The following is a 72089-nucleotide window of genomic DNA, read 5'->3' on the forward strand; positions in this document are numbered from 1 at the left end:
GATAACCAGCTCCTGGTTCATTGTGTGTGGGGGGATGTAGGTTTGAATTGCCACTTAGTCCTTATACTACACCGTGTCAAAAATAAATGGACATTGATACTATTGTGAGTAAGGTCTTCAAGAAAACCTTGCATACTCAAACTGTTGGAATCCTTATTTCTCACATAGGACATATGAAGCAGAGGAAGTTTAATATTTAGGGTTTTTTCACAACGAGATTTCAAGCAATTCAGAAGAAATCCATTCAAATCGCAGATTTGGAAAATGTGTCTGATATTGTCAAGTGGCAAACATGTGAGTTACAGTCATGAACTATAAAGTGGAGGCCAGGAGGATTTTTAAATCATTGAAGTAGTCTACTGGGAATGCTTTGGTGGTGCATTTGCTTGTTGGTGATATAGCTTCATAAAAGCTTCACTAAAAAATACCATAACGTTTGACAGAAAAGACCAGTTGTGTAGTAAGTGAAATTAGTGAGTCTCAGTTTAGATTCTTACGGCTCCAATATGATGGCCGGCGGAATGCCCACGCCAGGCTGGCGGGGGCCACCGCCAGCCTGGCAGGGGCAATCCGCCCGCCATCATCTTTCGTTTTCCCCCCGCCATATTAGTATGGCAGGGGGGTCCGCCGCTTTTCGGCCCCGGTCGCCTTGCGGCCGGGGCGGAAAAGGAATAATATGGTGGCTGTGTCTTTCAGACACCGCCAGTAATATTGTCATGGGCATTTTTCAATGCCTTTCCTTGGCGGCAATGCCGCCACGGAATGGCAGGCGAACTTCACTCTGGGGGCCCCGTGCGGGCCCCCAGAGTGAAGGTGAGTAGGGGGGCGAGCACGGGGGGTACCTGTGGTACCCCCCTTCATTTGCATTCACAAAGTGGCAGGCACCGCACGGTGCCTGCTGCTTTCTAAATGCAAATGATGTAAAGCATTTTTAGCATTGTGGCGGGCACCGCCCGCCACAATGCTAAAAGTACAGGATCCTAATACCACTCCCAGGACCCCTGCCCTTATGGTGGGCGGTCCCAATCCCCGTCAGGATGGCGGGCGGGCAAAGTCCACCCGCCATCCTAATGACCCCCTAAGTTACACTTCTTTCCAAAAAACCCTATCAAAACCTCAAAATGTTATGTTTTAGCACCTAGGCCCCACTAAAAGCCCTGTAAATGTAATGTTCCATCTTGGGAAAATACCATGTGACTGAACTATAAGAGCAGATCTGATCCACATAGCACAGATGAACAAGTGACTGAACTTTGGTAATGTTCCTTCTGGTGGATACTCTAGCTAACTGCAGATTCATACTCTAGCTAACTGCAGGTTCCTCACCTTAAGATATTCCCATGTGCTAAGCTTGATTCAGTTTTGTAAGTGATATTGTGTACTTCCACCCTTGACACTATGGGCCTGGTTCACAAAGGTAAACTTACACTTTTGGGTAAATTTACAATAGTTTGCTATTTACAAAGGGATTTATGAGTAGTATCATTATGAGTGCAGAGTCTTCGAGCATAAAAAGACTTATCTTTTAATGTGCATAGAATCCGCACTTGCAAAAACGCCACTTGTAAATTCCTTTGTGAATAGGAAACAATGGTAAACATACACAAAAGTGCAAGTTTACCTTTGTAAATCGGGCCCCATCTCTTCCTGATAGTCATCTATAAATTAGTGCCACCCCTCTGTGCGAACATTAGTATCATGTTTTTTCCTTTTTTGCTTCTTCAGATGCAGAGTGTGAATAATCACTAGTAACAGTGTGTTCAGTAGGTGTGCACAAAATTCACATAATTACTGTTACCGTATTTATGCAAAATTCCCCCAAATTATGTGAAATTACATGTAATTAATGAAATACATCTCTAGGTCTCTCTCACAAAATGTCCTAAAGAAGGGGAGGTAGTTAGGGTCAAAGTCAGGGTCAAGCTCGTTGTTCCCTTGCACCAAGAACTGCCAAGCCTTTTGACCCTAACTATCTCCCCATCTTTAGTAAATCCTCCCCACCTACCGCTACAAGACAGAATCGATGCTGGTCACGTTACAATCCCGACCATGGACTTATTGTAACTCTGGAGTCTGGCAAGCAGGCCGCTGCCAGACAGAATCCACGCAGGTTGCGCACATACCCGACCCCGGGCATATTATACCTCGAGACCTTGGTATGCAGCCCGTACTCGGATCCAGTCCTTGGATTCTTTATCACTGCCACCCCCTTCATAGTTCTAACCGTCACTCCGTTTTACCCAGATTAATAAGTTCTTTACCAAATCCCTCCTGTTGCCAGGAATCCATGACGCCAGAATCACTCAGTCGTTAAGAAGCCCTTGAGCCCCTCCGTAACCGTGTGGCAATTTAGGCGTTGGCGCCCCGCAAGCCGCGGCGCTCTGACCCTTACACTCCCCTTCAGGTATGTTATCCCCACCTTGGTTATCATGAAGGACATGTTTGTCCCCCACTTCCACTGTGCCTTAACCATACTCGTTCTTTACAGGGATACAAGGAGCCTTGCACACCACCCGGACAACTACTCTTGGTTGTCGTTCCCTTCCTGACCCTTGCAATTGGAAGGTGAGATCAGCCTCACTTACCAAAACTTACACTAGCCAACCCACCCTTGCTATTCTACCAACCACAGTCATCTGACATAATCACCCTGCACTGGCTCTAGGACTCTGAATACTTATCACTCTCTTGTCACAGTGTACAACTGTGTGTGCTGGTTGAGTGACATAGTACACTATTCACACACAGATGGAAGTGCGTCACATTAAGCATGGTTCATTAGACAACAAATGCTTCTCTATGCAGGTTCGAACTCTAAAAATACTGTTTTTTTGTCTTTTGTTCCCCTCCTATTTCCCCGCAGGGTTATGGTTAACAATCAGGCAATGCTTTCTTAGTCCTGATGATGATCCTTTATTTTGTACAGGATCGAAACGCCGTCGACAGTTTATGTAGTTTCACACTAGTTTTCCATTGTGTTACCCAACTGTGTTTACTACATGTGGTCAGCTTGGTTAAACTCTAACTCATTACCAGCGCCCCTTTATTTTAGAATTGCCGGCCAATCACCCGTTTTTGTATTTTTCTTGGTTTGTCCTCCTTGTGTTATATGTACTGGATACAGGATTGTATCCCACTGTATAATTGTTCACCCTATTTTGTCAAATTATTAGCATTGATTAAATCATTGTCCGGCTGGACAAGTTTTCTTATAGCACACATTGTTGTCCATAATTCATTAATTGCCACGTTAGTATTTTGCTAAGTTAAGGACCTTTGTTGCCTGTTATAGCATTTACAATGCAGCGCACCATGGTGCAAGAATAGACAGATGCAAGACGCATCTGCTGCCGTAAGGGTGACGCATTTCTGGAGTTGCGTTGCAAGCACAATGCAGCTCCAGCAAGGCTCGGGGGGACCCTATGCCTAACATGCTGCGTCAATCCTTATGCCAGCTTCAAGAAGGCACAGGGTTTTGACGCAGCATGGCCATAAAAGTAACTGAGTGAACTCTTGTAGATTTCACTCAGCCACTTTTAGGAGGTGCTCCTGCACCGGACCCCCCCCCCTGCGCCGGAACGCCCACATGTGGTGCAGGGCTTCCAGATGCATCACGTTGTTTATACCCCGCATCATGGTGGTGGCTTTGCACCGCCGCTGGATTACAAAAGAGATGCGCAAATGTGGCGTATGGGGCTTGTAGATCTGCCCCATGTGTCTGTGATATATCCACACTGCTCCACCCCAATGTTACGTAACACATCACACAACTCTGATAATGAGCACTCAATATGGACGACATGTACCATAATGTAAAGTAGGAGAAAATGAAACTGGGGTTTGATGTTGTGTTAGACCCCCCGACTGTGCAGAAATGTCATTAAATTTTATTTATTTATTATTATTTATTTATTCCATTTGTATGGCGCAACAGCTACCCTGAGGGTTTCCCGGCGCCTTGGATCGGATCATAACCAGGGGGATTAAATTAAATTATGGATCTTAATTTTCGTTGAAAAGCCATGCCTTGATACCCTTCCGAAATGTTGCATAGTTGGATTCCAGTCGTAGTTTTAATGGAATAGAATTCCATAGAACTGGCGCCAAATATCCAAAGGAGCGTCCGCCCATTCGTGCTCGTTTAAATCTCGGAACAACACATTTCGCCAAATGTGCTGATCTAAGATTACAAGCTGGGATGTATTTTTGGACCAATTTACAAAGGTACGCTGGTGCTTCTCCGGGGGGAAACATCCTTTACAACGCAACTTTTACCACGCAGTGCCTTTACGACGCAACTTTTACAAAGCAAACCATTACAACGCATTGCGCTGGAGGGCGCTCAAGGATAGGGAATAGGTTTAATTTACTGTCCAACACCTTCCCTACTATCCACGGGGACTGGAGTTGGAATAGTAAATTAAACTATTCACTATCCAACGCCCCAAAGCACTATGCGTTGTAATGGTATGCGTTGTAAAAACCGCGTTGTAAAAGAATGCGATGTAAAAGCATGCGTTGTAATGTCATACATCCCTTCTCCAGTGTTTATCTTGGACATATAACATAACGCTTTAAACTTGGTTCTGTTGGCCATTTTGAGCCAATGTAAATTGCATAAATGTTCGGAGACATGCGACCTCCTTGGTAGATGTAAAAGCACCCTCGCTGCCGCATTTTGGACGACCTGTAGTCGTCGTATGATCACTTTATTGGTACCAAGGAGAAGAATGTTACCATAAACCAACCTTGAGCCAATCAAGACCTGCACTACAGTTCTTTGTGCCCCTTCAGGAAGTTGCCATGAAATTTCCCTTAGCCATTTTAGTATGGCGAAGCAGACTGACGCTGTTTTGGCTACGTGATCACGCATCGTCAGTTTGTCATCAATCAGTATTCCTAGATTTCTGGCTGAAGGAACTGCTATTGGTTGGGGGACCCATTTCTGTTGGCCAATGTGTTTGTCTCCGGAGCTCTTTTTGTTCTCCAAAGATTAGTAGTTCCATTTTGTCACCATTTAATTTTAATTTTTTGGAGTGCATCCACTGCGCTATGTTCTGTAGCCCAGAGCGTAGGGAGGAGATGTTATTGTTGTTAGTAGTTGATAGAGAGAACACCAATTGTGTATCGTCTGCATATGAAAAAATAGTAAGGCCAAATTTTTCTGCAGTACTCGCTAGAGGGGCGATGTAAAAATTAAATAATAGTGGGCTGAGAATTGACCCTTGTGGGACTCCATAAGGGGAGGTTAAAGTATTGCAGATGGTATTTTTGGAAAAGACCTGATAAGATTGATCTGTTAAAAAATTATTAAGCCAATCTAAAGCTGGTCCCAACCCTTATTCCCTCCAGGGTTTCAAGTGGCATTTTATGGCATATGGTGTCAAAGGCAGCACTCAAATCTAAAAGAATGAGTGCCACCGTGCCACCAATATCGAGCTTTTGACGGATTGTTTCCGTTACTCCTATTAGGGTGGATTCGGTTGAATGCCCGACTCTAAAACCCGACTGTGAGAAATGAAGAAGGTTGTTAGAGTTAACAAACTCTGCTAACTGTCTGTTAACATGTTTTTCTAAAATTTTAGAAAATATCGGGAGCAGCGAAACTGGTCTAAAATTAGAGAAAATCTCTGGGGCTTTATTTGCTTTTTTCAGTAGTGGTACTACCATAGCGTGCTTCCATTCGGTAGGTACTACAGCTTCTCTTAGTGATGCGTTCAACAGTGTTCTAATGACATTAAGTGTGTCAGGGTCAAGCTGTTTAAAAATTTCCACTGGCATGGGGTCTTTGGGGGATCCTGACTTAATGCTGTTAAGGGTTTCTAAAAATGAGTTCTGATCAAAAGGCTGCCAGACTGTCAGAGTTTTCCCAGGATTATCTGCCGGCTCGTCTAACTCACTGGGTCTCGGGTCTACTAATGGTGTTAAGTTAGGGGTATCTTCACCGCCAAGGGCTGAGTAGATAGTGGCTTCTTTCTCATTGAAATACTTCACAAGGCAGTTACATTGTGTTGAGGACAGTGTCGGGGAATCTGGGTGCATTGTAGCTCCCGCTAAGTCTTTTAATATTTTAAATAGTGTTCTGGAGTCGTTTTGTGACTCTAAGATGGTGTTTTTTATAAACTCTCCTTTAGTTATTTTGCATAGCAGATGGTAGGACTTCAGAGCTTGCTTGTAAGTTTTTTTCATGGCCGTTTCATAACTCTTCTTCCATTGTCTCTCCAGCTTTTTACATTTGCTCTTTTCTGTTTTTAGCTTTTCGAGAACCAGGGTACTGGAGGTCTGTAAGATTTCCGCTTTTTCTTCTTCAGAGGAATAACTATCTCACCCGCTTTGGTTAACCAGTTATGGATTTTATCCTGATCGCCAGTATTAAGATCATCTAAGTTAAAATTGGGTCTCGAGTTAGTTAGCTGGGCGTTCAGCTCCTCTATATTAAGATTTTTCCAATTCCTAAAGTAAGCGTTCTCAGGCTTATCTGAAACTGTGGTTTCGGGCAATCTGATTTCAAATTCAGTGAGATAATGGTCGGACCATAGTAAGGGGATTGCCGGCTCCCATATAAGATTATCGAAATTGGCAAAGATTGGGTCTAATTGGTGTGGGTGGGGCCGATATTACAAAGATGTACATTAAGGGACTCTAGATCAGCTAAGAGGTTGACCACCGTAGTGCATTTACGGTCATCGAAGTGCAAGTTAAAATCTCCTAAAATTGAGAAAATGGACGCTTCTAACAAAAAAGGGGTAATAAACTCAGGAAGAGCTGCTGCCCATTCTCCAGCGGCCCCAGGAGGGCGGTAGATGAGCATTCCGGTGAAAGTAATTTGTGGTGTGAGAGTAATTTTAAAGAGGCCTGCTTCGCAGTTAATCATCGTTAGATCTTCCCATTTGCAAGACATTTTATTATATTTATTATTATTTTTTATTATATTTTTATTGAAAATGATTCCAATACCTCCCCCGGTTTGGCTCATCCTATCTTTTCTGACAAGGGAGTAGTTAGGTGGTAAAGCTATAGCGATATCTGGGGCTGAACTGGCGTTAAGCCATGAATCAGTCAGAAACCTAGCGTCCGGCTGAAGATCCATTAGTAAGTTAAAAATATCCTCCTTATGTTTCGGCAGAGATCTACAGTTTGTGCTGATGAATGTAAACTGTCTAGGTACACCGCCATTAGATTTTGTATTATTTTCTTTATGTATCCAACCGTTCTCTCCGGTTATACCTCTTTTTGCATGGGAAAAAGCAAAGGCGCATTCATGGCATTGGGACTTGTGATCCTCAGGGTTCAGAGTATCGCAGTGTTGGCGACTCTTGGGTCTAAGATTATGCAAATCACTTTGAGAATAGGTTAACGATTTTATATTTTGGGCAGAGGGGGTGGCCCCTTGTCCCGGGCGGGCGCTGCCGGCAGCGGACGGGCGCAGACGGGCTTGCCTTTGGCGCGCCTTCGTCCGCTGAGCGTAGAACACATAGCCTGTTAATATGTAGATTAGAATAGTGTTCCTGCCCGCGGCCTCTACCCCGGAAGAATGTTGCTGCCCCGCCTTCACTCCCTCCACTCAAGCGGGAAAACCCGTGGTGGACCGGGGAGCCGGCGGGCAGGACTGCGGGTGACTTGAGGATCTAGGCTGTGCAGTAGGCACTTTTTTAAAACCCAAAATCGTTTTAAAATAGTGCATCTAAAAACATGTAACATTAAAATAAGGTAGAACAACCAATATGCAAAAATGCAAATAGCATAGTTTCACTCACACAGCTAGTGCTTGGCACCTGGTATATGAACAAGAACCATAAATGGTCTGTTATCTCTTTTATTACATATTCATGATTCCCACCTGCACTGTAATTTCAGTCTTTTCTACAACAGAACAGCAGGATGGCAGTGGATATGATTACTGCTTGTGGATGGATCAGGATGAATACAAAATGGCTGTCAATTACTTCCTGTGATGCATTTTCTGTCTCCCAATTCCTGTATAACAGTTCCTGCATGAATTTATGTGTTCCCGGTCATTTTCGAAGGTTACGGCTCAAAAACGTAATTTGCGGTTTTGAAGCATAATGCGCGTGCGCGGACCCGATGCTCCAGAACCGGAAACTACTTTTTCGGGCCTTAACCTCCGAAAATAAACTGGAACACATAATTTCATACAGTCAATGTTATACAGGAAGTGGGAGACAGGAAATACATCACAGGAAGTAGTTGGTAGCCATTTTGCCTTCATTCTGAGTCAGCCTCTATCACTTATCAGATCCTCAGACATCCTGCTGTTCTCATCACACTTATTTCCCCCAAAATGGCTGAGGAATATGATGAGAAAGCACCCTCTTTCACAGAAAGGGAATTAGACATCTTGGTAGAGAGGGTGCTGGACAAATTTCCTCAGCTATATGGGGACCCTGAGTACCAGCTAAGTACTGCAGCCCGAGCCAGGCTATGGGCCAACATCGGTGAGAGCTGCAGTGCAGTGGGAGTTTACACCAGGAGTGCTAGGGCATTACGCAAGTGCTGGGAGGACCTAAAACGTTGGTCCCGCCACACGGCTACGTAACTGGTGGGCCTGTCTTGCCAGCACCATGTGCATTGTCCTCGTCTCTCCCCACTGTACAAGAGGCACCGGCGAGCAGCTTGGCCAACCCTCCATGCTCAGCTGGAGGAGCATTAGCAGCAGAGACCTGGCAACTGCATCATATGCAATATGTGTCTGGGAGTATGGTCTGAGTGAAACAGTGCTGTACCGTTGTGTGTCTCATGCCTCCATTCACCAATTCCGTGTCCATGCAGCAGTCACCAAGATTACAGACACGCACTGTGGCATATGTTATGTTATGTTATGTTAATGGTTTGTTGAGCGCACAGCTGCCCCAGCTAAGGGGCGTCCCGGCGCTGACCGTATCATTGTACCGGAAAAGGAAACTGCAAGAGAGAAAAAACTAAGTCATAGGGAAAAGAAAGGTCTTAATGGCTTTCCAAAAAGGGAGAAGCTCATTGATGCTACGAATAGATACAGGCAAGGAGTTCCACCGTTTTGTTCCACCAACAGTCGGAAGGAACGACCTCCAACACGGCAGAGTCTGAACTTGGGTATGTTTACCAGATGTTGACCTAAGGAGCGCAAGTTACACTGAGGAGTGTACGGAGTTAAGAGTGGGCGGAGTAACTCAGGGCTGGTACCTTTCAAGATTTTAAACACTAAACAGAGTGTCTTGAACTGGATTCTAGCTTGAATCGGTAACCAGTGTAAGGCTCTGATAGTGGCTCTTGCAGAACATCTGCGAGGCAGTCCGACAAGAGCTCGGGCTGCCGAGTTCTGAATTCGCTGAAGACGCAGAATCTCAGCTTTATTTGCACCCAAAAATAGTGCGCTAGCGAAATCCAAGCACGATAGAATTGTAGCCTGGATGATAAGCTGCCGAACAGGCGCTGTAAAAAACTTCAGAATAGGGCGAAGGCCCCTCAACAAGCCCACACATGTCGCTGCCACCTTCTTCGTATGGCACTGAAATTTGAGATCAGCATCCAGCCACACTCCCAAGTTCTTGACCACTGGCTTGGTAGCAGGCATAATGCCTAAGGAGGCTGGCCACCAATGTTCTTTCCAAAGGGAGGTGTTTTTCCCTACCAGCATCACCTCAGTCTTAGTGGCATTTAATTGAAGGCAATTTTCAGCCATCCATTGGGCAACAGCAGTCATCCCATCTCTGAACCTCGAAGCCGCGGCAGAGGGACCTTCAGCCAAGGTGACAATCAGCTGAGTATCGCCAGCGTATGAAACTAACATTAAACCCCGCTCTCTAGCCACAGCTGCAAGAGGTTTAACATAAAGGTTGAACAACGTCGGGCTCAACCAGAGCCCTGCGGAACCCCTTGGCAGATGGGATGGGCTTGAGACCGAAAAGGTGGCGCGGAGACCCGGAAGGATCTATCCGTCAAAAATGCACGGAACCATTTCAGGGCCTGATCCATGATCCCAATTGCTCCAGACGGAACAACAAGATGTCATGAGACACCGTATCAAAGGCAGCGCTAAGATCTAATAGTATAAGCGCTGCACTCTGACCAGCGTCAAGGGTAGATCCTAAGTAATCCGTGGAGGCCAACAAGGCTGACTCAGTGCTATGACCCGATCTGAAGCCGTTTGAGACGGGTCCAGAATGTTGTTAAGGGTCATATGGCGAGCCAGCATCTCGTTCACATGAGCCTCAGCTATTTTAGCAACCCATGGAAGCAGAGAGATCGGCCTAAAATTCTCAGGCAGAGAGGGATCAAGTGTGGGCTTTTTAATATTAGGAGAGACCAAAGCCTGTTTCCAGGCCAAAGGTACTATCGAAGTGGTAAAAGACAAGTTAAGTATCTGCTGTAGAGGTTTCAGAACAAGATCCATAGAATCAAAAAACTGTGCCGGCCTCATAGGATCAGATGGAGACCCTGATTTAACCTTTTTACAGAGTCTCACAAGTTCGTCACACGAAATCTCAGGCATCATGGTCAAAGTGGATGTCCCCTCTCTGACCGTGACAAGACCTGGAGCAGAGGAATACTGTGGAAAGGTGGCATAGATTTTCTGCACTTTGTTCAGAAAGAAAAGAGCAAGGTCCTCGCATTGCTGCACTGAATTTACATGTGAAAATGAGGTTTTGGTGTTTTTTAGCTCCTGAACAATTTTGAAGATGTATTTTGTTGGGATTCGAGCTATCCCTAATTTTTTCCGCGTAAAAATTGGTGCGTGTGGAGCATATCGTTTTATGGTAATGTTTTAATTTAGCCAAGTACACAGATTTAAGGTCTTTGTCATAGTCCCTTCTCCACAGTCGTCCAGCTCTTTTACATTCCTTCCTGAGTATTCTAAGAGAATAAGAGAACCAAGGGTTTGAGATCGAGTTCCGCCCCCTGACCCATCTAGCTGGAATCAGAGCGTCAAGCCCTCCACTTATCCAGTCGCAAAAGGCAGTATATGCGATCTCAGGGTCAGCCAAATCTTCTACAACGGTCTCTCTCAGGTAGGTGTGGAAATCGTCTAGATTAAATTTATGCCAAGGCCTTTTAAACGTCAAAGTTGTCCTATTAGATTTTTGGGGTTGTGTCATCTTCCAACTAACTTTGATCAAATAATGATCAGTCCAGGCCTTAGGAAGAGGTTGATCAACCTGAACAGCTGGAATGTTGGAAAAAAAACATATCCAATAGATGTCCTGCGGCATGAGTGGCATCCCGTACCAGTAGGTCCAATTGGAAAGCTGCTAAGTCAGCTATCAGATTACGGATAGCGTAGTCCTGTGTTTGGTCAAAGTGGAGGTTTGGGTCGACTAAAATAGAGAAGTTGGCGGATTGCAACACCAATGAGCCCACTAATTCTAATAAGGCTTCACAGATCTTGGAAGCATGACCAGGAGGGCGATAAATATAAAGTCCCGAAAAAGCAAAATGCGGGTTTATATCTACTCTAAAGCATGCACATTCACGGCCCCACAACTTCTCCGCTGTGAAAGTACAGGGATATAAAGCTTTGTAAATAACAGCAATCCCACCTCCCCTGGAATCACGGTTAAGGGTCTCAATCAGATAGACTTCTGGGAGAGATAAACCAGTTATCCCTGCCATATCATCCCGCAGCCATGTCTCACAAACAAAGAGAACATCAGGAGTTTCGTCACTAAATAACAAATGAACTTCCATATGGTGTTTTACCAGTGAGCGCACATGTAGTTGTAGAACTGTGAACGCCGTTTGTGTCCCTAAGACTTCAGTACTCCGGACCCCCGAAGGAGAGGATGTTGTGAATGCACAAGACTGACACCTCAGGCTTGACTCATCTAGCTGTATTGGCAATTCCACATAAAACCCCCGCATCAGGTTTTAAAAGCATGAGTTGTTCCTTGTCATACCTGTGCACAGGAAGTTGGACCGGACCAGGGGTACTGGCAAAAGGCGATGGATGGGCGCAGACAGGCTTACCTTCGGCGCGCCGCCGGCGCGCCCGCTGCGCCGTCCGTTCCATATGCACATTATATAGGGAGAGGGTAGGGAGCGCAAAACAACTAGAGTGCTGTCCTGGTGTCCACCTAAGATGAGGATTCAGAAAAGGGGGTGGTGATGAACAGAGTGTCTGAATTAAGCAGACCACTCTTACCCAGTCCAAAGATCATGGCTTGATCCATCACTGTTATTTATCTCACTGCACCATCCCAGTTCAGAACCTGGCTATATGCAAATCAGTCTGTCCCTGGCCCAGTGCATCATGGGAACAGGGCAGACTAAACTACCAAACCAATTCTTCACCAGAAAGGAGACAAGCTACCGGGGACCGGTTTCTGGCATTTAGCCGTCTTCGGCCCGGCTTGCTTGAATCCTGATGGTGCAGTGAGAAAGGGACTCATGTCTGAGTATACCCTGCCACACCTATAGTGGCCAAAAACGATTCAGAAAAGGGGGTGGTGATGAACAGAGTGTCTGAATTAAGCAGACCACTCTTACCCAGTCCAAAGATCAGGGCTTGATCCATCACCGTTATTTATCTCACTGCACCATCCCAGTTCAGAACCTGGCTATATGCAAATCAGTCTGTCCCTGGCCCAGTGCATCATGGGAACAGGGCAGACTAAACTACCAAGCCAATTCTTCACCAGAAAGGAGACAAGCTACCGGGGACCGGTTTCTGGCATTTCAGCCGTCTTCGGCCCGGCTTGCTTGAATCCTGATGGTGCAGTGAGAAAGGGACTCATGTCTGAGTATACCCTGCCACACCTATAGTGGCCAAAAACGATTCAGAAAAGGGGGTGGTGATGAACAGAGTGTCTGAATTAAGCAGACCACTCTTACCCAGTCCAAAGATCAGGGCTTGATCCATCACCGTTATTTATCTCACTGCACCATCCCAGTTCAGAACCTGGCTATATGCAAATCAGTCTGTCCCTGGCCCAGTGCATCATGGGAACAGGGCAGACTAAACTACCAAGCCAATTCTTCACCAGAAAGGAGACAAGCTACCGGGGACCGGTTTCTGGCATTTCAGCCGTCTTCGGCACGGCTTGCTTGAATCCTGATGGTGCAGTGAGAAAGGGACTCATGTCTGAGTATACCCTGCCACACCAATAGTGGCCAAAAACGATTCAGAAAAGGGGGTGGTGATGAACAGAGTGTCTGAATTAAGCAGACCACTCTTACCCAGTCCAAAGATCAGGGCTTGATCCATCACCGTTATTTATCTCACTGCACCATCCCAGTTCAGAACCTGGCTATATGCAAATCAGTCTGTCCCTGGCCCAGTGCATCATGGGAACAGGGCAGACTAAACTACCAAGCCAATTCTTCACCAGAAAGGAGACAAGCTACCGGGGACCGGTTTCTGGCATTTCAGCCGTCTTCGGCCCGGCTTGCTTGAATCCTGATGGTGCAGTGAGAAAGGGACTCATGTCTGAGTATACCCTGCCACACCTATAGTGGCCAAAAACGATTCAGAAAAGGGGTGGTGATGAACAGAGTGTCTGAATTAAGCAGACCACTCTTACCCAGTCCAAAGATCAGGGCTTGATCCATCACTGTTATTTATCTCACTGCACCATCCCAGTTCAGAACCTGGCTATATGCAAATCAGTCTGTCCCTGGCCCAGTGCATCATGGGAACAGGGCAGACACCTAAGATGGCGGCACCGTTCCTGTAATCACGCTACTGCAGTGGCTGTTCCTAAGTGCAGTGCTGTCACCCACTAAATCAAGTAAGGCACTGTGAGCAGTTTCAGCCCAATCGGAAGAACAATGTAAGCACAACAGTTAAAATACAAAAGGCGGAAATAAAATGAAATCGAATGTGATTTAAAATACAGAGGCAGGCTAGAACCCCCAGCTCATGCCTCAGGGGAGTAAGATACAATGTTACAAGGGCGCGCGAGAGCGAAGCGCGATTTAAGTACAGCAGAGGGTAGGGAGCGCAAAACATCTAGAGCGCTGCCCTGGTGTCCACCTAAGATGGCGGCACCGTTCCTGTAATCACGCTACTGCAGTGGCTGTTCCTAAGTGCAGTGCAGTCACCCACTAAATCAAGTAAGGTGCTGTGAGCAGACTGTAAAGGGCAGAATGCATTTTGGGAGTTGTAGTTTCTTCATGACAACTGGGTAAATGAGCCACACTTGTGCATTCATATAGAAGTCTGCTCCGCCAGCACCACTGCCATTGAACCAAGGAAATTATAACTGATGTGTGCATTGGATGAGCAATGGTACAGACACTGTCCAGTGTGCGCATGGCAGGCCGAAGGGTATTGGATGCTGTGACTTGCATTGCATTTGTACAGATTGGGTTCCAATAGAGACAGATCATCATCTGCCATGGAGTCAAGACAGACTTTCAGATCCTTGCATCACTCTTAAGTTTTCCTAAATTTGCAAGGTGTGTCCACTGACAGACGTCTCAGCCTCAGTGGCCTGTATGACATTTCACATTTACAGGTAGCTGTCACAATGACCCACAACTGTTCACCCATGTACTGCACTACATTTTAATCCAACAAAGCCAATATGTAGCACTGGATTGTCCGATGATGTGTGGGGACGGTAAAAGGCTAGAATATGTAGCTAGAGAAGTAGCCCAGACCCGATGTGGATGTCTGACCCACATTTGTCATTTGTCTTGAGCCATACAATGCTACAAAGCAGTTGACACTTGTCCAGACATTAAATAGCTGTAACTCCATATTAATGGCCAAATTCAAATAAATCTGAACTCTTCATGTTCTCCTTTGGTGAGCTGGTTTTGGAACTGGCACATGTAGCAGTGACAGGACACACAGATCACAAGAATGCCAAGGTTGAGGGTTGGCCAATACAGTTGCGTAAGCCACAAAAATACACATGAGATGTCCATGTCAGACTCAATTCAGTAAATGACAGTGAACATACATGTAATGTAAGTTCATAAACAAAGAGAGGCAGATTTGCAAGCCCCTTGCGCCTCTTTTACACCGCCATTGCGTGACTTTTGTGACGCAGTGTCGGCGCAAAGCCAGCTCCATGCTGCAGGGTAATTACAACGTGACGCATCTGGGAGATGCATCACGTTGTAATGCCCTGCATCACATGTAGGCGTTCTGATGCGGGAGGGGCGTTCCGTCACAGTAATGCCTCCTAAAAGAGGCTGAGTAAAATCTACAAGATTCCACTCAGTCACTTTTAGGGCCATGCTGCGTCAAAACCCTGCGCCTGCTTGAAGCAGGCGTAAGGATTGATGCAGCATGTTAGAGATAGGGCACCCCCGGGCATGACTGGAGCTGCGTTGCACTTGCAACGCAACTCTAGCAATGCGCCACTTTTCCGCCGGGGATGCGTCATGCATCTGCCTATCTGAGCACCACGGGGCGCTCCATTGTAAATGCGGTGCATCAGTGGTGGCGCGCGGGTGGGTAGATGCTTTGCAACTCTTCTGGCACATCTCTGCTGAATAGCAGAGATGCGTCAGAAGTCAATAATCTGCCCTTGACATTTGTAGAGTGTGATCAGAGGAAAAGAAATTCTGACCTTGGCTCATCTATGTATGTGTCTCGTCCTGCATGAAACAACCACCACATCAGGATTTTGCTTACATTTCAGCAGGCACAGCTGGTGATATAGAAGAACTGCAGGAACAGGTCCAGAGCAGGAGAACATCAGTGCGCCGGTGGCTATACACTCTTTCCACTAGCGAGGAAGTAGAGGAGGAGGAGGGACCCTCAACATTAGGAGGCAAGGGGATTGCGCCCAACCGGAATGAGGAAGAACACCACTCTGGTGCTACGTTCCGGTTGCAGGCTGTGAACATTGAAGGTGGGGGGGAAGGACCCAACACCTCTGACCATGATGTGGTGGAAAGCAACTTTCTCCCACACTCTTCACCCGTGGGTCCTGAAGAGGTATCCCTGGGGCAGGCCAACACTCAATCTGGACTTGTCATCAGCCCCTCCCTAACTTCAGAGTCCCTCAATGACTCAGCTGCATCACCTGCAACCTGTCCCCCTCCTCGTAGCCACCTACCAGAAAGAAACATCTGCTCTGGACCTGAGGCACCACATCCCTTCTGTCCCCCCCCCCCCCCCCACCCTCCTGGTGTTGGTTCTCCTGTGGCTGTTCCAGGGGACTTGAGTTGGATGTGTAAGGGTCAACCAGACATGTCCGCTCGCATCATGCTACAAGTGTGTCTGGAGATACGCACGATGCGAGCAGACATTGTCCCATCTCTGGACAACCTCACCACCAGAGACAATTAATTCCATGGCCAGAGCCTTATCATCTCTTGTCTCCCAAATCCCTTCCCATACCACTGTCAATGTCTCCCCCTGTCCTTTGCCCCACACTGCTTCCCCCCATACTCATCATGTGTCACAATGCCATGTGGTGACTGTTCCTGCACCAGCCAGCCATGTGCCTGCATCGGACACTGAGGATCTGGACATTGTGGTCCTGGAGGATGACCAGAAGGACACTTGACCTTTTCACTGAGATGTTGTTTTGGACAAAGATTTCATTTTCCCCTTGTAAAAAGACTGTTTTCCCTGACGCTTCCTGACGTATTATATCTATTTTTGCCCCACCCAAATCCAAGTTCCCTTCTCCTTCTGCATTAAGATCCTCATTTGTTTTCCTTTCTTCCCTACAAACGAACGGTTATTTTCTGTTCCTGCATAAATATCTCTGAGGAATTCCACTTAGTTAAACTGGTTTGACATCATTTTGAATGTCTGGTTCTGAAGATAGACACATATATGGTGAGTCATCTGCTATGCACATAATAGCTTGTTGCAATGATGGGTTAGACTTGTGACTGTCTCACACACACACACATACCCACATCGATATACAGGACATGATACACAACACAATAATACTTTTGTAGATCTTTATTTTTCCAATACACATATTTACATGGTCAATTTGTCTTGGGCCCCTTGTCACTGGTGATCGTGCTTGCGACTTCGCAATTTGGGGGGATGATCACGGTGAGGGGTCAGGTTGAGCTTGTCGCCTACGTGTATCTGGGTGTTGTACAGGGTGATCTACATGTGCAGGGGCAGATAGTGTCTGCACGTTTGGTGTCTGTGCATGGACAAGGGCTGATTGTGCAGGTGGTGGGAGTGACTGTACAGGGGTGATTGCGGTTGTGGAGGTGGTGGGGTGACTGTTCAGGGGGTGGGGGCGGTTGTATAGGTGGTGGGAGTGACTGTACAGGGGGTAATTGTGGTTGTGGAGGTGGTGGGGGTGCCTGTTCAGGGTGCCTGTGTGGATGTGTACCTTTGCAGTGGTGCTGCGCAGTTGGTGGGACAGGTGAATGGATGTGCAGATATGATGGCTCTCCTACCTGCGTGACCGTGAAGGGAGACTTTGGATCCCTTTCAGCATGCCCTCCATCATCTTCATGGCCAACGCATGGTGTCTTGCACTCTCTCCCCTTTGGATGGATATCAGGTCTCTCAAATTACTGGACATGTCCTGCCAAGTTCTATCCATCCTATCCAAAGCTTGGCTCACCCTGTCCACCACCTGAGGGAATTGGACCATGTCCTGCAGGGACCCAGACATGTCTGACAGCGTAGCCCCTATGGCACAAATGTCCTGCCTCACATCTGCCTCCTGTTGGAAGAATTCCTGCTCCCACTGGCCACCATAGCCAGGTGCAGGCCCCCTGAGCTCAAAAGAATTAAACCAAATTTAGTAAAAAGTTAGATCTTTACTCATAGTGTGCGTGTTTTTTGTGATTTTTTTAGAAATTAGCATTAAAAAAGACACACATGTGTTTTAGGCTCTTGTGAGTTCTCAAACCAATTTTTGTATTTATTGATCCTTGCACTCAACAAACCATCATTCAGGCAGCAATTCTATCCCAGCTAGATTATTGCAACATTCTTTACCTAGCAGTCAACAAGCTAGTGATCGTAAGACTTCAGCAACCTGAAAATGGTGGCAATAGGCTGCTTTTCTCCCTTTTGAAATTCTGCCCTGCTTCTGGCCTCCTCTGCAAACTAACTTCCTGTGGAGAAGCCTGTACATTGCAAGACCTTGAGTGCCACCCATTATATCTTACTCTCCCAGCCCCCCCCCCATTTTGTCTGTCCTTGTATCGATCTTCACGCCCCCTGCACTTAGCCAACCTTAAGCTGAGACAACTCAGCTAAAGGTTGTCTCAGCAGGGCCCAGTGTGGCACTAACTTGAGGCACTGTGGTTGTCATACAGGAACTGCTGTACAAAATTTCACCCTGTGGTACTGCAGTACCATGGGGTGAAAACTGAGGGATGGTTACTGTAGGGAAAATGTGGTACACAATTCTTTTTTTTAAAAGTGGAAGAAAAAACAGGTTGGGTGACCAGAGAGGATCAGGTGCCCACGGTGGGTCAACGACAGGGCCTGGGTGGAGTAAAGGTGTTGCGGCCACCACCATGCTGTGCATGGAAGAAGAGGGTGCACAGTATGGGATTTGTTACTTTAGGGGGCAAGTTATAGTTACTATTGCTAACTTGTGAATTTCAGTGGTTTTTTTGGTTTGAAAATAAATATTGTCTCCGAAATTTTCACCAAACTATAACTTTATTTTAACATTTGCTTTTTTCAGCGAATTAATAAAGTTTAAAAATATATATAAAGTAACGTATTATTACAATTCCTAACTATAACGTTACCTTAAGCTTTGTGTTTTTCAAGGAATTTCTAGCGTTTATTTCCCATAAAGTAATATTAACCTACATAAAGCCAATCCTGCAAGGTTGCAGTTAGCCACATGGCCTGCAGCCAGCCAGGCCCTGTGTCCAAACACTTGCGAGCAGACAACCCCACACCATGCAGGGCCTTCAGGCATATGTAGTGTGAGGTTGGTTTTGAAGGACCTGCCTGCACTAAGGTAGACTTACTGACTCTGCCAAAGAGTCACAACACCAGAATAAAGCAAGGAAACATGTTATCACCTTTGTCCGAACATGACCAATATGTATAAGCGACAATGCAATGTAAAAATGATTATTAAAGGAATTGTTTAAAAACGTTTTCATAAACAAAAAGAGAGCCTTGTAAACACAATGATGGAAAACGAAAGCAAATTTGAAGTAAGTGTACTTTATTTCTGAGAATGCAATGCGGTGAACTGTGCAACGGTAGGAGGCAGTGTGCTCCCTCCCCACTTCTGGTTAAAAGGCTCCCTTGAGCCAATGAGCTGACAAGCTCACCTAGGATGCGCCTCGTGCCTGTGGAGTGGTACTGTGACCTGTGATGACTTAGGTAGCATTTCAGCAACCTGAGATGTCTTTTCTCTGCCTCTACCACTTCTGCTCTACATTGATGAAGGGCTGAACCCATAAACATGTGCAGTACTACCTGCACCATGGTTGGTGTAAAACTACAGCAGCTTTCAAGTAAGCATTCGTCAGAATGAATTTGGAAGAACTGTCCTCGGTTGATGTGCTTCCTCCCCCATTATCTTTCCTTTGCATTCACCGAGGTAAGAGCAGCATTTGTTTACTGCTGCTATCTGGTCCAATTAAAGTGAAATTCCCTTCCTGGGAAAGTGCAGTGCAGACAAGGTATGTATACACTCATCCTGGTAGAGAACCACAGTGGGTTTCCCAGGACACTGTGTAATATCACTCCTTGGGGCTTGGGTCCATGGGGTGAATACCAGCCTAGGGTGTGTTATCCACTAAGACTGACAGAGGCTTTTGGAGGCTGGGCTGCATGCCTCCCTAACCTTAAATTGACATTAATCCTCAGGAGATGAGGTCCCTTTGGCCTAATAGAGGCTCGGAGAGGGAGAGCAGCATGATCCATTACCTTAAATGTGCATATAACCCCAAGGGACAGGGTCACCAAGGCCCAGAGTGGCTCGTTGAGGGGCCTCACTCTTGCTCCCTTCCCAAATATATTTAAATAGAGACACTCAGGCTTACTTTATTAATTTAATTTACTTAATTTATAAACAGCAGCTGTTTAAAAAAAATATCCTCAATACCCTTGGGATTGTGGATTAAAAAGAAACAGTATGGTGGCTATGACGCCTGGGTATCCTTACCCTGCCCCTATATCTTTTTTTCTGAAAGCAACTCAAGACAAGAGACTGTGGGCCTAATTTAATTTCTAGTGGACAACCCATGGGTCTGCCAGGGCAATGGAGTATATTACTTCATTTCCCTGGTTAAAGGATCGCCTGCTAGATTTATAAATGACCACCTGTCAGTGAATTTTACTCTCTGCTACGGGGTGCATCAGCAGAACCCAGACCTGTAGCACAGAGTAGTTCATTTCTCTTTTCAAAAAGAAAATCCTGAAACAAATTTTCTTTTTGAAAAGAAAAAAATGCAATGCTCCACTGACTATGGGATTCTTTTCCCATGGCTGGGGAAACATTCTAATGATTTTACTGTTCCTTACAGCCAGGTTTTCCCTTGCAGTAAGAAACAGTAAAAAGTTGCTGCAAGTCCACCCATCCAAATTGTGTGGGCAAACATGTAGCCATTTCTCCGCTGGCCCTTACTCCCCATGGCGATTGGAGAAGTCTGGCCGCCACTGAGACAGAGTAGTCACCGCAGTGGCCAAACTGAACGTCCACCTGCATTTATTAAAGGCTGGCAGACCCTCATATTTGTAGTATTTATACTCTGTTGCAACAGAGTATACATACCCCCAATATATAAATAGGGCAATAAGTTCCTGAGTCCTCTGATGGGTGCTTGCAACATTTTCTAACATGTTCCAGGCATCCAATCAGAACACTCGCTCCAGTGGGAGTGTTGCTCCTGCAGGAGCGAGATGGTCCAAGAAAAAAAAAGATGCTAGCCATTCAGAACACTCGATTTTTTTATTGGGTTTGAGAGTCTTGCGAGAGTCCCTCTAACTCAGTGCTCCATTTGTAAAATAAGGAGTGCAGGTGCTGAAATGTTTTGGTATGTGGCCACCACCCACTTTCCTTGGTCCACCCCATCCTCCATTGGCCCCACCCACTTGCACTATTTGCATTATCAGTATATGTACCCCATCATGTGGCCTAGATAATTACGGATTGAGCAACTTAGGCTAAAAAGGCTAATAAGTCAAAGGCAAGGCAGATTTTTCTCCAATGCACATCCTGAACTCATGTTTTTTGAAGGTGCTCTAAAAGTGAAAATGAACAAAAAGGCTATTCGCTCAGTTAAATAAAGTATTTGCCAGTGATCACACTATTTGATCAAGCATGAAAGCCAGGAGTGACCCCAGATTCTCCACTTTCACACTCTGCCATTCTCCAATTATAATCATATTTAGATGTATAATTATTTCTGGCATCAAAGTTTAACATTTTGTCCTTCATCCATGGGGCATAAGATTAGTGCTGGGGTGAGGAGCAGAATCCACATTTTTTGTTGTTGCTGTTTTACATAGTACAAACCCTGACGTGGACAGACAAAGGAGCGAGCACAAGGCACACATAGACTATGTTACACTTTTTTTCCAGGCACATCCAGATTTGCCAGAATTCAAAGGGTGCTGCTGAGTCCAGGGATTTGAACCTGCTTCCCTATGTCTCTCCCTTGCCTTTGCTTCCCGTGCAATCTCCTCAGACTTTCAGCAGCTCACTCCATCATAACTACACACACACACACACACACACACACACAATATTATGCAGAAAGGGCCAAGCACCGACAATGGTCTCTATATTTGCCTAAGATCACAAAATTTGGTTTAGCAGGAAAGCTGGGATTCATCCCCAGGATAATTCCCCTTTTTTGCCCTGTGCAATTCAGTTGTAATGATGAGATGAGCATATCTTTCTGACTTCAAGGGTTAGTGCTATATCCTTAATTCATGGGGGATGATATTTGACATAAAAAAGTGATTAAGGGGTGCCATGTTTGAAATCGTGAATTGATGAGCTGATGACCTCTATTTAAAATATTTTGTGCCAGTAGAGATTTATTCTGTATAGTAATTCATGCAAACATCAGCTCTTACCCTGGAGGTGCAACACTATTGATCATTCTATAGATTAGCAGCAGCAGCACAAAAGGGCCATATAAGGAGACTCTGGAGTCTGAGCAGAAAAGTCATTTTGATGATAATACTGACCTAAATATGCTATACAGACTATGGCATATCATATAACAAATTCGGATCCAGTGCGCAAAATTATCTAACATGAGGAGGGCAATCATCTCATTTCCGGAATCATTTTATAAAGGTTTTCACATTCAGATAACTTTATCTCCATTTTAAAAGTAAGCACTCTATATGGGACGCTTGCACTTCACATAATAAAGCATGAAGAAGAGAGCACAGAAAATGGCCCTATGCAGGAATTAATAGATACCAGTTTAAGTAATTAGAGTAATTAATCCGTTAACGGAAGGGAAGAAAGTTTGAAGACAATCTAACCCAGCACAAGCACCCACATAGACATGGGCAACTTTTTTGCAACCTCAATTTAATCAACAAATTAAATATTACAGTTCAATCTTGAATTCAATTACTATCTCACTCGTATATACAGACCCAGATGAAGACTTAGGGGCCCATTAGGATCATGGACGGATAGCCACCGCCCACATGGCGGTGGCGATCCCCCGTGATCCGACCCCCCCCCCCATTTCTCCCCGCCATATTACTATGGCCAGGGAGACCGCGGCAAATGGAAAGACCGTCCGCCGGTTTTCCGCCTGGTCAACTCCTTGACCGGGCAGAAAAGGGTTTAATATGGTAGCAGTGTCTGTTAGACGGCGCCAGCCATTTTATCATGGGTGCGGTAACATGCCTTTCCGTGGCCGCAGGCATGCGGGAATAGACTGTGGGGACCCATTGCGGGCCACCAGGGACTCTGGGGATGGGGGTTGCACATGGGGGTACCTATGGTACCCCTCTGCAGTTTCATGCACAATATGGCAGGCACTGTACCATGCCTGCCATGTTGTACATGGAAGTGCCTGACATGCCTTCCAGGCATTGTGGCGGCGGTGCTGAGTGCACTGCCCGCCACAATGACAGGAATACAGGATGCACCCGCCACTGTAGCGGGCACATCCTAATTGCCCCCACGGGACCCCCGCCCTTATGGCGGGCTGTCCCATTTCCCTATAGGATGGCGGGTGGACAAAGTCCCTCCCGCGTTCCTAATGACACCCCTAGACTCACTTTCAGAGGACACAGGCATATATGATTCTAGCCTGACACAGCCCTTGCCATCAAAAACTAAAATACTTTTTAATAAAACAATTTGTCTACATCAAATGACACATACATAAATAAGTAACACTAACTAGAAATATCGGACACACTGACTGAACAATCTGTCATCAGTGAATCCAACAGCATTATTAAAAGAAATTTCTCTGAGCATGCTGATACGAAAGAAATCTATAAAGACAGTTTTGCCCTGTGTCTTATGCACGCACGTGGCAACAAGCAGAAAGGGACCAGCGCCACCAATGGTTTTCTCTGGTTACATGCTCCAGGAGTCGTTGATTCATTAATATGTGCAGACCAGACCGGTGTCCACTACTCATTATTAGATGCAGTGCCGGTTCCTTGTGCATTTTGCTCAGCTGACACCTGTAATGTTGTGCTTGCCAAACTCGCTCAGCAGTAACGTAGCGCTAGCAATTCAGGTGCTGGCAGTTAAGTGCAGTACTGTACAGCCTGTATAGCGCTCCAAATACAAAGTGGTAGCACAGGAGTCAGTAGTGGGCAACGAGCACACCAACAAAGGTGAATTACAGCCAGACATTTTCAGATCTTGCCAGGCAAAATTTGCATACATACTTTCAGCTTGCTCTTCATTTACCACACAGGCCTTACTGAAAACGTCATCTTTGCGCCTGCGTTTTCCCAGCATGCCATGCCGTAGTTCAGGTCTTCATGACAGGATGCCCTGCTAACATCACTAACGTGATGATGCATCGTGATGATCGTGCCTGGACCTCGGTGGGCCAATTTGTGAAAACAGATCAGGAGCCACCTGTAGGACAGGTATATATATATTTTTTTAAATTACCAGGTCCACTGCAAAGGGAGGAAAATGTTATAGCTCCGGCCCTGTCAAATAAGTGCCATTGCTGAGCACCGGAAAGCACCGGCATAAATTAAGCACTGCTCTAACTCCACCATCCAGCAATATTCATATTTTTGATCCTTAATTTCTCTAAAACTTCTGACTGGATTAACAGCAAATCACAAAAAGCACAATTTCTTGACAGAGACCTAACAATACTGTTCTGCAGTTTTTGCGGTACCTCTGTTTAAAAAAAGTCTATTCAAAGTGCATGAGGATTTTGCGTTTTGGAAACACCTTTTTTTCACGCCCCACCTGATGGATCACCCTTAAACATCCCATGCACCAACTAGGCAAAGAGTAGTGCTTTTGTGGAAAGGTTTGTGGAAGTTGTGGGGTTGGCTGCCCACTGCGGTGTGGCTAAAGGCTCAGGCCACAGGACATGCCCTGCAACCACCCTCATGGTGGGAATAAACAAAGGCTAAAGTAACAGTATAGTTAGGTGAAAGTTTGGTCACAAGATTTTTATCTAAAAAACCACAGAAAGTCACCACTTATAGTGATAGAGAAGAAAATTCTATGATTTCATCGGGGACACTATTGGTTCAGGGAGGAGGTGTTGTGTGCCCGCTTCCTCTTAATTAAAAGAATACCCTGGTGGATACGGTCCCCATAGCCCAGCGCAGCCTGATCCGGGAGACACTAGCATAGTACTCTGCCGCAATGGGAAAGGAAAAGATCCACATTAACATCGTGGTTACCGGCCAGGTGGACTCTGGCAAGTCCACCAACACCGGCCACCTCATCTACAAGTGTGGGGGCCTCGACAAGAGAACCATCGAGAAATTCAAGAAAGAGGCAGCCGAGATGGGCAAAGGGTCTTTCAAGTACGCCTGGGTGTTGGACAAGCAGAAGGCCGAGAGGGAACGTGGTATCACCATCGACATTTCCCTCTGGAAGTTCGAGACTGCCAAGTATTACATCACCATCATCGATGCCCCCGGGCACAGGGATTTCATCAAGAACATGATCACCGGCACCTCGCAGGCTGACTGTGGGGTGCTGATTGTCGCTGGCGGCGTGGTTGAGTTTGAAGCTGGTATTTCCAACAACGGACAGACCCGCGAGCACGCCCTGCTGGCCTTCACCCTGGTGGTGAAGCAGCTGATCATTGGTATGAACAAGATGGACTCCACCGAACCCCCTACAGCCTGAAGCGTTTCGAAGAAATCACCAAGGAAGTCAGCACCTACATCAAGAAAGTCGGTTACAAGCCAGCCACAGTGGCATTTGTGATAATCTCTGGCTGGCACGGGGACAACATGCTGGAGCCCAGCACCAACAAGCCTGGTTTATGGGCTGAAAGGTGGACCCCAAGGAGGGATCCGCCAGTGGGGTCACCCTGCTCGAAGCCCTAGACTCCATCCTCCCGCCTACCCATCCCACCGACAAGCCCCTTTGTCCTTCCCTGCACGAAGTCTACAAGATAGGAGGTATTGGCACAGTCCCAGCGGGCCATGTGAAGCTAGTATCATTAAGGCTTGCATGGTGGCAACCTTTGCCCCCAGTAATGTAACCACTGAAGTAAAGTATGTGGAGATGCACTACGAGGCGCTAGTGGAGGCTCTCCCGGGTGACAATGTTGGCTTCAACGTGAAGAACATGTCTGTGAAAGATATCCGAAGCGGGAATGTAGCCGGTGACAGCAAAAACGATCGCCCAATAGAGGCTGGAAGCTTCACAGCCCAGGTCATTATTCTGAATCACTCTGGCCAGGCCAGCCAGGTCAGCCAGGGATACACCCATGTGTTGGATTGCCACACCTCCCACATTGCCTGCAAATTCGCTGAGCTGAAGGAAATAATCTACAGACGATCTGGCAAGAAGCTTGAAGATGCACCTAAGGAGATGCAGACATTGTGGACATGATTCCACTCAAACCCATGTGTGTGGAGAGCTTCTCCAACTACCCTCCTCTTGGTTGTTTTGCTGTCCACAACATGAGGCAGACGGTAGGTGTCGGAGTTATCAAGGCAATTGAGAAGAAGGCTGCCAGTGCTGGCAAAGTCACCAAATCCGCAATCAAGGCCGGTGGCAAGAAATAGCGCCAGCCACACCCAGCTGCCCTAATGGCACTGGGTACCCAGAATCCTCTGGTCTCTGATCGCCACCTGCACTCTATGATCAGGGACTGGTTACTGAGCATTAGGGTCCATCACAAGAGCCTCCGCAGGAAAGGGAGGCTGGACTTGACGCTTTTTCTCATGTTCTAATATTTTTTGACTTACATTCTGGTTATTTCCCGTCTGTGATTTCTGAATAAAATATTGGCACAAAAAAAGGCCCCGGGAGAATGGGCCCCTGATGTCTGATATGACTGGATGAGTGGGGCTGCACCAGTGAGTTGGACATATTGGATGGGGAGTTTTTATGCACAGGGGGCGTAAAGAACAGCACATCCTTTAATCACTTCTCTCTTCATACTATTGCCACCCACATACATCAAAAATGAGTGTTTTCAAATACAAACCTTGTAACCGATCATACATAATCTAATTTGGCACATGCTGGTCCTAAAGGATATTTGTGTTTATCTACCAGGAGGTAATCTCCTCCTTTTTCATCATGTTGATGTTTCAAAGAGAACTCAGTCTACAGAACTACTGATTGTACTATGTCTTATTGTATTATGGCTCGTTGTAAGTGTACGGAATTTAACAATTTAGGGGCATACTATCAAAGAACGGCGTTAAAATTATCGCCGCTTTAGCGGCAGGAAACTGCCGCTAAAACTGCGAAAATGGGATAGATAATATGCCGTACAGAATTCCAATAGAAGCCCATGTTAACACCAGAACATGGGTTTCTATTGGAATTCTCAACAGCATATTATCAAGCCCATTATCGCCGCTTTAGCAGCAGTTTCCTGCCGCTAAACCAGTGATAATTTTAACGCTGTTCCTTGATAATATGCCAATAAGTTTCTTGGTACTTGTCTAAGTGTTTCATGTTTACTTAAGGTTTCCTTTGCTAGAACGGGCATCTTTTGCGTCATCATGACCAGTGGAGCCAACCAATATTGCTTGATCCCAGTTCAGTATTCAACCTAGAAATGCCTGGCTAATGGTTTGCACTTCTATTCCCATGTATAAGTTAGTTGCATATGTGAATATCACAGGATCATGAGAGCATTCGCATGGGTAAAACACAAGTTAAGCATTCAGAATATTGGAGAAATAACTTGCATGACTACTGGGCTAATAACTTTGGTTTAAGAATCGACTAGTGTAAGGTATGTACATTTGCGAATATGGCCGCAATCCATGTTTCCTTTAGGGTGTACTTCATTTCCGACATGAGCAGCCGAGTAAAATGAATGATGACTTTTGACTTTGGATTTGTTAGATTAGCGCACGTTTCTTTTTACGTAATAAGAATCTGGGGGCATATTATCAAGGGGGTTTATCTCCATACAATTATCTCCCTATTACCTAGCTGTCGCTAACACCAGTTAGCGACAGCTAGTAGGAGACAGCGACCATCTTGGGCCCCGCTTTGCATGTCAGTGATATTTATCACTAATGACATGCAAAGTGGGAGTGCCAAGATGTTAGCAACTGGAAACAGTCTCCTATTACCAACTTATGGAGATAATCGCGCTATATCTCCAAAAGCTAACACCTGCCCTGAGCAGTTCTTAGCCATTTTATCCAATGGGAGGTGGATAACATGGCTAAGAGCATTAGCTCGGTAATGCATGAATATCGCTGACTTTTCAGCGATATTCATGCATTCCAGCCAATTTTTATCGCATTTGCGATAAACCTTGGTAATACCAAGGCTTATCTGCGATAAAAATCGCCGCAGCTCAGCGGTAAATTTTTGTCTTTAACCAAACAATAGCGATAATTATCGCTATTGCTTGGTAATATGCCCCTATGACGTTCTGGAGTGGTTGTTATCTCTCGGTAAGAAACCACTACGGTTTCGACTCTATATCCATTTTTATTTACGTTTAGATCACTTAAGGTGGGAAGGGGACTTTGTCTGTGCTTGCATGGGACACTAATCTCAACGTGAAGTATTTGCTTTAGTGTGTCCCCCACTCCCCATTTTTTACTTATGAATTTGTGTCCTAGTCTACCAAGGCTTCACTTTTTTAACGGTGTGTTACTATCAACAATTAGGTTGATAGGCATGACATCCTTTGTGTGCATTTGTTCACACTCCTTTGAAATACCGTCTTTGCCCACTATTTGGGGCATATTTTTTGTGGCTGTCTTTTGTTGCTTTTCCTTGTCTTTGAGTTTTTTGTATATTCTCCCATTAATGTAACTGTTTTAATGCTTCTTCTCTTTTTCTTTTCCATTTCTTTATGAGATTCCTGCCTGACTGCAGATGTAAAGATGCGACCCGTAGATGACCTCTATGATTACCAAAAGTCGTAAAGTTGGACTTTTGGCTCAGATTGCCGTTGTGAACCGGGCACCTAAGTTAGTGCTCTAATCATTCATTAGAACATTGTGGGACATTGCAGATGAATACTACTGAATTAAATGACGGATTACTGCTCGTGTTGGGACTGCGTATTTCACTCTATATGTCCAAATATTTTCCTGAAATTGATGAGAACTCATTAAAAATATGTCCTCATTTTAGCTTTCTACAGAAATAGCAAGAATGTATATGGCAACAATCCCTCACGGTGCTCATATCTAAAGGACATGTTTTAGGTTTTACAATTTGGATTCCATCAAGATGACTATAGGAGTGTACACTTTCCTTGGAAATACAGAATATTAGCTTTCATTATTACACTGTGGAAAGCTGCAGTAGAACACCGGCAAGTAAACTGACAGGCAGCTGCTGCTGTTGGAAGCATAGGTTTTACACAGAGTTTCAAACTTTATTCTCATATGGTTGAGGAAGAAGATATGAAAAAATACTCCTTTTCAGAGTGAAAAAGCTTATAGCAAACTGTCATGCCCTATAGATTATGTCATCAGTGGTGTGATCAATGTCATCTATGTGTCTTTTTAGGTGTCATTAGTGATGTCATCAATGAGGTTATTTAACATGTCATGAGTGACGCAATATGTGAGGGATTCACCACTGTGTAATTATAGTTATAGTCAGATCGAATTTTCAAAAGGAATTTTGTTTTTTATTTTGCTAACAACTTTGTTGCTGTTTTATTATTCTGCACAAAATGTTGCTAAAGGAAAGCACATTCACTTATACTTCGTCATGGAAAGATTGGCTCTAGTTTATCAAGCAAAAGCTAAAAAAATGGGTTGGGTCCCAACGTGGGATTTCCCATGTTTGCTCTCATACAACACTTTCCTCTATAATTTATAAAAAGGACTGAATGGAATTACACAAAACTTTGCAAAAAGTTTGAACTTTATCATAAATCATACCTTTTTTAATTTGGTGTAAATTAATTTAGCCATTTTTGGGATATTAATATTTAAACAGAGGCTTGGTTTGGGAATGAAGGGGTTAACACTAAGAAAAGGTGTGGAGTTTATGTACAGTTAGTCCCGCAGGAGGCCTGTGAGGATCCCGATGGTAGATACTATATAAAACAAATTAGGCTTACTGATTGGCCAAGGGGCCTGTTTGCCGCTTCTGCCCTTTTGGTAACCCTTCAGTGAAATAAAAATAAAAATACATATTCTGGGCATTAGTGCATTTATCATCACTGATGTGATTTAACATGGTGGATAATTAACATAAGTGTTTTTCTTGTTACCCCCAGCCCTGCTATCCCATGCCCTATGTTATCTATGGGCGTGATTCCATCCCATTTCTTCTACTCTCTCCGTGGTCCATTTTGCTGCCACTGTCCGTCCTGCCTATACTGCAAGATCTATTGTGCTGCCACTGCCCCTTTCTTCCTACTCAGCATGGTTGGTTTGCTTCCCTGATCCCTGCCCCTTCACCATGTTTTTCATCATCTGAATCCAAGTGCCTATTCCCTTCCTATTATACTCCAAGGTCTATTGAGCTACCCCTCCCTTCTTCCCTCCAGGGTTCATTGTGCTGCCATTACCTCTGCTGCCTGACTTGTGTGGTGTGTTGTGGTGCCACTGCCCCTCCTGACAGCTCTGCAGGGTCAGATCATTGCCCCTGACTCACCCGCTATCCTCTGTTGTCCAAAACACGGAATATTTCACACACTGCTGATATTTCCTTTAGTTTTGACCTTATATCCGGTGAAGACTTTAATTAATTTGCGTGTTTATATAGCGCTAGAATCACTCCCGGGGGAGTATCTCCGCGCTTCGACCGCTGCGAAACCCTTCCTGGCTTCCCTGAGAGATGGTCCCTTAATGGGTATCTCCAGGGTGAGACCAGGCATCCCCGGCGGTCTGGTGGGGCCGTTAGTGAAGATGAGGCAAGCTAATGCCCAGAGTTGCCGAGTGTGATCGCTGATCAGAGTGGGCACCGAGGCGAGAGAATTATCGAGTCCGCTGACCCTGGTCCAGAAACCTGCCGCGCCGGGAATCGAACCCTGGTCCCGGGCCGTCCTCTGCTCTCGGGTCTGCCGCCTCTAACCAGTGAGCCACACTACTTCACTTATGTTCTCTTTTGGTACGTTGGGGGCAAGGACACTGTTACCACTTACATTGGCCATATCCACAAATCTTGCAGAGTCAGATGGAGAAAAAAATAACATATTTTACTGAAATAATATTTGCAAACTTCATAGGAAATTCCAGTCAGGGAAGATAGTTTTACATTTTAAAGCAAAACAAAAAAGGTAGAAAAAGACATGGAAGGTAAGGGTTAAGAAGAGGAATATAGGTATAAAAAAAGAAAAAAGGTAGAACAGGGGGAACATGACTAGAACCAATACGTTTTAAAAAGGAAGTTAAGGATGGGTACTAGGAGTTAGACCTAAGAAACCATAGGAGCATGAAGAAATGAGTAACAAAATGAAGTAGGTTTAGGAAAATAACCCTCCCTCCTTCATAACGACAATTTTAAAGAATTTGAAAAGAGCTAGGATATGGAAAGGTACATTATTTTATGAATAATGATGTATTCAATTGTTTTAGAAAAATGAATCAAAAGTACCTATATTCAAGTTAACGTCATTTACATCTTAAAATAGATATCAAATTTAATTTAGAACAAAAAGAACTTTATATGAATGGTTTACTACCATATGGTAAACACGATCTATCTTAGTGATGAGAGATTTCACTGTTTAGATTAAATGGTGTTTCAGTATTTGCATTCTAGGAATTCATTTTTCTATAAGATCACTTGTACTCCATTGATGAGCTTTTTTGTCTTCAAAGCTCAAACAAGATACTGAAAATATCTTGAATAATGAACTTGATCCACACACATGTAATATTTACCTCCATCGAGGCTAAAGATGCAGTACATTATAACACCAGTGTCCATCAGAACTTCAAATTGTTAAATCAAACAGAAAAAGAACTGTTAAAGGAGGGATTGAGGAGTAAAAACGCCTTTATTTGCCTTTAATTTATTCAGAATCTTTTCTCATGTTCTTGCCAGGAGGAAGTTATTAAAATGCTTAAAGCACACTAATTGCGTTCTGAGTCGCCTGAATTACAGGATGGTAATGCAAAGCCTGTAAAGTTGACTAGAGTGACCGGTCTGTCCCTGAGTATATATATTTATCACACATGTGGCCACAGTGTGTAGGTATTGTTAGGTCATAGTTTCCATTGTAAAAGTAATTTTCTATTTTCCTTTTGACTCAAGTTCAAGTTCAAAAGACCTTTATTAGAATTTCATAAAATGTATAAAAGTACCACAATAAAAACATACATTTACACAACAAAAACAAGTTTATAAAATTCATGAATCGTTAAAATCTAATACATTTCTCATAAGACTGTTTTCAGGGGTTTTCCATCATTTTACGTACACGTGTTATGAGTCTCAAAAAAGTGCTAGTGCGGTAAATTAATTCATCTGTATCCAGGGAAAGTAACATTGAATAGGACTCCCCCAACGAAAGGGTTCTATATTTCCTAAAATACAGAGTTAAAAACCAGTTAATATATTTTAAATAAAATTTACAGAAAAATCATTCTGTTTACTAATACCATCACACGGGCATGGATTATAATCTGTTGTATGCTGATATCCCAGGGGGAAGCCCAACAAAAATTTTATTGAGCCCGCCCTTAGCCGGAACAGCAATGATCTCTCCCAGTTGGTCATAGGTAGGGTGAGGTATTGTGCAAGATTTCTCCTACTTAAATAATTTCTCTGGTAGGTCACAACAGTTGATTTGAGAATTTCCCTTTCCATTCGTTCTGAGCTATAAAGTGCATACAGTGCTTGTTTGACCTCAGTTTTATCTTTAAGTTCAATCTTACTGGGATCGGAGAAAGGATCTTCCCTGTTCACGTTACTCAGTGTTTTTTAAAACTCCCGTGAGCCAGGGGATTGACATGCCGTGATCACATTTAAGACAGTCTTTTATGATATTTTGAGTTAAGATGGCTGAATTATTCCTGCAGATCCTAATCCAGAAGAGAGCCGGTCTATATCTAATAAATCGCATACGTAGGGGAGGTTAAGTTCCTCATGGCAGATCAATTCAGAGGAGGAAATTGGGGCACCCAGTATTTTCCTACAGAATCGACCTTCTTCTCGCTGGATACTGGGGCTTTTTCCCAATCACCAAACCTCAGCCCCATATGTGGCTACTGGTAGGCACTGTAACTTAAAACATTTTAAAATAGCTCTGGTGGCACCTATTTTCTTTGGTCAGGACAAACTCAAAATAGAATTATTGGCTTTCGAGAACTTGCCCATGGCATGGGCCGTATGCCCACTCCATGAGCCGTTCGCAGCGAAAACCAAACCAAGATACGGGAATGAGGATACAGATTCTAATTTGTCTGTCCCTATGTGTATAGTATTGAGTTTGCGTTTCCCAGGGCCACACAGCATAATAAAATATTTTTTAAAATTGACGCGCAGGTCTAAGCCCTCCATGTGTTGGACGAAACCTTTAACGAGTAGGGGAAGGGCATTAGGTGTTTGTCCCATCAGGACCGCATCGTCAGTGTATAATAAAACTGGCAATGGGAGCCCCTGGATAGTTGGTACATCACTAGTCACTTGTTTTAAAACTTTGGCCAGGCCATTAATATAGATAATGAACAGCAGGGGTGCTAAAACGCACCCCTGTCTTACCCCTCAGCCGATGTTAATAGGTCCAGATACTTCTCCGCCCGCCCCAATCCTAACTTGTGCTTTGTGGTCAATGTGGAGGTATGCCAGGAAGTTGACAAGAGCCTCGTCTAGTCTGTAATTCAAAAGAATTGCCCAAAGTTTGGATCTGTTCACTAGGTCAAAAGCGGATGAGAGATCCATGAACGCAAGATAAATAGGGGACGATCGGGCAATGCTATACTTGTCAATAATCAATTTCAGATTCAAGCATTGCTCGACCGTCCCCACCCTGCTTCTGAATCCCATGTGGCACGGGTCCAATAGGCCCGTATCTTCAGTCCACTCTACCACCCTATTATAGATTATTCGTCCCAAGATTTTTAGGTATAGTCCAGAAGAGAAATCGGACGGTAATTCACTGGGTCCGATCTCACACCTTTTTTAAAAATTGGAACTATGATGCTAGTAGCCCAAGTAGTGGGCATGGGAACTGTGGGGAGGCTGTTTAAAGCATTGAGGAGGATTGGTGCCCATAGGTCTGGGCTGTGCTTAATTACATCTAAGGGTAGGCCATCAGGACCTGGAGCCTTGTTTCCAAGGCTCTCTTTGATGGCTATCACCACCTCATGGAGGTCTATTTCTAATCCATGGAGCTGTCCACGGGGAAAGCTAGATGATTCTTCAGGTGAGGCAGCATATATTTTGGAAAAATGGGCCTCCCAAGAGTTGCTGGTTATATTGCAACTAATTAGGGTTAGTTGTTTGCCCATTTCGCGCGGTTTTATGACAGCTGACCAAAAAAAGGCCGCTGTTTTTCAGGTTAGCGCTCTCGACCAGCGACTCCCATTGTTCTGTTAGTAATGCAGCCTTCCTTTCGGCTATCTTAAATTTATAGAATTTCCTGGCTGCCTGAACCTCTACTAGGCACCTTGGTTTAGTGGTTAATGCCCTGCGCATTTCCCTATTTGCTAGTGAACAGGCAGAGTCAAACCACCTGTGTTCTTTCCGCTCTTTTGGTAATGGAACTGACAGAGAAGCTTTTATTGCTGAACACAGTTTACCGAAATCATCGATTATCCTATGGCAGTTCCCATCCGTAGTTAAGCAAGAAATAAATAGGTTAGGGTGTTCCCTGTTACGCTTTCTAGTATAGCCCCGCTGTCGACTCCCCTCCATTTCAGACGCAAACCGTCGCCTGTGGGTGTAATATCTTTTGCCCCGTTTAAGTTAGCATATACCTTGTTAGGGCCTAATTTTAACGTCACAGTGAGGGGGTTATGATCACCAAACGAGGTCTCTACCACTGTAGATTTTGTCACACAATTTGATAAATGGGGAGACATAAAATAAAATCAATTATGGAAGAACAGTCCCGCCCTCTGAACGTAGGAGCGTGAAATTCGCTAGGGGTGTGGCTTATATCCATAGCGTTACTAAGAGTGTGCTCAGTTAATATATTAGCTAATTCAATACCCCTTCGTTCAGCCTGATCTGAGTGATTTCTATCCTCAGTTCTACGATTCTTAGCAATTTTTGCGTTAAAATCCCCCCCGATTAGAATCCCTGTTTCCTCCCCAATTTCAGCACTGGTTTCAAGGTTCCGTAAAGTCTTAGACAGTGCTTCAAAGTTTTTGTTAGGTACAGATCAAAAATCATTGTTATAAAAATTGATTAAATAAATCCGGGTCTTTCGCTTGAACTCTAAAATCTGTATATTCGGGTTTCCTCTTGAAAGGTCTGTGATTGTGCCACCGGCCAGTGTCTTAATGCCAATAAACAAGCCTCCCACTGCACGTCCTGAGTCAGGCTTGGGTGCTGTCACGCTGAAGCAATGGTACCCTTTAATATGTAGGTTCTCCACAGCCCAAGTCTCCTGGAACATAATAATGTCTTTACCATCCAGTAACTGAGCCCATTCTGGGTTTGACAATCTTGACTGTAGCCCTGCCACATTCCAGCTAAGAATGGATAGATCACAGTGATTGCTATGTCTAATTGGTTTACTTCTGACATTCTTAACTGTACTTTGCATGTGGTTAATTGATGTAGGAAGTACAACCTCTTGTGTAATTGCAGGTGTAATAATATGGCTTTGTGCCGATATTTCCCGAGTTGAAATAGTTGACACCGAGGGTAAATATTCCTCAATATCAACGCTTACATCTCGGCATTCACCACTACTTCCCTTTATCCCCAGTCAGTCCTGATCTTCTAAATTTGAGAAGGCATATTCAAACCGATTATAGGTTGGGATGTTGTATACTCAACTCATTATGACCAAAATTTGAATTTACATTGGGACTGAAGTGTGGCCTCTCACTGTAATTGCGCAGGGGCATGATGGGGAAGTGTGGGTATGGCGTAAAGTGTCCCATGAACTTAGCCTGATAGCGCTGGGTTGGGCCGTTTATGAGGTTGAAATCTTAGTTCAGTTGGTGAGATGGATATAAATCCCTGATTCCGAGATTTTGCTCCTGAAGTCGCGCGGCCAGGTTAGACATGGGATTAGGAGTTGGGGCTAGGTGTCTTTAAAAGTAACCCAGGGGAAACAAAGTCCTATTAAATTCCCAGGGTGAGGGTAGTGGTGCATTAGCGAGGGTTTTTTGAGCCCATTGAGGGGACCTGAAGTTTATGACTACGCAGTCTCCCTCAAAGTTTTTTCTTAATGGGCCCACCCACCCGACTCTTTGTGTTTGAAAGATCTCCCTTGCTCCTTCCATTGGGAAATTACAATTAGTGGATAACCAGTGGACAGGGGGGTTCGTCAGGGTTGTGCGATGGCTCCCACTCTGTTCTCCCTCTTTATAAATGGGGTGGCAGACCATCTGAGGGAGGACCCTGCGGATGCTCCAACCCTGGCAGGTGAAAAAATACCGACCCTCCTTTTTGCGGACGACACCCTCCTCCTGTCCAAAACCCCCTCTGGTCTCCAAAAACTTTTGACCAAGTTTGACACCTTCTGCGAGGAACGTGGGTTAACAATTAATACCGCAAAAACTAAACTAATGGTTCTGTCCCAAACTAAGAGACCAAGGAAGATCAATGTTGCGCTTAACGGATGTACACTGGAGGAGGTTGATGCATTTGACTATTTGGGAGTAAGGGTGAACCGGAGAATGAAGTGGGACTCCCATCTAGCAAAAATGCACTTGAATTTGAAAAGGGCTACGGGAGCCATTGCTAGAGAACACCGAGCCTCTGCAAGCAGGCCCATTGCCCCTGTCCTTGCCATCTATGAGGGGAAAGCATTGGCTGCAACAATATATGGGTCAGAACTATGGGGTTTTGATAACATCACAGAACTAACGAAAACTGAAAACAAATTCTTGAGAGACCTGGTGGGCCTCCCAGTTTCTACCCCCTTGAAACCACTGCTTCAAGACATGGGCCGCCGTGCAATTAAAGACATTGTAATCCTTCGACCGTTATTATATTGGGTACGACTAAGAAGGACACCGGAATTGGTACACTATGCTGCAGCTCTGGATGAACTTATTATGCTGAATAAGATGACTAAGATTGCATGGTTGGACAACCTAAGGGACATGCTCGCCAAATTGGGGCTAAGCGATACATGGTTGTCCCAATCACCACCCCCGAACGAGACAATCAAAAAAATATACTGGGAATGGGTCCTAGCCAAGGAGCTTGAAAAATCAAACTGGGGGGTTTTAACTGACCAATTCCTAGAACACAAGCCGGTGAATAAGTTTGAACCCTTCCTTGATGTCATTAAAGCACCTAGAGACAGAACCTTGTTTTTAAAGTTTAGATATGGAACACTTCCCTTGAACACTTTTACCAGGCGCTGGAACACATCTGTGTCCAATCATTCTAGCTGTCCTGGATGCCCAAACCCTAATGAGTCTCTAGCTCACTTTCTATTTGCCTGTAGGGCATACAGCGGACCCAGGAGAAGGTGGTTAAAGCCAGTATGCAGAGAACTGGGAGTTAGGCACCATGCGATGGCACTCCGCATACTGGTAACTGACACAACATCCTTGATGATTTTTTGCGGAGTTGCCAAATTCCTGGGAAAGGCCTGGCAGATACGTTCTAGACTGATAAAATCGAGAATGGGGTAGGAAACTGTATATAACAATGCACCAGGCCATCCCCCGGTTGTTTGTTTCAGGACTTTTTTCTAATCTAGCCCCTAACCTCCTGCGCCTCCACTTGTTTCTGAAAAGATTTTACCTTTTTAACGTTTAAAAAATAAAAATAATGAATTGCATGTACTTTTATGATAAAGTTTGTTTTTATCGAAATAAAGTATTAACCTAACTAATATTCATGTCAGGCCTGAGCAGGGTGGGTGTTGATGATAACCTGCTGCATGGGGTAAATTGTGCCAATGGGACCGTGTCCACAATTATGCTGTTCTCATTAGAGTCTGTACCTGGAAGTCCTGCGTAGGAAACAACAAGTAAAGAGTCCACTGAATTATCTTGGTTCAAAAGAAGAGGGGGCAGGCTGGATGGGAGTGAAAAGCACCTTTCAGTATTCTGAATGGCAGTGGCAACAACATCAATTGTCTTCTGGAGCATTTTGTCAATGGCGGTCAGTGTTGGCCGCGGGGTGGTATTCGTTGTTAATTGAGCCAGTTTATGCACGTCTTTTGGCCTGGATACTGCCGGTGTCCTTTTCCCCATGATTCTGTACTGTTAATTGATAAAATATACTTTATCACTGACCTGATGTAGGTCCCAGGGATAATGAAAAGGGACTGCCAAGGGGGGTGACCCAGCCCAGCCTCTTCCGGCCTCCGGCCGGAGGGGGGAGCAGGGAGACCAGCAGGCACAGTGGAGGGCAGGTGAGTGCGGCAGCTTTCCCCCAAAAGCTAAAGTTCAGGTCGCCCGCTCTGCCGGGGCTGAGTGAGTTATGTGCTCATCCAGGTGTGGAAATGGCGTGTGCTTCCGCCGCTAGTGATCCTGGGAAAACGTAGTCTTCTTCCCCTCCCTCCGCTCGGCGGCCGCAAGGAATGTAGCTGCGGCGGCGGGAGGGGGGAGCAGGGAGACCAGCAGGCACAGTGGAGGGCAGGTGAGTGCGGCAGCTTTCCCCCAAAATCTAAAGTTCAGGTTACCCGCTCTGCCGGGGCTGAGTGCAGTTATGTGCACCTCCAGGAGCGGAAATGGAGTGTGCTTCCGCCGCTAGTGATCCCGGGAAACGTAGTCCCCTTCCCCTTCCTCCGCTCAGCGGCCGACTCAATATTACATTTCTAATTTAAAAGAATAAGCCAAGCAAGAGGACTTTATTTTCCTTCGCCCATCAGCACAGGAAGTGACATCACTGCATCTCTCATAATCCACCCCAACAGGAAGTGACATCACTGAATTTCCCATAATCCACTTGGACAGGAAGCTGGTTTCTTAAAAAGAGGAAGTGAAGCAAAAATAAGTAATGTCTCCAATCATCCATCAGCACAGGAAATTACATCATTGCAATCTGCACCTCCCCCAGGACCTACTTAATGGCAGGTGCAACACAGATGCGCTATGGGTGAGGAGCTGGCATGTCCAACATGTGCCAAAGGCAAGCCCATCTGAGCCTAGACAGTGCACAACACCGAGAACCTTGAATCAATCACTGCCCAGTGATCCTCTGCAGCACTCCAAAGATTACTAGACCCCAGACACCATTCCCTCAACTCCTGTCATGCCTCAAACCATGGTTAGAGCTTACACCTGCACCCGTTGCTGGTTCTCCAGCACCAATTAACTCACACCTCCCACACAAATACTAACAATACCCTCAACACGACCTCCTGACACATATACCACAGAAGTAACAAAATACCTCCAACACTCTCTACTCTTAATTCTTACAGCAAACCCACACGACAACACCCCCTTGCAGGAATGCTTTTCAATACATGATCACTCAGGGAACATGCATCTAATATAAACAATCTGCTGAACAGAGATGCAGCCAACATCTGATTCATCACAGAGACCTGGCTGAACCTCCTCATCTGCTCCATACATCGCTATGGCAATCCCAGTGGGCTACAAATCACTTGACAGGACCTCCTTAATAAACCAAGATGAGAGTTCGCTATCATCTACAAGGAATCCATCAAATGTACAACAGAGAACACCACCTCATTCATGGAACACCAGTACTTCAAGCTGAAATCTCAGAAAACTTCACCCTGAATGGATCCCTTGCCTACTGACCACTCGAACCATGAGACACTTTTACGACATCACATTTAAACACAACAGGAGACTGGGTATGCACATGAATAAACAAAATACTCCCCTAAAGGAGAAACAAGTCTGTATAATAGTTAAATTGTGAAATAGCAGTGAAGAGTATATCTGCTAACCTAACTGCAATAATCAGCGGATCGCTGGTTGATTATATCAGATGTGAGGCACACTTTTGTATGTATAGGTATCAAGTATAACTTAATAACTACAAAAAGGAAATCACACAAAAGGTTGAAAAGTTAAACAAAGGAATCACATTTTCAAAAAATAAGATTCAGATCAAAATTCGAAAGTCCAAACAATGGTGATCCGGGGTGCCACAGGGATCACCCACTAATGTAGTACTCCTTATAGTTCAAGAATGATGATTTCGAGGGAAGGGATATACAGTTCCTTATGGTGAACTTATTGTAGTGATCATTGCATTGATGCTGGGTGATGCTTGGACATCTCCTCACGGTTTTCTGATGTCACAGGGGAGTTACTTACTTCATTCTGAGGCTTGATTGTCGTGACTTTATTTCAGCATCTGTTAAATGGATCATGCACTGTGTGTCATATTGTTGAGAACTATTAACCTGCTTTAGGCTCACCTCTATCACTTTCATGTGGACAGTCAGGGGCTCATTATCTAAGGGTCTACATAGTTTTCTGAAATGTTAACATTCCATGCATAGACTGGGTCCATGCACTTTTCAGGTTATTGGGGAGCAAAACTTGTTTATAATACATGAGATTCTTTAGTATTTTCAGCTTTACACAATCATCCCCAACATTGTTGCTGTGCTCCTTATGGAATCTAGAACCTACATTCTCCTTGGTGGCACAGCACTGCTTGAAAGGTTCAGCAACACTCAGCTCATCTCAGAACCAACACACACTGCAGGACACACACCGGACTCCATCTTCACCATAAATGATAATATAAAATACAACTCCGCTTTGCCACTCACAAGGACTGGCCACTCCTACATCCGGGGAACATCACTTACAACGCATTTTTTACAACGCACTACCATTACATCGCAACCATTACAACGCATACCATCACAACGCATTGCGCTGGGGGGCGCTCTAGGATAGGGAATATATTTAATTTACTATCCAACACCTTCCCTGCTATCCACGGGGACTGGAGTTGGAATAATAAATTAAATAATTCACTATCCAGCGCCTAAAAGCATTATGCGTTGTAATGGACTGCGTGGTAAAAACCGCGTTGTAAAGGCATGCGATGTAAAAGCATGCGTTGTAGTGACACCAATCCCCTACATCCACATCCAAATCAACACACCTCAAGTCAAAACCCTTAACACGTTCAATATTCTTAGCCCCAGCTGGAGCAAAATCACAGACACAGACTGGCTCAGCACCCTCACACTGATCAACAAAGCCCCACAGGCAACCTCGGCAAGGACATCAAAAACTTCAACAACTGGATCAAGAACTGAGCAGACTCCCTTGCACCCCAAAAGAATAATAGATCAAACAAGCAGCCAACTGGTACACAGAAGTCCTTTGAGACACCAAACAACACTGTAAACAGCTAGAAAAGAAATGGAGAGGCAGCCATGACATCTCCGACAGAACTGCCTACAAGGCTGCACTCAAACACTATCACGACTAAAAAAGAGACATCGCTAGATGTCGTATCTTAGATGACAGGACTACTGCTTTGGAAACAGACATAGGACTACAGAGATTGCCATGGCTGAGGGTGGGACGCAAGAGTGAGAGGCGGTGCTGAAGCTGAAGCGCTTTCCTGCGCTCTACCTCCTGGCATAGAACGCATCTGCAGCGGTGAGAGAACACAGGCGAGTGAGCGAGCATAGGCAAGGGCAGCGGGAAAGCAGTGATAGTGATGAGGGAGAAGTAGCGCAGAGGAAGGCTAATGGCACACGGCAAACGGCAGAGGGGGCAGAGGGTAAACGCTCTCAGTTTGTACCCACAGCAAGATTCCTAACCTTATCTCGCCTCTGGCCTAGCCTCCACACTCCTGCTATCACTTCCCTGCATCCCTTGCTGCCTGCCATGCCCTGCCCTACAGCCTGCCAATGCCCCGTGCCTGAACCTGCACCTTCCTCTGAACCTCAGGGCAGAGAACCACAGCGCTTCTGTGCCTCCATGTTTCTGTTTCTGTGCTGTTCCCAGTGCCAGTGCCTGGAAACTCCATGCCCGAACCTGCCCCTGAACTTCAGAGCTCTGGAGCACAGTAGTAAGGTTGTTCTAGGAAAACAGGCTGACCTGCAGTTCGAGTGCCTCGAGTCTGTTTTGAGAGAGCCTCACAGCAGGTTTCAAGGAGCGAGGGACAGCGAATACCCATCAGACCTGATCTAAATAAACTGCAATATTGCCACATTGCCAAGAATCTGCCAAGAAACTGTCGAAGCTTGCCAGAGCTTGCAAGGGCTTGCCAAGCTAGCCAGACCACTGACTACAATACCCCCAAATTCCACTTATCAGCGCCCGTCAGCCACCACTAGCAAGGACCAGCAAATCACCAGTTACGGTATTATCTACCAGCAAGTAAAACCCAGGAAAAATAAAGGAAAGCAAGGCAAAGGCAACTGACATAAATTGATTATAAATCGATTAATAACAAAAAAAAACAAAGCCAGCCAAATCAAATAACTAAACAAGCAAACAACAAGCAATAACAAACATCAGATAACAACCGATAATCAACCAATAAACCAAACAAACTAAAAGAAAATAATATTAACACTAACAACCAACTGCCAAACCAAAAGCAAACAAAAAAGGGTTGAAAACAATTCACCAAAAAGGTCAGGAAAATTAAAAAACGGATCAAAACACAAAAAACTCCAGATTTAGAGGATCCTAACTTCGAAAAACTTGCAATATCAATAAGAGCTTTAAGGATCCAAGAAAAACAGAATATCAAAAATCACGAGAATTACGGGACCAAAACGTGCACAAGGGCTTTGGATGAGATGAGATCATGATATCAGGCAGGGAGAAAACTGTCACATCCACACTAAATAAATGGAAAAATAGAGTAAAGGATCAACTGACACACCCAGCAACAAGAACCTATTGGGGTGGAAAACTCTAACCAGATCCTGGTAGACATTGGAGACATTGTAGGTTCCAAACTGAACACAAAACTATCCAACAAAAATCTACACGAAATTAGCATTTCTGAGAGACGCTTGGGCCGCCCTCTGCATGAGTACAAACGTTTAAATGACCTCATTCCCCCCTGTACCCAGAGAAATTGGACCATAAAAGTGCTAGGGCACCCACTCCTGAAGAAGGCAGCAGAGGTATAGAAGATAAAATGGGAAATTCCATAGTCACAACTACCCCATACAGGGAAGGACAGCAAGGTGATCCAGTGTCCACCCAAATAACCAGTGTCCCCACAAAGAGGAATCGCATAGGATCTGGCCAAGCAGAAATAATGGAAAAGTCTTTTGAGGCAAACTAGCCATCAAGAACAAGATCACTTTATGCTGGAATTAAGACTGGCCCGGCATGCCCCTAGAACTAACTATTCAAATTTTCTCAGGAAGCACAAATTGCATTGATGATATTATCCCACAAAACACAGAAACAGCGCCAATAGTTGCCCCAAATACATCACCATCATCCTCATTCAACTATAAGGCACCTAAAGAGCACCCAGAAAGCACGGCCTGCGGATCCAAGCCAACACTTAACAAAGTCATGAACATCGAGGCAGATATCAACACTAACTCTCCAGTGCCACAGTTGTAAAAACTTCTAGGGCTCAAGGACTTCAATCAAATCAGCCCAGAGATAGGCAGGGAAAAATGGTACACTATGGCTAGCCCCAGCGGGGCAACATGCTTAGGGAGAAATGGCAAAAGAATGTATGATGTTACAACGCATACTTTTACAATGCATACCTTTACAACACATTTTTTACAACGCAACATCCATTACAACGCATTCCATTATAACGCATGCCATGACAAAGAATTTTTTAAAACTACGTTTACAACGCATTCCATTACAACGCATACTACCTTTACAACGCATACCATTACAATGCATAACATTACATTGCACGTAAGGTAAGTACTGGATAGTGTAGGGGTAAAAATTACTATTCTAACTCCAGGGGGGTATAATAGTAGGGTAAGTGTTGGATAGTGTAGGGGTAAAAATTACTATTCTAACTCCAGGGGGGTGTAATAGTAGGGTAAATGTTGGATAGTGTAAGGGTACTGTGTGTTGTAATGCTATGCGTTGTAATGGTATGCGTTGTAATTACTGCATTGTAATGACATGTGTTATAGTGGTATGCGTTGTAGTGTCATGGGTTGTAATGGTTGCGTTGTAATGGCATGCGTTGTAATGGATGTTGCGTTGTAAAAGTTTTGTTGTAATGGTATTGCGTTGTAAAAGTTGCGTTGTAAAGGTTGTTTCCCATGGCAAAGGAACACTGACAGGGGACATCTCAATTATCACCAACTGCTGCAGTACTGACAGAAACCCCCAGCTTAACTCACAATTTAACAATCCTTTTAGTAATTCTGACAAACAACTTAGGGTCAGGGAACCAGAAATCATGGAGGACAGAAAAGGTGCAACAGATGGCAACACTGCTCAAACAACTTATAACCAAGATCAGCAAGAGTTTTTCCATTACTCCGCAACTGGGCAGGTATACGCCACCACCCTCCAACAAATCAATAGCAAAGGACTCAACCTACTGGATCCAAACAAGCTCTGGGAATCTTTATTATACACCATCAGCTCTCAGTCCAGTCAATGCAATACCATTCAGACAAGATGGACGTCCAACTATCGATCCTTAATTCAGTGGCCATCCTCACCTCAAACACTGACAGCAGATTAGCCAACATGAACAACTTGATCGAAAGGGCCTAGGCAAATACGCAGTTACTTCGAACACACTGCACCTGCTTTCCATTGTTGACAAACTATCCACCCTCCCAGAGGCAATGTGGGATACCCTGGCAGAAATCATGAAAACACCAAATAAAATCTGCACACTACTGCAAAAGACCCCAACAAAATGGCCCTCAATAGGTCCATCTTGCAGTCAGGATGCCACAGCAAAAATTGAAAGGGCAGAAGGTCCCACAAAGGGCTCTTGTAAGGAGACAAGATCAGCTCAGGGCCTGATCGCCAAATCATTCTCTACTTCTGAAGAGACAGCTAAGAAACAAAACGAGAAGCTTGACTGTTCCAATAGACCAGAGCATATATGGGTCCCAGAACAAAGCCACGACTTTCACCTGGCAGACCCAACACAAACAAAGCTCAAACTAGAAGCCTCAGGAAAGCCCCTCGTCGAGGAATAAAGAAACCAAGCACACAGCCGTAAGCAAAGGAGGATGGGGAAAAAGAAGAAAAATAACACCGCGGATTACTTCTAATTAGGCAGCACTTGACCTGGGACAAAAGGAAAAGCCATCAGCAAATTAATGGAACTATTGCCCCAAGAACGAGACACCAAATCGAGCCATTTGATTACTTCAATATTAAGGGACTTAGAAGAAATAAAGCAGGACACAATAGAGGATTAACCAACAAGGCAACAGGCGGAAGCAAAAAGAAAGCAAGCACCAGAGATTCTGCATACTTTAAGAAAAAAAGATTTGTAGAGGCAGCTATCTCCAGGAAAACACTCCACTACCAGAGGATTCAGATACTAAATTGGTCACGACTAAGGATGATCCAACAGAGACATTTATAACCAGATCGGATCCAATTAGAATACAGGAAAGCACGAGAGCTCCAGAAGATTCCATCAAGCAAAATCCTGTTAAGCCAATCATCTCAAGTAAAATAATCACCACCACCATGGAAAATTGCAGATTTTGAATGGATCTCTTGAACCCTCTAATGAAAGAGGAACTTCCCAAAAAGGCAAAATGTCCAACTGCCAGCCAATCACAACTTAAAAGCAACTCAATTCTATTCAAACCTGAATATAAATCCAGAGGTTGCGGGATATCCTCAACAGAGGGAACATTCCACATCTAATTCAAGCAATTAGAACCTTGGAGGACATAAGAACACACAATCTGGAAAGAATTGCCTTCAAAAACATGAAAGAAATCTCAGACAGAGAAATAACAACCTGGTCCTCAGAAAGAAATAGTGAAGAGAATCCTGGATGAAGAACCCCAACTAAAAATAAATGGAATAAAAATACTACTCTACCAAAGGCATGGCTACTCGGATCCACTGACTCTAATTAGAAGTAAAAATGAAAATGCAGCTACCTCATTAGCAGGTTTGAAACCACACTCAGTACTTAAAGGAGCACTTAGCATGGACGCACGGACACCAGGAAGGAATGATCAATTTTGAGCAATGAGGTTGGAAGATTGGTCCTGGCTAGGTAGGACAATAAACCGTCAGGAGGAGAGCACTTGATGCAAGACAAGAAAAACACCTCCAAGTAACCACCAGCTACGAATTTGCTCCTGGAACATAAACGGCTTGGTCAACAAAACATCGGACAAAGACCTGTTGAATTATTTTCAAGGATCCAATCTCATTCTACTACAAGAAACTTGGTTAGAGGAACCCTTCCATCTATTTGGCTTCAGAACCCACCAAGCTCCAGCAGTGAGAGGTTCAAACTTGGACATCCAAAGGGTGGGCTAACAATCTACTCATCAATAAAAACAACAACAGCGACTCAAGACATTGATACCTTCACATCTTCCACCAATGTAAATAAAGCACTCAGAGTGAGCATTCGGGATGGGAGTACTATACAACAAATACTACTCTTAATTTCCTATATACATCCCGAGACAAAACGAAAGGTGCCATAGTGGTGGAGGAAGAAATTATTAGGCTCCTCTCGGAAGAGTCAACTTCAAAACTTCTGATGACAGAAGCCTACAACATGCACCTAATGGGACCACAGTCAAAGGACAAACTACTCAAGGAACAACACTCAGCCTGGAATATCCCTTGTCAGGAGCTGAGCAACAAGTGGCAACAATCAGCACTTGCCAAGAACTTCGTAAAAGATCTGGGACACCTAGGCTTTGTGGCCCTAAATGGGCATTTTCCAGGAGATCAGCCCCAGGTGGCAACATTCCACAGCTCAACATCAAGCACGCTAAGAGACTACACTTTTGTATCCCTATCACTCTTCAGCTGGATCATGGTAGGGACCCAAGTTCAAAGAGACCACCTCCCACAAGACATTTACACAAGAATAACTGGATCCCCACCGGACCAACCTGCTGATGATCCCAATTCTATTTATGTGGTCAATCTCACGAGAATCAAATTCAAAACTAACCAACTGGATGATCTACTGGCCTCAACAAATTTATTATGGGAACAAAGGGGGAGGTCAGAAATGAGATAATGCACTGGGATGAACTTACCAAAACACTTGGAGCAAAGCACGCAGCTTGTGCTCTTCCAGCCTCAATGACAAACAGGATCTCAGACCATCAAGACAAACACCTTCTCATCACTAAAACTCCACATCTCCGAATTCTCAAAAAAGCAGTAAACAAAACATTGCGGGACAGTCAGCGCACAGGGCACGACTTGAGCTTACAAAGGGTGTTAGCGAAACTTAATGTGGAAAATAAAAAAGTAATCTGGCAGGCAAAAAGGGATTCGGATGATAATCTGTGGGCTTCACTGTTACATGACTCAAAATCAAACAACAGCGCGAGACGAGATCCTGGTGCACGATAAACAGTCTAGCTATCCCAAATGCCCCAAGAATCAACTCACACCTAACAGAGGCAGCATGGGCCTCCCATTTGCTTCAACACTTTAACTCTGATCAGTATCAGAGCACACATCGAACTTCAGAGGGAATCCCTATCAATCTCAAAGCTATCCTAGCAAACAAGCATTTTTCATTTACAATTGACCAGGTACAGGTCAGGATAGCCAAATGCAAACGGGACGGCTCTCCGAGTTCCAATGGGATTCCTCCAAGCTTATTTAAAAAAGACCTGGATTACTGGGCTTCCAAACTGTCACCGCTGTTGACACAAATCGCAGGAGGAAACACTGGACTAATTCTGGAAGATCTCATCGCTTGGACAGAGGATAAATCAATCATCCCCTTTAACCAAACAGGCTTCAGCATATGGCTTGGTAACAACAACAAACATACTTGCACTTTCCCTACAGATAGATAGATGAAATTAGCAAAACCACCTCTATTCATATGCTTTATCGACTATTTGTCAGCATTCAACCAAATTGACAGGAGCATACTCTGGCATAAGCTAACGCAAAAAAAAATACCATCTGCTCTCCTAAACCAGCTAATACTCCTCCACACAAAAACGTGGGTTCAAATTAAACTAGGAGATGGCAGGTTTGTGTCCCAGAAATTTCCAACAACCATGGGGCTCAAACAGGGGTGCGTACTGGCGCCGACACTCTTTAACTTATACATGTCAGTTTTATCGTCGGAACTAGACACATGTAATTCGCATGCGCCAAATATAGGAGGGGTGCCACTTTCCAATCTCCTGTACGCAGACGACCTAGTGCTGCTAAGTCAAACCCCCATTGGCCTTCAAAATCAACTAGAAACAACTAGCAGTTATTCAGCAAACAATGGCCTAGCCATCAACTACGACAAAACAAAGGTAATGAGGATTAATCCAAGAAAGAATTCCTCCAAGTTCCGCTGGCATCTGGCCAACTTGACAATCGCAGTGGTAGACCAGTACAAATACTTAGGAGTGATTCTAGACAACAAAGGCACATTCAACACACAAACAGTTGTCATCAAAAGAAGAGGCAACTCAATCGCCGCAGCAATAAAATCCATCAGGCATACAACTACCGGTCCAAATCTTACTCCACTATTACAAGTCTGGCGAGCAAAGCTCATTCTGGCAATCACTTATGGGAGCGAGTGCATGAGGGGAAGAGACACAGCCACATTTGACCGTACTGTCTCAAGAGCAGCCAGAATGATTTTCAGTCTACCTAAGTACGTTTCACCGGCACAAATAAGGTTAAAATTTGGCCTGCAAAGCCAAGAATTAGCTCGTAAAGGACTTTACGCCAAGATTTGGTACAGAATCAAAAGAGCTGAAGCAGGAACACAAAATTCTTACCTATGGACCGAAATACAACAAAAGAGGGACTGTGCAGCCATGAACTATCTGACCGCATCAAAAGACCGTCTAGGACTGGAGGAACTTTGGGCAGCATCAGGGTCCTACCATTGTTTTAAACAAATTGTAAATAAGACAGTGAAAAAGCTATCATTACTAGAAGACAAAGCGGGCCTCAAAAAGAACCCATGGATTGTATGTTGTGCAAAGCTACGTTAGGCCCTCCCCGCAACATTACCTAGGCATAGGCTTCAACCGGAGGAAGAAAGAAAGGTATTTTCATCTCCAAATGGGCATTTTACCATCAGTGCCGTACCTTCCCCCTTGGAAACGTTCGCTGGACCAGTCAACATGCTGTTTATGCAAGGAAGCAAACGACAGCATAATACACCTTTTGTGCATCTGCAGAGAATTACAGGCAGAACGACGCCAATTACTGAAGCCACACTTCATAGGCTAGGGGATAAGAACATGTAGGCAAGCAGTAATGGTATTCCTCGGAGGAGGGAACGTCCAGCTGGCGTGTCGCTTCGTACAATTCATGGAAGCAGAGGGGAGAAACTCAGCCGATAAACCACTAGTATCCTCCATCACTGCATCACTCTTCAGTTTTTGCTTTCACAGCAAATAAGACACACTAAGATTGCCCCTCTTCCGGACAACAGATGCCTCAGTATGGGCCATATGTATCATCAAACCAATTTGCATTTCCAAAATAGCGAATTTTAAGGAATAGCTATTTTGGAAATGCAAAATGGTATGTATGAACAAAATCGCTTTTATATAGCGATTCCTTACCATTACTAATTTGCGATTAGCAAATTGCTAATCGCAAATTACCCATTCATTTCTATGGGCCAGGAGACCTATAGGAATGAAGGGGCAATTTGTGATTAGCAATTAGCTAATCGCAAATTAGGAATTTTTTCAAGGGTGCAGGGGTGTCTCAAGAACACCCTGCTGCACCCCTGAAAAAGACATTTGGGGGCATATGGCGCACATACATGCCCTAAGGGCATGTATGGGCGTCATATGGCACCTTTGGTTTGTTTGAAAAAAGCATTATTAAAAGAATTCGCAACTTACCACCAACTAGAAGTTGGTGGTAATTTGCTATTCCTTAATGGCATTTTTTGCATTTTTTTTCTTTGATACATTGCATTTAAGGAATCGCAAAATTTGCGATTCCTTAAGTGCAATCGCAAAAAAAAGGAATAGCAAATTTTGCGATTCCTTATTTTGATGCAAAAATGTTTGATACATACCATTTAGGTATTTAGCATTCGCAAAGGCCGAAATTCGCAGAATTTCGGTCTTTGCGAATGCTAAATAGCTTGATACATATGGCCCTATGACTTTCAACCTCAACCTACTTCTACTGCAGTCAGAAAGCAACTGGTCTATTGTATAATTACTCTTCTAATCAAACTCAGCATGTGTTGTATTAAAATTATAATCATTTAGAATCTTATTTCCTTCTGAAAAATGCTCAGGATCTGAAAACCCATCAAGACATAGAACGATTACGTCACTTACTGAAGCACCCAGCCGTGAGGGGAATGGCAGCAACAGCTCCTGACCGCAATCCCGCATACGCCATGAGGGCAACGGCTACAGTCCCGCCTAGTGGACTGCATTACTCAGCGGCCTCAGGGGAGGTTGTGGCGTGTGATGCTGCAAACGTGCCAGGAGGCGCCATAAGTTCCGTCTGCACCGAGCGCTCCCTGGGGTCACTTACTGAAGCATCCAGCCGTGAGGGGAACGGCAGCAACAGCTCCTGACCGCAATCCCGCATACGCCGTGAGGGCAACGGATACAGTCCCGCCTAGTGGAATGCATTACCCAGCGGCCTCAGGGGAGGTCGCGGCGTGTGACGCTTAAAACGCGCCAGGAGGCGCCATAAGTTCCGTGTACACCTCGCGGGACGCGCGCGGGCAGCGCCGGGTTAAGCCCGGGCAAAGGGTGGGCCGTCTGTGGCCGTCCGGGGCAGGAAGAGGCAGGGCAGGGCCACCCCGCTAACATCTAAAACAACAAATGGGTAAGAGGAAGAAAAACTTGACTATGGAGGAGGGGGTAAAAACGCCAAGGTACCAAGACATTCTAACTCTATCATGTCATACCTCTCCTCTGCTGTGGGGGCCCTAACCAAGGAGATTGCCAACGCAGAGCAAGAACTGGGCATTGCTCCGACCTCTCCGCGAAACATAGTATCATCCCAACCTTTGGAGGTTGACTTGCCAGGCTCTACGAACACACCCACTCTCCCCCTTGAACCACTTGTCACCATAGTAAACCCCCCCCTTCTGGGTCAAACGAGTAAAGACACCCTTTCTGCCTCACCTGCTAAACTTCAAAGTTTGACCCCTCAGCTAGGTTTTCAACCAGCTAAATGTAAAAAAGGGAAAAAAGTCAATACGTCGACTCCTACTTGTGATCATACGGACATTCTGGGCGACAAACTTGAGGAACTTTTTGTGGCTAGGATTGAACCCCTTTTGGTGGGAATTGCCAAAGACATTGTGGACACTCTAAATACGTGCCTGGAAGGTCTTTTAAAGAAATGTTCCCTCATTGACAGACTCATTAGCTCTCTACCTTCCAATATCACTTTATTAAGTAAAGGTTTGTCTGAGGAAGTGGGTGGGGGCTTGATACCAGCAAGCAACATGATAAATACACTCCCCACAAGTAGCACTATGTACAAAGATGTCAGGCCTCAGGTTTTAAAACCAGTTCCCCCCCAACAGATAGTCATCGCTCCCACATCGGGGGTTCAGTTAACGGCCTTACCTCAGAAGAGCTCACCCCCCCCAAAGGAGGGCCAATCCAAGTTGATATAAACTTAACCTTCCCCCAGAGGCGTCTCCTCTGGTAGCAGTGTTTATTGGGGTAGATCCTCTTATGGAAGGGGAGAGGGAATCAACCCGGGATCTCATGGCCAAAGTAAAAATGTGGTGCACTGAGAAATGCTGTGGGGAGAACATTGCAGATATCATCATTCATGCAAGGAGGGTGGGCAGGATTGGCAAACAACCGAAAAAATACACATGGTGATTGCGTGGTAATTAATTTTTGTGGGGCCGATCTAGCAGATAAGCTGTTCAGGGACGGCTCGGCGATCTCCATTAGGGACCACCTGAGACCCGTTCCCTTAGGTTTCTTTTATCAACCTCCAGACCGTTCAATACCTATAACTAACTACAAAGCTAGATGGCAGGGCCTGAGGGCAGTAGCGGGACGCAGAAACGTTAACGACAGCTCAACGACACAATTCACAATGGTCCCCAGTGCCCCATTGATAACCCGCCCCCAGGACCAACAGGATTTATTAGAGGATGGCGGGCTGATTTTGTGTAACCATTATGCCCCCCTGTCCGGCATGGACGACACAGACTGACTACCCAATGCAGAATTAACACCGATTGAGGGGGGAAGCAATTCAAATGGAGTTGCAGCATGTAAAATCCTTAGCTGGAATGTCGCAGGAATTAGATCTAAAATGGGCGACACTGATTGGGTTAGCTTTATTTCAGAACATAATGTCATTGCTCTACAGGAAACCTGGGATACTTCATCCCGCTTTTAGCTGGATGGTTTTGTAGGTTTCGCTGTAGCTGCAACCCCAAGTAATGCAGGTAGAGCCAGGGGAGGCCTTTTGACCCTTTTTTCACTTGATCTCAAAGGGCCGCTGAAACAGATCAAATATGATTCCTCGAATTGTTTGATTGTTGAAAGGGAAATTAGTTTTTCTAAGAGTACCCTGTTCATACATTTTTATAACTCCGGTAATAAGGATAGTGGTGGCGATAATATTGCCGCACTGGATTAGTTCTTAAACCTAGTCAGTCATAATACTCATACAAACTATGAATATGTGTTCATGGGTGATTTTAATATTCATCCCTGGTTGTGGTCCAATTGATCGTATGGAGACTACGGGACAGGAGGGGCCTCATTTTGAGCACACTAAATTAGGTGAAGAACTGGAAGAAGTTTTGGCCAATTTTAACTTTTGTGAACCAGGGAATAGGGAGGGGGAGTCTAGAACACCTACCTTCAAGGGGACAGTCCTTGGCACAATTATTGATTACATTTTTGTGACTCCAGTCATTCTCAATCGAACTATTTCTTATTGCACAGTCCCTTCCCCCCTTAGTGACCATACTCCTGTCCTCTTGGTGGTGGCATGGGGGGACTCTATGGGCCCTATGCCGGGACAGGTCACTATAGGACCTGCCCTACGCACAATAGACCAGGGTAGACGGCTTATGTGGGCAAACGTGGTCCCTAGTGATTTTTACGCTGACATTGGTCCGCAAATCGAGGACCATATCATGATTTGCCAAAATCCATCTTCGCAAGGTCCAAACGATCTGTAGTAAAATTTCTTCTAACCTCACTCTCAAACTGAGGAAGGGAGAAAATAAACACTGCCGATGGTTTGATGCCCCTTGCTCAAAAGCCTATAAATCCCTAAAATTGGCCTTCAAAGCTAATCCTAGGAACAGGACAGCCGTTGCAACTCTAAGAAAAGATTACAAAAGAGCCATTAAGAACAGACAGCATAAAATCAAACACGAGGCTTGGGAGAACTTAATCTCTATCGATATCTTGCGGGATTCCGGCAATTTAGGGCCATAATCAACCAGACTTACTTCTCTGACTCACCTAATTTAGATACGGACTGTGTCATCCCAGACGATAAGTGGTTGGCACATTTTAGTTCCGTTTATGGAGATAATGGCACGGTTACCGAACCTCTTAACATGACCATCCCTGAGGCTACCCCCATGCACTTTAACAGGGCCGAGGTAGAGAAAGCAATCCGTGCCACTACCAGGAATAAAGCCCCTGGTCCGGATGGGGTGCCGGCTGACTTTTATATACACTCACCAGAACTATGGGCCGGTATCCTAGCAAATGTATTTACGGCTGCAAACAGTACCCCCCCAACCACATGGGCGACTTCCACAATAGTCCCCATATTTAAAAAGGGGCAAAGTGATGACCCGGGGTGCTACCGGCCTATATACATTTTGGTCTCTGCAATAAAGATCCTAGGCAGAGTCCTTTTGGCTAGGTTAAGGGATAGTCTGGAAGGTTGTGGTGGTTTGGCCGACATTCAGTACGGTTTTAGAGAGAAGAGAGGCACGATTGAGCAGTGCTCTAACTTACACCTGTTGATCTCAAAGTATACAGTGGCCAAGGAGGGGTCACTGTACCTAGCGTTCATGGACCTCTCCTCGGCCTTCGACTTGGTCAACAGGTCTAAGCTCTGGGATATCCTTTTGAAGATTGGGATTGACGAGGCTCTGGTTGGGTTTATGGCCTCCCTCCACCAAGAGCTCTTTGCAGTGGTGCGGGTCACAAAAGAAAGCAAATGCACGCCCCATTTTAACTCGAGGCGGGGGGTCTGGCAGGGTTGCATACTTGCACCCCTGCAATTTACAATTTATATCAATGGCATAGGTACCCACTTAGAGGGCGTTGTGAGAGACGTTCCGCGTTTAGGAGAAGTTAAGATCCCTGCTCTCCTATACGCGGATGATGCAGTGCTTATAGCTCGCACCGGCGTCTGTCTCCAACAGCTTTTGGATGCATTCGGTACCTTCATGGACCATGTAGACTTGAAGGTTAACTCAAACAAGTCACTCACTATGGTTGTTGGTCTGCAGAAGAAAAGAGCCATGGTAAAAACATTTAGATGTAGGGGAGAAGTTGTGTCCAGAGTACCTGTTTTTCCCTACCTTGGTGTGCTTTTTGATAATATGGGTACCTGGGGTCCCCAGGTAAGGGCCAAAAGACTGGTGGTGACAAGGACATCAACGGCCCTTTTGGGTTTTGCCAAAAGGTTGGGCCACAGACCGATGGAAGCCATTTTAAAGGTTTATAATAGTAAATGCTTCTCTGCGGCACTATATGGCGTGCCTCTGTGGGGTTATGCATGTTTGGAAAATATCCAGAAGGCGGAAAATAGATTCTTACGCTCTCTTTTGTGCCTTCCCCAATCGACACCAACCTTTTCCATACACGCGGAGGTGGGAATGGACTCTGTCCATGATAGGTTAAAACTGGCACCCCTAACATACTGGCTAAAGACATGGCTAAACACAGAATTAACCCTTAATCATTTGATTATGAAGGATGTCATGTCCTTGGAGCATAGTAATGTAATCCCATGGTTGGCCAATTTGAAAAAAACCTTTATGGACTTGGGACGGCCAGATCTTTTTCCTGACCCTTCTGGCATAACAAACCAAGATGTAGACATCATTAAAAAACAATTTATGCTAAGGGCAAGAATGAGTTGAGAAGAAACGGAATTGTTAAAACCCACAGTTAGACGCCATTATTTGTTAGTTAACACACCTGCACTTGAACCTTATTTATGTTTTGTTACCAACCCATTTCACGGGTTTCTTTTAACGAAATTCAGGTTTAATCTTATTCACTTTTATTTGGGAAGTTTCAACACTTGGACAAAACCAGAGTTAGCACCACCCTGTACTTGTGATAATTTTTCTGCACAAGACACCATGCACTTTATTATGTTTTGCGATTTCTTTTCTGAACAGAGTAAAAAACATTTGTTACCTGTTTTAAGGGAAGCCGGCTTCTCCCAGGTGAGACCAACCATGTTTTACCTCCAATCATTGAATAACATCCGCATTACATTTTGCGTGGCAAATTTTTTAGGGGATGCCCAGACATGGGTCCCAGGCACTCCACACCACTGGAGTCAAGCTAGCCGGGCTGATGAGAGGTGTTACCTCGAAACTGGTCCGGTCCTCGGATGCTTGATTCCGTTCTGGGAAGGACATGGCTTTTGTAGTTCGGACTGGACTGTTCCCATGGGGCACAGGGTCAGAGCTGATTTGCATATTGCCATTGTCTAACCCAGGGTGGTGTGGAGTGCAAAAAAACGATGGATTAGGACCCAGATCTTTTGACTGGGTTGAATGTGTGACATTGATCCTCATTCGGTCCATCACCTGTTGTTTTTGCAATCTCGCTATAAGTGTACTGGGGATGCCCAGACGTGGGTCCCAGGCACTCCACACCACTGGAGTCAAGCTAGCCGGGCTGATGAGAGGTGTTACCTCGAAACCGGTCCGGTCCTCGGATGCTTGATTCCGTTCTGGGAAGTACATGGCTTTTGTAGTTCGGACTGGACTGTTCCCATGGGGCACAGGGTCAGAGCTGATTTGCATATTGCCATTGTCTAACCCAGGGTGGTGTGGAGTGCAAAAAAACGATGGATTAGGACCCAGATCTTTTGACTGGGTTGAATGTGTGACATTGATCCTCATTCGGTCCATCACCTGTTGTTTTTGCAATCTCGCTATAAGTGTACTGGGGATGCCCAGACGTGGGTCCCAGGCACTCCACACCACTGGAGTCAAGCTAGCCGGGCTGATGAGAGGTGTTACCTCGAAACCGGTCCGGTCCTCGGATGCTTGATTCCGTTCTGGGAAGGACATGGCTTTTGTAGTTCGGACTGGACTGTTCCCATGGGGCACAGGGTCAGAGCTGATTTGCATATTGCCATTGTCTAACCCAGGGTGGTATGGAGTGCAAAAAAACGATGGATTAGGACCCAGATCTTTTGACTGGGTTGAATGTGTGACATTGATCCTCATTCGGTCCATCACCTGTTGTTTTTGCAATCTCGCTATAAGTGTACTGGGGATGCCCAGGCGTGGGTCCCAGGCACTCCACACCACTGGAGTCAAGCTAGCCGGGCTGATGAGAGGTGTTACCTCGAAACCGGTCCGGTCCTCGGATGCTTGATTCCGTTCTGGGAAGGACATGGCTTTTGTAGTTCGGACTGGACTGTTCCCATGGGGCACAGGGTCAGAGCTGATTTGCATATTGCCATTGTCTAACCCAGGGTGGTGTGGAGTGCAAAAAAACGATGGATTAGGACCCAGATCTTTTGACTGGGTTGAATGTGTGACATTGATCCTCATTCGGTCCATCACCTGTTGTTTTTGCAATCTCGCTATAAGTGTACTGGGGATGCCCAGACGTGGGTCCCAGGCACTCCACACCACTGGAGTCAAGCTAGCCGGGCTGATGAGAGGTGTTACCTCGAAACCGGTCCGGTCCTCGGATGCTTGATTCCGTTCTGGGAAGGACATGGCTTTTGTAGTTCGGACTGGACTGTTCCCATGGGGCACAGGGTCAGAGCTGATTTGCATATTGCCATTGTCTAACCCAGGGTGGTGTGGAGTGCAAAAAAACGATGGATTAGGACCCAGATCTTTTGACTGGGTTGAATGTGTGACATTGATCCTCATTCGGTCCATCACCTGTTGTTTTTGCAATCTCGCTATAAGTGTACTGGGGATGCCCAGACGTGGGTCCCAGGCACTCCACACCACTGGAGTCAAGCTAGCCGGGCTGATGAGAGGTGTTACCTCGAAACCGGTCCGGTCCTCGGATGCTTGATTCCGTTCTGGGAAGGACATGGCTTTTGTAGTTCGGACTGGACTGTTCCCATGGGGCACAGGGTCAGAGCTGATTTGCATATTGCCATTGTCTAACGCAGGGTGGTGTGGAGTGCAAAAAAACGATGGATTAGGACCCAGATCTTTTGACTGGGTTGAATGTGTGACATTGATCCTCATTCGGTCCATCACCTGTTGTTTTTGCAATCTCGCTATAAGTGTACTGGGGATGCCCAGACGTGGGTCCCAGGCACTCCACACCACTGGAGTCAAGCTAGCCGGGCTGATGAGAGGTGTTACCTCGAAACCGGTCCGGTCCTCGGAGGCTTGATTCCGTTCTGGGAAGGACATGGCTTTTGTAGTTCGGACTGGACTGTTCCCATGGGGCACAGGGTCAGAGCTGATTTGCATATTGCCATTGTCTAACCCAGGGTGGTGTGGAGTGCAAAAAAACGATGGATTAGGACCCAGATCTTTTGACTGGGTTGAATGTGTGACATTGATCCTCATTCGGTCCATCACCTGTTGTTTTTGCAATGTCGCTATAAGTGTACTGGGGATGCCCAGACGTGGGTCCCAGGCACTCCACACCACTGGAGTCAAGCTAGCCGGGCTGATGAGAGGTGTTACCTCGAAACCGGTCCGGTCCTCGGATGCTTGATTCCGTTCTGGGAAGGACATGGCTTTTGTAGTTCGGACTGGACTGTTCCCATGGGGCACAGGGTCAGAGCTGATTTGCATATTGCCATTGTCTAACCCAGGGTGGTGTGGAAGGCAAAAAAACAATGGATTAGGACCCAGATCTTTTGACTGGGTTGAATGTGTGACATTGATCCTCATTCGGTACATCACCTGTTGTCTATGCAATTTATTAGTGGCGGCAGCTAGATCAAGATTACGCAAGAAACCAGTAAACTTCCCTGTATAAATTGTTTTTATATTCCTTTTTAAACCCTGTTTTTACTGTATACCCTGTCACATGTATCCGATTGAAATGAAATTGTTTAATTGTATTTTACTTGTATATAATATGTTTTCTATGCTCTTTGTATGATTTTTAACTAAATCGAATAAAGATAATTTGACTGACTGAGTGATAACATCTCTCATTATGTACTGTAATAGACATAATCGCGGAAATGTGCACTAAAAATGTCAAATTGCACTGATGTTTTATAAAATGATATTATTGAGAAGTTTTAAATCATGAACTTAGTTGCTGTAATTTTTGCCACTTTCTTTTAAAGAGAAATTGTAAAGGTTTTAATTGACCGGGCAATGAACTATTATTATTATTATTATTATTATTAAGAGAAAAGCACTAGTGGACTGCATTGAAGGAAGCTCCAACAGCTGGAAGGAGCTCTCCTCGATCACCAAGGATTTCACCTCACCTTCCACCGAAAAATTACAAACTTCAACAGCAGCTTTGTGTACCTACCATTCCCCAAAGAACACATTGCTAACCAACCCACCATCAACCATCGGACAACACTCACCAGAACCAACACAGTGGCAATCTTGAGGACCATCAGCTCAGGACCCCCAGTGGACCCTGGCTTTTAGCACATATACAACCTGGGAACATCATCAATCAGCACCACCCTGAACCATATCATCAACACCCCCATCACATCCATCACATTCCCAGATGACTGGTAACTTGCACAAATCAAATCCTTCCTTAGGAATCCCAGTCGACCCAAATCAACCAAGCAGCTTATAGCCCATCTTCCTGCTCCCCTATCCAGCACAAGTGATTAAGTAACTTACAACCCACCTCGAACTTCACCATCTTCTAGACAACAATTAACCAGGATTCAGAAAGAACCACAGCATCAGAACATCACTCACTACGGCTAACAAAGACATTCAAACCATCATGGACTGAGGAGAAACAGCTGCCCTCATCCTGCTCGGCCTCTCTGTGACCTTCAACACTGTCTCCCACAACACCCTCATCAGAGGACTTCATGAGATTGCCATACAAAGTTTCGCTCTTGAATAGATCTGTTCTTTCCTTACGGTAAGAACCCAAGGACCAGACTGACATCTTCCACATCACAGACTAAAAATCTGACATGTGAAGTCCCACAGAGAATGCCCCTCAGCCACACCGTTTTCAACATATACATGACACTGCTTGGCAATATCATCTGATCACAAAAAATCACCATTATCTCCTACACCAATGGCATCCAACTCATCTTCTCCCAGATGAACAAGACATTCACCCCAGAACAAACTTCAACAAATGCATGAACGTGGTAGAAGAATGAATGCAAACCAACTGCCTGAAGCTCAACTCTGACAAGACAGAAGTTCTGGACTTTAGTAACAAGCCCTCCCCATGGTTCTCCACATGGTGCCTGTCAGAGGTAGAACCAACACCCACACTCACACCCACAAACCATGCAACAATTCTAGGAATCATGCTTGAAATCAAGCTCAACATGATGACTCAAGTCAAAGATTTGTACATCTCCTGTTTCCACATCCTATGCATTCTGCCTGAGAACTTTAGACAGACCATCACACAAGCAGGCTGGACTATGGCAGCACTGTCTGTGCTGGAATCGCCAAACCACTCCTACACAGATTCAAGACCATCCAGAAGACTGCTACATGGTTCTTACTCGACCACCCATGCCTCTCTCACAAATGCAGCCAATTCAAGCTCTTCTTACACACACATACAAAGCCCTAAACAACACAGATCCAGATATCTGAACAGCACCATACATTTTCACCAACCCCCAGACATATACGCTCTGCCTCACTACCATGTGGACACACTCCCTGCATCCACAAAACCAAAATAGGAAGTTCCTCATTCTCTTACATTGCACCCAAGACATCAAACAACTTCTCTCAAAACATCAGAGCTCCTTCTCACTGTTTGAGTTCCTTAAAAATCTGAAGACCTGGCTCCTCGCATAAGTACCTTTGGGCCCACACACCTGCCTAACTGCCTGGATACCCCTCAGATAATTAGTGCACTATACAAATGGACATAACATAACAATTTATGGACCATTATTTTGCGAAGCTCCACAGACCTCCATGGAACTAAAATAAAAAAAAGTATTCAAATCAGATTGGGTGAGGAACGTTTTCTCCAGTCCTCCATTTCAGATCTGCAAATCCAAAGATGGCACTGTAGACCAATACCTGATCGAGTGACTGGGTACAATAGGAAACATTTTGTCCCATTAAAGGACATGAGGTTTGAGCTTAATTGCCACGGACCACAAACCCACACCAAGGTTCATACACTTGTACTGACCTCTTTGGGTGGTTTTCAGACCTGGATCCATTTCTATGGACCCACAAAAGGCCTAACAGAGGTCTGTAAAGTTTGCTGTGGGTCCACAGCCCGGATGAAGCTTACCATAGTTTCACAAACCCTACAATAGGGTCTGTGAATCCTAAAAATGAAAATAAATAAAGGGTGTAGCCACAGAGGGTTGTTTAACCTTGATGGGTTTAGCACAGGACCAGGACGAAGAGATAACTATTCTTCTCACGTTAACCCACTACAATTTGTTTTAATTGTTTGTTTTTAAAGTCATGAAGCAATATTAAGGCAGCTCACTACTATTACAAACTGCTTAAAGAAACAACACATACCAATCCACCCAAAGTTACACTTCCACACATATATGACAAAATAAACACCTTATTTAGCCACATAACTGATGTAAGAAATAAAACATCAAACTACAACACATCCAACCATGATTTAGAAGTACTGCCACAACCAGGGGGACATTCTCAAGAAAGTTTGATAGTTATCGCAAAATATTGCTAACGCAACTTTTCACATCGCAGTCTATCGCGAGAAAATAACGCTGTGTTAACATTGTATTCTGAACACGGTGGTACCATGCAATAGTCTCACAATAACGTGTCAAATGACCTCGTTAAAATAACTACAACACCTAAAAAATGCAAAACACGAGTGCAAAAAAAGCGTCGATATCCCAAACCGCAATACAAAAATCAGTGATAACCAGCGACAGGCCTGCTATTCGCACGCGTCATGCAGGAAAATGCACCATAAAAGCAGAGAACAAAACTGTGAGATGACAATGTAGGAGTAAAACCTCACATCTGTGATGTAGTACAAATGTCCACTGTCCCGCATCAAATAGGCATCTCCTCACAAACAGTCACAATGTACATTGTAATGCAGTCTGTATGAAAACTTTGCTAATGTGTCAACCTACATGAAACTCACTGTGAAACTGCATCTTCCCTTAACATTGCAGAGGGACAATCAACACCTCCTGCAGAGCAGACTCTACATCTCTTCAGTGATGATGGAAACGACCCCCTGAACAACAACTACGATGATCTCCAACGGTTCATGGACAACCTCCGCACCCCACCTCCAGTAGCTGGGCAGCCCTGCACCATCGAGGTGAGCCCACCCCCTGCACAGACCACACAGAAGGAAGTACCCACCAACACGTTTGGCTCCAAGCAACTCACAGAAGAGCACATGGCATTCCAACACCGTGTGTTAGACCGCCAGAAGGAGCTGGTTGAACAGGTGCTGGTGGGGTTCGACCCCATGGCAGCCAAACTAGATGCATTACTTAGGAGTCTAAGTCCCATCAGCGACCACTTATACTCCCTAACAGACACCCACAGTTCACCCTGGCGTCGCTGGAGTCAGACTCAGAGACAACAACAACTGTCTAGTCATAGTGGCTACAGCGATGTCATTCGTGATTTGGGAAACATAAGGAGTGTCATGGAGAACATGGAGCGGATGCAGGCACAAAGAATGGCTACCACGGCTGCACACGAGAATTTTATAGATGGGATCTTCCATGCCCTGCAGATCCTCATCATGGGAGTGATGCCACAAGGCATTGCGCAGATAAATGCTGCTGCTACTTCTACATCCACATCTCCGGACCCTGATGTGTCAGTGTCACACAGTGCTGCCGACCAAACACCACCACCCACTTGTGAGGCACATAAAACGTCAGAAGACGAAGATGAAGATGAATCTGACTTAGTGGTAAGAAGGAAGCAGTAGCACTCATCTCCGCCATATGGCTTGTTTCTGCTTGGTTCTGCCTCTGCATCATGCCCTGGAATAACACCTTCCACCATCCCCCGATACACTCTGCAACACTAACCTTGGACCTCGACATGGACTGCAATATTTTGTTTGCATAACAATGAGACAGCAATCAGCCTGTGGACTGGACTCTTCCCCTTCTGAGTAACTTGTCAATCCCTAAAGGACTCTGGCTGGCCCGCCACGGGGCATCATTGTAAAGTGTTGTCTGCATGGCCCAGTACTAAGACAGCTTCAACACTCCACTGAACGTGAATAATACATACTAACAGATGTGTCATGTCTATGATTAATCGAGTATGAAAGCACGGACAAATGTAGGGGCAGTTATTCCCCCTTACATCCATGTTGCTCATGTTGTGGGACTTGAATCACAGGGTGCATCACTGCATCCTGGTGGTACATTTTTGAGCCCAAAAGAAGGCCTGTTGTAGGTCACAAATGACAGCCTATATCTAATGATTTGTGACACCTGTGAAACGCAGATGAGTGGGATTCCGTACTATCTTTGACACACAGAAATGGCATTTCAAATATGTGACACCCTAAACAGCCTCTCTGTACAGAGATGACACACCCACAATCTATTTTCAAATTATGAGATTGTTAGGACTACATGTTGCACTTACAATGGTCAGAGTGAATTGCTTGCACAGAGGACTGACATACGCTCAGGGAATGTGTGTTGTAATGCATTTATTTGCACATGCTGTGTCTGTGGTCATTTTGTACTGTCCCATGATTGCTTAGGACTGTAACAATGTGACGTGCCCATGTGAAGAAATTGTCAATGATGGTGTTCCTAGAGGCTATTCCTGCTGCAGCTGCAGTGGGGTGTGGTCCACCTGCCTCATCTTCCTCATCATTGTCTGGTGCATCTGGCTCTTGTATCCATGGGGCATTGGTGCATACACATATGTTGTGCAACACACAATATGCAACGATCATCTTGCACACAATGTCTGGGCTGTACAGGAGCCTTTCACCTGTGATGTCCAGGCACTTGAAACGTGACTTCAGCATGCCAAATGTGCGTTCCTCATTGCCCATGGTGCATTTTTGTGTCCCGCATTCTACTCCCTCTGGGCCTGTGTGTTTGGGGCTCGGAGGGGTGTCATTATCCAAGGACAGAGTGCATATCCTTGAGCACTTGTGATAGTGCAGAGAGACATGAGTCAATAGTTGGTTCTGCATGTTGGCAGGCTGACTGGTTCATTGGTGTGTGATATGTGTAACTTGCAGGCACATGCGTCAAAGATTTTTGCAATCTCAAATGGTGCGATTTGCAAAAATCGGCAATTTACGATTGCAAAATTAGCAATTAATTGCGAGTTCTCAAATTGCGATTGCATTTAAGGAATGGCATTTTGCGATTCCTTAAATGCAATGTAAGAACCACTTTAAAGTAGTGATTTCGGTACTAGGGGTCTCAAATTACCATGAAGTTGAACTTTATGGTAATTTGCTAAAACTTTGAAAAATGCACTAAAGTGAATTTTTCAAAGTTGTAGGTTACACACACACACATGTCCTTCGTACATGTGTGTGCGCAACATTTGTGCACAGACCAATTTCAGGGGGTGTAACAGGGTATCCTTTTGACACCCTTGAAATTGCATGCACAATATGCGAGTACCAATTGGTACTCGCAAATTGCGCATACAATTTCCCATTCATTACTATGGGCTTGTAGGCCCATAGGAATGAATAAGAAGCCATTACTTATTTGCGAATCGTAATTTGCGATTCAGAAATAAGGAATCACTATTTTTATAGCGATTCCTACATGCATAGGCTTTTGCGAGTCCTTAATTGCGATTCCCTAATAATCGCAATTAAGGACTCGCAAATTCTTAGCTTGATGCATGTGCCTGTAAGTGTTTCATGTTTGACATGTAGTGCTAGTAGCAAATGAGCGGCATCAATGTGTATTATGTAGCTTCACTACTGCTACTCCCTCCCCTGAACCTATTTACTAGTGTGTGCAGTGCGGCTACATCACTTGCACACAATTGTCATGCCTCTCTACGCATTTCCAGTAGCCTGACGACACTATGATGTCGTGCGTTGAAGGTGGGCGGCCACGTGTGTGTAGGCCTTTGGTATGGATAGGGCAGCACAGGTGTGGAGTTCATGACAAGCTGAACTCGCAATGTGGTTGAGGGTGGACCTTTGGCTTATGCTGCAGTAATAGCTACACACACACAACAGTGGGCATGTATGATCCCGGACCCCGAGTGGGCTTGCGCTCCTTCATTTACCCCTTCGACCAAGCCCGCTCTCCGGGGGCATGCTACATTGCAACATTGTCCATTGCGGAACGGGTGGCGCACACAACACAACAGAGACACATGTATTAGTTGCTTCCTTGGCAAGGCCAAAACTTAACCACACCAAGGGTCCCGGGTTTATTAACCACACCCCTACTCTGAACTGTCATACACCAGTCCACTACGCTTACGCTTACAGGGGGGTAAGACACAGTTACATGTCCCAGGTCTTCCCCACTGCCTGAGGTGACATGGTTGCGTCCGCTGTACACAGCACAATGAGCGAGTCCTTGTCGAATTCCAAGGTGAATGTCGCAGAGTGTTTCAGGGGATAGTGGAAGGAGTTCTTCCAGGGCATGATGCAGAGGACAGAACCAAGCAGAAACAGGCAATATGGAGGAGATGAATGCTACAGACTCATTCTTAACACCAAGTCAGTATCAGCTACATGATGATGGAGACATCACCCAGGCCATGTACCCAGATACCACCAAAGTTCAACCAGTGAGTGTCCATGAATTTAGGGGCACAGAGTTAGTGGCACAAGAGCTGAAAGGGGATGCAGTCTGCGATGAGGCCTGTACAATAATATAAACTCTGCCATAATAAATCAGGACTCAGTTTCAAATGTGTGACCTACTTGACCACAGTGTAAGCTGAAGGCAGCGGTCAGCAAGGGACCACAGACACGTGTCGTTGGAATGCTATACACAGAGTTGGTGGCACCACATCAAGGGAGTACAGTGATATCAAACGTCCCATTAACATATGAACTCGGCCATCATGATATCAAGACTCAGTTACAAATGTGCGACCTACTAGTCCACAGTGTAGACCGAAGGCAGCGGTGGAGGACATAAACGAGAAAGGAGTGCTGGGGGACTGTGTCACGGAGGCCAGCGATGGTCTGAGGAGGCTGTCAAGGTCGCAGGTCTCTGGCTTGGAGCTTGCACTGAACGTGGTGGGCCCTCTTTGATACACACCAGTGTTGGCAGGTGAGCAGTGAGGCCTGGGTGTCCAGGGCCAGCCAAGACAGGTCTGTGGACCTGCGACCTTGGGTGCAGCAGGTGCACAGGATTGCCAGCACCACAGCTCACGGCATCAGCCTCGTGGCGGGGTGCGAGGCGCTGCCCTGGCCGATACGTTGGCCATTACGGAAGAGAACCACACCCAGAGCAACAGGCTTTTAATTCACACCTCTATGCTGGCCTGGTGTTCGCCTGGCCAGCCCACTCTGCTCACGCTCACAGGGGGGGGGGAGTACAATGCTACATTTCCGTGATCTTCCCCACTGCCTGGGGTAACATGGGGGCGTCCACTGCACTCCAAACACCAGCAGTATATGTCGACATGGACATGCCCGTGGTCTGCATACTGCAGTCTGGCCAGCACATTCACGCCACACTTGGCATTGTGTACATTCTTGTTCATGGGTCACTTGCCTTTTTCACACATTCCTGGTTCCCACCTCACCCCATATTCTCCTATTGTGTGGCTGAGGTGCCATGCCGTTGATGGCTTGTGTACATGGCTAGCCCAGGTTACCACAGAAAGTTGTGCTGTTGTGTCTGAGAGGTGGGCATGTTGTTTGGCATGTTGTATGTAAGTTTGTACATGTGCATTCCCAGAGTTGTGAGTTGCATGATTGTGGAATTGAGGTGTGTGTTGTGTTCATTTGGTACTTTCAAATGAGCAGTGCATTTCCGTAGGTGCCAGCCTTAAAGAGCTGGCTGTTGATGGACTGTCAGAAGATGAAGGAATCATGCAATCTGCCTGGGTAGTTGGCGACAACATTGGAGAAGAGTCCCCGGTTCTCCACTATTGTCTACACATTGATGAAATGTGTGTACTTTCTATGGTGGTAATTGTGTGCAGTGTCAGCAGGGGGCACAAGTAGGACATAATGCAGTCAATTGCCCCCAACAAGTGCGGGAAGCCAGCTATGGCGTAGAAGCCTTGCTTGGTCTCCAGCTGTTCCAACTTAGTGTGGGGGAAGTGAAGGTGCTGGAGTACCAAGCTGATGACGGCATCCAAGACAGTTGTGATGAACTTTGATGGGGCTGGCTGTGAGACTCCTCTGACACTGGCAGTTGTTGGTTGGAAGGTCCCAGAGGCCAACATGTGCGTGCTGCACATGTTGGCCTCTGGCTGTGCTAGCCAGCAGCTTTGTCAGCAGAGGGATGTTGGTTGTCCGTTGTGTTGTGTGGTCCCTCAGCCTGTGTGCAATAATGGCCAGGATTCAAAGTATGATTGTCCTTTTGACCCTGTAGGTGGACAATGACATCCACTGGTATTAAGTCTGTGAGGCTGGTGCATTTTCTGAAGGTCCGCTGTCTTTGTCTGCGCTGCCTCTGTGGTAGTACGGGAAGGGGGCAGGTGAGTCCGGGGGGCAGGGCTGGGGGTGGTGGCGGTGGGTGTTGTGGCCCTCTTGGGGTTCCGAGCTGCATGATCAGTAGCTCCATGGCATCTGTTGTTCTTCTGGTGTGGCTCTGGGCTGGGCTCCCTATTATGGTGCAAGTTATCATCCCATCCGACTTAACTCCAGGTTAGAGCAGGTGTTAAATCCCTGCTGCTAATGAGCCTCATCACCTGTTTTGGGATCTTATCGCTGATCTGGCTGGTCGTTGAGAATGTTGGGAAGTGGTGTTTTTGCAGCTTTTTGCACGGGAACGCCTACTCTGCATATCATTAGTGTTAGTTGCCGTGTCATCTGTGGCGATGGTTTTTGCGGCTGCTATCGCAGGAAAACTGGTGATATCGGTTGTAAACACCAGTTTGTGAATAGGGCGATAACTCTATCACCATTTTGGCTGCGCTAAATTGCCTCTAACTCGCCAATAAGTCCTTGAGAATATGCCCCTAAATACGATCGGGTGACCATCATTATGACCTACCAATCCAGTGGTGGGAAGTCACCAGTGAATGGTTTCTGTGGTGAAACCAGTTGAGGTTTTGATCTTGAAAAACCCGTACGTTACCCAACCTCAAATGGAACAGAGTAGATAACCCTCAAATTTGGCAAAGGAAATGCGACTTTGCAAAGCCAGGTGCACGGTCAAACTCCTAATGTCCATATTGTCTCCCAAGCTACTGCATGAAAACAAGCCATTGGAAATCAATTTTTGAGTGAAGCCTAAAGAATATTTTACCTTTGACTGAAGTAATGCAATAGACCAACGTTTAAGAGAAAATGCAGTGGTATATATTTTCAAGATATTCCAACAGTAATAAGGAACTGCTGTGATACATATTCTACCTGCTGGTAAAAATTGATACATGAATGCATTGAGCGAATAATAATACATAGAGCAACACATAATTTCACAATTAGGCAAGATTTAGAATACCACGTTTGTTTCAGCATAGAAAAAAGCAATGATGAAGCGGTATTTCCAAAAGAATTTTGCACATTTTTGCATTAGTCTATCATTGAAAAATGAATAAATTCTAAGAAGCCACGGTGCATTTCTGGCCATTAACGCACCCACGTATACTAACTAACTCCTCTTGGCAAACCAATGATGTGATGTCTGCTTAGATATTCAAAGTCATGATCCAGAGGTTGGTAATTAACCTTTAAGCAGTATCTTCATATTCATCTTTGAAATGCAAATCATACTTCAAATGTACTTACTTGTGTCTCTGGCATGCCTGAAAGAACGGAAAGTGCTTACCTTTCCTGCATTTTCCAAAATGTCTTATCTCAAGATTAATAATATAGAACAACATCATTCTTTATGCATAATCTCATATTAAAGGTGCTTCCATATTGCTTTCAGATGTTGAGTTCTCAGTGCCAGCATGCCCAGAGAAGTATTTTTTTCACATCTAAATACAAGACCTACCTATCAGTCCGCGGTTGGCAGACAATGCTAAAGTTGTACAAGGTCCAGCAACCTTTCATTGCACAGTTTATAACACCTGTTTAACTTGACTGATTCAGCCACTGCCTACGCAATTAAAGGAAATGGATTGTTTCAGGAAAATCTAGTTATAAGTTAGTCTTATAATTACCATACAGTTCTGCCAGTTTTAGTGTGTGCCAACATTGTGGATCAATGTAATTTAATTCAAGACACATTTGCATAGTTTATCCTTGAAAAAGCTCACAAAATTAATAATTGGTCAGAACAATGAGGTAGCTATTTCTTCCAATTATATGAATACAAAACAAATGTCTCTATCTTTTCAAATGTGAATCTTTTTACTGGAATTGTATCGACATATTTCTCCTCCTATTTGCGAGAAAGTGCATCTCAGATAAAAAAGGGTAAGTTATTTAATAACTATTTCGGCTGTTCTCTAACCCAAACTAGCTTCTGGGTTTTGCATTATCAATTCCAACATGGTCAATAAAATAATAATTATTTCAAATGCCCCGCTCTTTGACACTGTACATAAATTAATTTCCAAAGGCTCCACTCACTTATTTTCTTAGGAAGAAGAGAGTGAATTACGAATGTTATGTGCAAATGAAATTAAAGAATATTAGATAATTTAGAATTCACTTCCCTGTGACAGGGATTGATTGGTGAAAGTACTCAATTTTTGTAAAAAAGCAATGTGAGCTAAACCACCATTTCATTATGGCACGGTCGGCATTTTTTTTCTTCATTTTACAGCATGGGTACTCACAAACTTTCTCTCTGGTGCTGAATTTACAGTGTGGTGTATGGCTGATGGCCGCAACGGTGGAGGTGGGGTCAGTGGGGGAGGGGCTAGAGAACAAAACTGTGACCATGAGGTTGAACACAGGCCCCTGCAGCGGACGCCTTCGTCCACTGAGTCAACAGACTCAGCATACACACATCTCTCTCTCTCTCTCTCCCTCTGTCTCCCTCCCTCTCTGTCTCCCTTCCTCCCTCTGTCTGTCTCCCTCCCTCTGTCTCCCTCCCTCTATCTGTCTACCTCTGTCTGTCTCCCTCCCTCTGTTTCCCTCCCTCTGTCTGTCACACTCTGTCTGTTTCTCTCCCTCTGTCTCTCTCCCTCTGTCTGTCATACTCTGTCTCCCTTTCTCGCCCTCCTTCTGTCTCCCTCCCTCTGTCTCCCTCTCTCTCTCCCTCGTCCTCTGTCTGTCTCCCTCGCTGAGTCCCTCTGTCTGTCTCACTCTGTTTGTCTCCCTCTTTCTGTCACCCTCTGCCTGTCTCCCTCTCTGTCTCCCTTTGTCTGTCTCCCTCTGTCTGTCTCCCTCTGTCTGTCACCCTCTGTCTCCCTATCTAGGTCTCCCTCCTTCTATCTCCCTCCCTCCATCCATCACTCTATCTCCCTCCCTCTGTCTCCCACCCTCTGTCTCCCACACCCTGTCTGTCTCCCTCTGTCTGTCACCCTCTGTCTCCCTATCTCTGTCTCCCTCCCTCCGTCTACCTGTCTCCCCCTGTCTGTCTCCCTCTGTCTGGCTCCCTTCCTCTGTCTCTCTCCCTCTGTCTGTCTCCCTCTGTCTCTGTCCCTCTGTCTCCCTCTCTCTCTCCCTCTGCCTGTCTACCTCTGTCTGTCTCCCTCTCTCTGTCTCCCTCTCTTTATCTCCCTCTCTCTATCTCCCTCCATCCTTCTATCTCCCTCCCTCCCTCTATCCCCTCCTTCTATCTCCCCCACTCACTCTGTCTCCCTCCCTTTCCTATCTCCCTCCCTCTGTTTCCCTCCCTCTGTCTCCTCCCTCTATCTCCCTCCCTCTGGCTTCTTCCCTCTGTCTCCCTCCCTCTATCTGTCTCCATCCCTCTGTCTGTCTCCCTCTGTCTGTCTCCCTCCCTCTGTCTGTCTCCCTCTCCCTCTCCCTCCCCCTCCCTCTGTCTCTCCCTGACTCGCTCCCTCTTTCTACCTCCCTCCAACTCCCTCTCTCTCTCCCTGTTTCCCTCCCTCTGTCTCTCTCTCTCTCTCTCTCTCTCTCTCTCTGTCTCCCTCCCTCTATCTGTCTCCCTCCCTCTATCTGTCTCCCTCTCTCTGTCTCCCTCCCTCTATCTGTCTCCCTCCCTCTATCCGTCTCCCTCTCTCTGTCTCTATCCCACTGTCTCTTTGTCTCCCTCTGTCTCCCGCTCCCTCCCTCTGTCACTCCCTGACACGCTCCCTCTGCCTCCCTCTGCCGTCCCTCTGCCTCCCTCTGCCTCCCTTTACCTCCCTCCAACTCCCTCTCTCTCTCCTTGTTTCCCTCCCTCTGTCTCTCTCTTTCTCTCTCTCTCTCTCTCTCTCTCTGTCTCCCTCCCTCTATCTGTCTCCCTCCCCATATCTGTCTCCCTCCCTCTATCCGTCTCCGTCCCTCTATCCATCTCCCTCTCTCTGTCTCTATCCCACTGTCTCTTTGTCTCCCTCTGTCTCGCGCTCCCTCCCTCTGTCACTCCCTGACACGATCCCTCTGCCTCCCTCTGCCTTCCCTCTGCCTCCCTTTACCTCTGTCTCCCTCCCACTGTCTCCGTCCCTCGGTCTCCCTTCCTCGGTCTCCCTCCCTCTGTTTCCCTCTCTCTCTGTCTCCCTCTGTGTCTGTCTTCCTCTCTCTCTGTCTCCCGCTGTCTCCTCCCTCTATCTCCCTCCCTCTGGCTTCTTCCCTCTGTCTCCCTCCCTCTATCTGTCTCCATCCCTCTGTCTGTCTCCCTCTGTCTGTCTCCCTCCCTCTGTCTGTCTCCCTCTCCCTCCCCCTCCCTCTGTCTCTCCCTGACTCGCTCCCTCTTTCTAGCTCCCTCCAACTCCCTCTCTCTCTCCCTGTTTCCCTCCCTCTGTCTCTCTCTCTCTCTCTCTCTCTCTCTCTCTCTCTCTCTCTCTCTCTCTGTCTCCCTCCCTCTATCTGTCTCCCTCCCTCTATCTGTCTCCCTCTCTCTGTCTCCCTCCCTCTATCTGTCTCCCTCCCTCTATCCGTCTCTCTCTCTCTGTCTCTATCCCACTGTCTCTTTGTCTCCCTCTGTCTCCCGCTCCCTCCCTCTGTCACTCCCTGACATGCTCCCTCTGCCTCCCTCTGCCGTCCCTCTGCCTCCCTCTGCCTCCCTTTACCTCCCTCCAACTCCCTCTCTCTCTCCCTGTTTCCCTCCCTCTGTCTCTCTCTTTCTCTCTCTCTCTCTCTCTGTCTCCCTCCCTCTATCTGTCTCCCTCCCTATATCTGTCTCCCTCCCTCTATCCGTCTCCGTCCCTCTATCCATCTCCCTCTCTCTGTCTCTATCCCACTGCCTCTTTGTCTCCCTCTGTCTCCCGCTCCCTCCCTCTGTCACTCCCTGACACGATCCCTCTGCCTCCCTCTGCCTTCCCTCTGCCTCCCTTTACCTCTGTCTCCCTCCCACTGTCTCCGTCCCTCGGTCTCCCTTCCTCGGTCTCCCTCCCTCTGTTTCCCTCTCTCTCTGTCTCCCTCTGTGTCTGTCTTCCTCTCTCTCTGTCTCCCTCTGTCTCTGTCTCCCTCTGTCTCTCTCTGTCTCCTTCCTCTGTCTCCCGCTGTCTGTCTCCCTCTCCCTCACTCTGTCTCCCCCTGACTCCCTCTGTCTCCCTCTCTCTGTCTGCTTATCTCCTCCTCCCTCTGTCTCCCTCTCACTCCCTCCCCCTCCCTCCCTCTATCACCCTCTGCCTCCCTTTCTCTCCCTCTCCCTCCTTCTCCCTCTTTTTGTCTACCTCTGTCTGTCTCCCTATGTCTGTTTCCCTCTGTCTGACTCCCTCTCTTTCTCCCTCCCTCTATCTCCTTCCCTCCCTCTGTCTCCCTCCCTCTATATCTCTCCCTCCCTCTATCTCCCTCCCTCTGTCTTCCTCCCTCTGTCCGTCTCCCTCCCTCTGTCCGTGTCCATCCCTCTGTCTGTCTCCCTCCCTCCCTCTGTCTGTCTCCCTCCCTCTGTTTTTCTCCCTCCCTCTGTTTGTTTCCCTCTG

At 45.6% G+C, this 72089-nt stretch overlaps 1 pseudogene; it reads left to right on the forward strand.

Annotated features, from left to right (window-relative positions):
• The first annotated feature begins 24671 nt into the window (after positions 1-24671).
• On the forward strand, positions 24672-26224 carry LOC147718838 (elongation factor 1-alpha, oocyte form pseudogene; annotated as a pseudogene).
• The last annotated feature ends 45865 nt before the right edge of the window (positions 26225-72089 follow it).

The sequence above is a fragment of the Lissotriton vulgaris genome, chromosome 4_1 (genome assembly GCF_964263255.1).
Source record: "Lissotriton vulgaris chromosome 4_1, aLisVul1.2, whole genome shotgun sequence".
Taxonomy (NCBI): domain Eukaryota; kingdom Metazoa; phylum Chordata; class Amphibia; order Caudata; family Salamandridae; genus Lissotriton; species Lissotriton vulgaris.